Source organism: Salvelinus namaycush, chromosome 6 (genome assembly GCF_016432855.1).
Source record: "Salvelinus namaycush isolate Seneca chromosome 6, SaNama_1.0, whole genome shotgun sequence".
NCBI lineage: Eukaryota > Metazoa > Chordata > Actinopteri > Salmoniformes > Salmonidae > Salvelinus > Salvelinus namaycush.
Window position 1 is genome coordinate 37,055,916 of NC_052312.1, and position 69,835 is coordinate 37,125,750.

General features: G+C 43.9%; 6 protein-coding genes across 10 annotated transcripts; 2 read left to right on the top strand and 4 right to left on the bottom strand.

Annotated features, from left to right (window-relative positions):
* Positions 1–457: 457 nt before the first annotated feature.
* LOC120049367 (nuclear receptor-interacting protein 2-like) lies at positions 458–24,998 on the bottom strand. Its single transcript, XM_038995635.1, has 6 exons — positions 24,247–24,998; positions 13,655–13,963; positions 4,019–4,101; positions 3,633–3,748; positions 2,637–2,689; positions 458–942 (listed from the first exon to the last, which is right to left on the bottom strand). Exons 1-6 carry the CDS (start codon positions 24,400–24,402, stop codon positions 835–837), a joined length of 825 nt encoding a protein of 274 aa, XP_038851563.1. The 5' UTR covers positions 24,403–24,998; the 3' UTR covers positions 458–834.
* Positions 24,999–28,169: 3,171 nt separating this feature from the next.
* Positions 28,170–31,753, bottom strand: LOC120049948 (kelch-like protein 42). Its single transcript, XM_038996474.1, has 3 exons — positions 30,536–31,753; positions 30,167–30,360; positions 28,170–29,982 (listed from the first exon to the last, which is right to left on the bottom strand). The coding sequence occupies exons 1-3, from the start codon at positions 31,297–31,299 to the stop codon at positions 29,531–29,533; spliced, it is 1,410 nt and encodes a 469-aa protein (XP_038852402.1). The 5' UTR covers positions 31,300–31,753; the 3' UTR covers positions 28,170–29,530.
* A 4,142-nt stretch (positions 31,754–35,895) lies between these two features.
* LOC120049110 (endosome/lysosome-associated apoptosis and autophagy regulator family member 2-like) lies at positions 35,896–46,910 on the top strand. Its single transcript, XM_038995352.1, has 22 exons — positions 35,896–36,000; positions 38,371–38,491; positions 38,725–38,914; positions 39,226–39,373; positions 39,642–39,731; positions 39,835–39,940; positions 40,146–40,295; positions 40,379–40,467; positions 41,067–41,247; positions 41,506–41,634; positions 41,882–41,972; positions 42,205–42,307; positions 43,015–43,152; positions 43,264–43,539; positions 43,840–44,013; positions 44,132–44,321; positions 44,489–44,585; positions 44,998–45,099; positions 45,951–46,077; positions 46,236–46,414; positions 46,536–46,698; positions 46,848–46,910. The coding sequence occupies exons 1-22, from the start codon at positions 35,896–35,898 to the stop codon at positions 46,908–46,910; spliced, it is 3,012 nt and encodes a 1,003-aa protein (XP_038851280.1).
* A 4,641-nt stretch (positions 46,911–51,551) lies between these two features.
* On the top strand, positions 51,552–59,102 carry LOC120049949 (tetraspanin-9-like). 4 transcript variants are annotated; one of them, XM_038996477.1, is made up of 9 exons: positions 51,552–51,772; positions 53,432–53,456; positions 53,663–53,743; positions 53,893–54,084; positions 54,177–54,251; positions 54,373–54,474; positions 54,586–54,717; positions 57,600–57,683; positions 57,785–59,102. In XM_038996477.1, the coding sequence occupies exons 3-9, from the start codon at positions 53,681–53,683 to the stop codon at positions 57,854–57,856; spliced, it is 720 nt and encodes a 239-aa protein (XP_038852405.1). In that variant the 5' UTR covers positions 51,552–51,772; positions 53,432–53,456; positions 53,663–53,680; the 3' UTR covers positions 57,857–59,102. The 4 variants fall into 4 exon arrangements, with proteins under 4 accessions (XP_038852405.1, XP_038852403.1, XP_038852404.1 ...); XM_038996475.1 differs by having other exon boundaries at positions 51,553–51,838; XM_038996476.1 differs by lacking the exon at positions 51,552–51,772 and adding an exon at positions 52,824–53,112.
* A 3,553-nt stretch (positions 59,103–62,655) lies between these two features.
* amdhd1 (amidohydrolase domain containing 1) lies at positions 62,656–67,727 on the bottom strand. 2 transcript variants are annotated; one of them, XM_038996480.1, is made up of 8 exons: positions 67,480–67,727; positions 67,123–67,229; positions 66,454–66,545; positions 65,897–66,174; positions 64,118–64,343; positions 63,740–63,958; positions 63,413–63,573; positions 62,656–63,075 (listed from the first exon to the last, which is right to left on the bottom strand). In XM_038996480.1, the coding sequence occupies exons 1-8, from the start codon at positions 67,608–67,610 to the stop codon at positions 62,970–62,972; spliced, it is 1,320 nt and encodes a 439-aa protein (XP_038852408.1). In that variant the 5' UTR covers positions 67,611–67,727; the 3' UTR covers positions 62,656–62,969. The 2 variants fall into 2 exon arrangements, with proteins under 2 accessions (XP_038852408.1, XP_038852409.1); XM_038996481.1 differs by having other exon boundaries at positions 66,454–66,518; positions 67,480–67,726.
* Positions 67,728–67,900: 173 nt separating this feature from the next.
* LOC120049368 (small nuclear ribonucleoprotein F) lies at positions 67,901–69,693 on the bottom strand. The gene is made up of 4 exons (XM_038995636.1): positions 69,602–69,693; positions 69,179–69,304; positions 68,690–68,754; positions 67,901–68,182 (listed from the first exon to the last, which is right to left on the bottom strand). Exons 1-4 carry the CDS (start codon positions 69,602–69,604, stop codon positions 68,116–68,118), a joined length of 261 nt encoding a protein of 86 aa, XP_038851564.1. The 5' UTR covers positions 69,605–69,693; the 3' UTR covers positions 67,901–68,115.
* Between the last annotated feature and the right edge of the window lie 142 nt (positions 69,694–69,835).

Consider the following 69,835-nt stretch of genomic DNA (forward strand, 5'->3'; position numbering starts at 1 on the left):
TTCACTGTTTCTCTTGAGCACGTGTGAGAGGACATCTAGAAGACTATCACTCTGTAAAGGGACATACAAAGGAGAAATGCTTTTTTCCTCAAGGCTGAACTGATTTTGATTTTAAACAGTTTGGGCATTTAATTGATGATCAACGTAAATTATTTTATACCTCCAAATCACAATATGTTAATTTCAAATGATAATCATCGTCTGACTCCTCAGTATGTTTCAGTACACTCTTAGAAAATAAGTTACTATCTAGAACCTAAAAGGGTTCTTCGGCTGTCCCCATAGGATAACTTTTTGAAGAACCCTTTTTGGTTCCAGGTAGAACCCTTTTTGGTTCCAGGTAGAAACCTTTTGGTTCCAGGTAGAACCCTTTTGAGATCAATGTAGAACTCTTTACAAAGAGGATTCTACATGGAACCCAAAATAGTTCCACCTGGAACCAGAAAGAGTTCTCCAATGGGGACAGCCAAAGAACGCTTCTGGATTCCTTTTTTCTATGAGTGTATTGAACAATGATGCACTGTCTGGCAGATAAAAAACACCTTGATTAAGTACATAATTATGAAGATTGTTACATAGAATTGTCCCAATCCTTGAGCTCCATCCGCTCCATAAACTAGGCTAATTCAATACAGGAGTAACATCATGGTAATGTCTTAATTCCACAGAAACAAACACAATGGTGTAAACTGAAGAGAATTGGGGTGCTCAACCATGTTCCTGGCAGTGCGTGACACTGATTGGACAGTCCCGACCCGGACCGCATCATGTTTTTTCAGCGCCAGCCAATCAGAGGAGGGGGTGGGACGGCTGGGAGGTTGTGACACGCCAGCGTCACAGGTTCTCATTGCTGTCTTGGTGATGGCACTGGCTGACCATGAAAGGCAGCTCCTCCCCTGAGCCCTGGAGCTTTAGGACTCTACTGCTCAGGTCCACACAGCACTGGAGATAAAGGATGGATAAGGGAGACATCAGATGGGTGACCGTGACTGACTATAGGGTCAAAACATGGTTTAACATCAACTCTACCACAGATGGAATGCAGTGCGTGCCATGGAAACTCCATTCGTTTGCAGAACTGCCATCATCCAACAAAGTGCCATTTTAGACAACAGAAGGTTAATAATGTTATGTAAACCAATATCCTCGGAAAGGTCGCCTCGTCTGCTCCAAATAGCAGTTCAAACGGTCTGCACATGGTGACATTAAAGGGAGACACTGTACTTTTTTCAGTTATGTACTTTTCCATCCAAATGGTTCTCTTGAGGGACTCATTAAATATGCCCCACTGCGCATGCATATGTGATCACAATTCACACAATGGCTGTGAGATGCACCTGAGTCTAGCTCTCTGCTTTCCATTGGGCCTATCAGACTCCACTGAGCTCTGTGTTTTACTTCCAGGTCACCAGAACGGCCCAGGGACTAAACTGAACATTTTGTCTCTGTTCTAACAGTTGTCTTTAACTTTAACTCCAGGCTTCCTCCATCTCCATATATGGGTATCTTTCCTTGCAGGCATATGTGATCATTAAATTAGGATTCACCCTTTTTTCCAAGCCACCGGTCTATTTAAGGAGTATTTTGAAAACTTTTCAGCTATGATTAAATTGAGTTAAAGTTCCCATCTTGAGTTTTGCCAAGGGAGCAGAATACTGAGACTGGGTGCACTTGGAAGGAAAATTGTCTCCGGTATCGCAGATCCTCCGGGGGTGCTTTTGCGTAATCGTAGATCTGGTTTGCAGTGTACCCTTAAAGTCTAATTAGATTCTCTGTGAGAAATGGTCGCAATTAGTCTCGTGCCTAATTCTACTTTCCCTCTCAGACCCTCTAAGACAATTCTGTTCATGTATTTTCCCCTTCTGTTCTGTTTGTTGACTGTCACATTGTGTTGTCATTTCCTGGGATATCCTGGGGAAATGGCAGCATTTTAAACCTCCTCAGTGAGATGTGCTGATCTGAATTCTGTCTTATCTGTCTGTTTTCACCTGCAGCCCTGTCCTCACCAGGAAGCGCCAGCAGACAGCCGTAACCCTCAGATAACATAACACAAACCTGTCTGTCTCCATCTCTGTCTTAACCTGGTATTACTTGATGTGTTCTGATAGGAACCGGCATCTTCAATGTGTTACTAAGGTCTCTGCTTAATCTAATTGCTACAGCTCAATGTCTGCCTCCTTTTTCCCTATGATTATTTTTAGCAGCAATTTTCATTAGCTGTAAAGTTAACGTTGGGGGAGATTTAGGGAGGACGGCAGATTCAAAATACAAAAGGCACTCGCACATCTGAGCAAACCTTTTGCAGGTGTATGGCAACAGTTGAACAAGATAAATGAAAAAGGAAACCGCACACTGCTCTTGATAGTATCACTGATCTTAAATAAGCTTACGTATCGGCCTCACGGCCTTCGTCAGAGCTTTTGTGAATTTTTTTAAATGAGCACCCTTATGTAGACCTAGCCCCACCCACATCCGTTCCACGCATGGAAAGGGGTTGGAGGCGAAGGAAAAACAAATAAGTGCTATCAAATATAACAATTTGCATTTCATAAATATTCGAATAAAGTGTGTAAATAAGACGTAGGAGGCAGATCAAACACAGCATTTACATATTTGCGACACTAATGAGGACTTACTTTGAGTTCCTGCAGAGTCTGAAGACCCAGGCACAGCTCAAATACCTCATCCTCTGTGGGGAGATGGAGAGGAGAGAGAAGGAGAGAGGAAGAGAGAGAGCAGAATAAGAAACAGTGATTTTTCTAACCTGCCGTGTCTCTCGCTGACTGATTAATTAACACTGTATAAATGAGCTCAACTCTAACAGAAATCATCAGCACATCTCTATTCTCCCATCTGCATTGTGTGTGTGTGAGATTGCGTGTGCACTCTGTGTGTGTGTGTGTTAAACCATTAAGGTAATAGTCTCTCCCTGCTTGTCTTTGTGATTTGTCCCTGGCTGCTGAATAGGAAAGGTCAGGAGCACATGCTGCATACTGAGTACACACTCACACTCTCTCACACACACTCACACACTCTCTCTCACACACACACACACACGCTGTCACATACACGTTGGCTGCCAAGCACATCTCCAACACCTTTTAAGACCGCTGCCTTTTTAGAGCAAGCATTCAGAAATAACACAGCCAGTAAGCAAATCTATTACCGTCTGTTAATGTTACTGTCTGAAACACAGCTTTGTACCTAGGCACTGATTTGTTGGGGGGGTTTTACCAAGGGGTTTTGTATTGACATTGGTAAAGGGAAGTAATCTTGATGGTGTGGAAAATGGCTTGTGGTCATTGTGAGAGAGCACCCAGACGTTTTGTATTGATCACTGACAGGAACATTACAGTTTAACCCCAGCGATTTATATAATCAAGTTTACTTATCCAATCCATAGCATTATTCGATTCAATGTTGTTTGTCACGCCTACAGTCCAGATAATGCTGAACAGAATGTATGTTTACAGAGAAAGAAAAACGAAAGTGTTTCATTGACACTGTCATAACACCTGTATTCCTACCCTGTATGAGTGGACTCTCTCTTGCTTAATTGACAGTCATTACAACTGGCTGCAATGCTGCTTTAAATGTTTATGTGACGTAATATGTGATCTCCCCTTCCTTACCGGTGACGTGGGCAGAGCACTGGACACTCTGTCTGCCCAGCTGCAGCTGCAGGCCCCTCACAGAGCCCTGGCCCTCTGTCTGCTCACAGGGTGGACCTTCCTGGGTGGGCACCAATCTGGCAACACACAACACGGCCATGGTAGAGGTTATTAGGACGCTACTTTGTTCTGTCTCTCACAGGCCAGTTTGTTGATGCTGATGCAGTCTGATGTTGGTTGTGGTTGTGTGAGTGCCTGAGGAACTCAAATGTGTTTGTTGGCGCTCTGTATTTCGGTGCTGGTTGGCAAACCTGGACCCAGGAGTGTTCTGTGATGGGTGGGTATTCGTGGGTGTGGTAGAGGTCGACGGAGAAAGGGAGATAGCGAGGGATAATAAGGCCTCTCACCCAAGCCTCCTGCAGCAGGAGCTGGAGATGCGGTTGTGTTGACTCCCAGTGTTGATGGAAGCCTTCACCTCAGTGTCACAGCACTGTGGAAATACAACAGAACTACTGTGTTAACTGACAGTATAAGTCTCCCACAAAGGAGAGAACAGCAGACAGGAACACATATATTTATCCTGCAGCTATAGGGAAATATATCTGTTTGATTACAAAAGACTCCTCATCAAATGGGTCCCAACAGCTCTGCTGTTGAAAAAACCTGCCAAACTACGATATAAAGGCTGAATTAAAGGCTTATCGACTCTAGAGTTTTGGTCAAATTTGTGCTAGTAGTCCATTATTAAGCCACATTTCCCAACCAATTACAGATAGTGTTTAAGACTAGGTGTTTTCTAGGTTTGGCATAGTTGTTTATATGCAATCACGTTTGTATTGATCCTCTGTCTGAGTCAGAGACTATTAGATCATGAAGCCTGTGTTGATGATGCAGGACTTTGGCTATTCTGCCTCATGGTTAGAAATTATACCAAACCAACCATGACTGTTTAGAAAAAAACAACTATGAAATCATTAGTCTCACTTCAGTGGATGTGTTGACTATTAGTTCAACCATTAGAGCCAATGACTGTGCTTATTTTCTGAAAAAGATCTGAGATCTTATCTGAGGCCTCTCCATGTTTTTATAATCCAGAATACATTACTAGACAGTGAAATATTAGCCCAATCAGCAGAGCCTGTGGAATATTCTTCAACTAATCAGCGAACCGGTCAGTTCCTGATTTGAAAATAGTGCTCGTCCAAAACCATTATGCTCAAGCGCAACATCTTCTGTACAAGAGCAACGTGATGTTGTCTAATGAGCCAGAACCATAGAACAGTAAACAACACAACAATACTTCTGAAGTGAGGATCCTGTGTTTCAGCAGGGCTGTCTTCTCCTGGGTGCCTAAAGCATCCTATCTGTCTCACTCCCTGTCATCCCGTGTGTGTGTGTGTGTGTGTGTGTTTACACACCCAGCAGAGCTGCTAACAGCCAGGGTGGTGGTCCTTTATCCTCCTCCACATCTCCCAGTTGTTCTGTCTCAGGGCACTTCATGTCACAATGCAGTGATTCACGGTAAAGGGGAAGCAGACATTGCGGCAGATTCTAATGACTGCAGAGGCCTGGTGGCAGGTAGACTAGTGGTAAGAGCAATGGGCCAGTAACCGAAAGAGCGCCGGTTTGATTCCCCCGAGCCGACTAGGTGGCAAATCTGCCGATGTGTCCTTGAGCAAGGCACTTAAACCTATAAATGTAAAATGTTCTATAATTAAGTTTCTGTTGTAAATCCCAAGGCTCTTATTAGAATATTGCATATTTTCTTAAATGTAGCCTTTATTTAACTAGGCAAGTCAGTTAGCATATCACACTTCTGCGAGTGGAAGGCAGAACAGGCAATGTTGCTGAAAACACGCAACTCTGGAGGGAGGATTTAAAACATGTTCACACTTCACAGCATATGGTGGATCCGCGTGAGTGAGAACGGAACAAGATGTCACACCCGCCCCCTCTCGATGGAGAGGGAAAGACACTGAGTGGACACATAATGATATGCTTCCCTGAACACGAGTTAACACAACCCAGTGACATAACCTCTGTGTCCTCACTGGGTCAGCAGTACTACCTTGTGGTTTCTGAGACATTGTACCTAATCTCAAGCCTTCTCTAACATCCACCATGTTTTGAATGAATGGTTCGATTGGTGGATGGATGGAAGGATGAATAAGGGTTGGATGGGTGGATGGGTGGATAAATGGATCATAGATGTACGGATGGATAAAACATCCTGAGAAAAGCACGTTTTCACTTGTCTTTTTCCTGCCATATTATCACTGTGTATCACAGTACATACATCGACTTGGCTCTAGGGTGTTTTTTACCCCCTAGATTAAAGCCCACTAGGACATCAAATCCCATTGCTGTGGCTGGGTGTAAAAATGTAGTCCCCGACACACAATATGGTGATAGTTGAGCTTCCCCCCTTAATCCCTGCAGGCTTCTCACGGCCAGGCTTCTCAGCAGGCCTGCGAACGTGTGCTTTTGTCTCTGCCTGAGTGATGAAAAATTCCTCCCCTTCTGTGAAGTTTAAAAATGGCTCTGGAATTAATGGGTAACTATGGGGTGTGTAGCCGCTTTTAAAACAGAATTAAACAAACGAGATCAAAGATAAGCTGAGCCCCATGGAATGTTCCCTGGCGAACCACTTACTTCAAACACATACACAGTAGCTGTGTTCGAATACTCATACTAACCGCACTAACCGTACTATTTGTGACGTAAATTGAGTATATAAACTCAGCAAAAAAAGAAACATCCCTTTTTCAGGACCCTGTCTTTCAAAGATCATTCGTAAAAATCCAAATAACTTCACAGATCTTCATTGTAAATGTTTTAAACACTGTTTCCCATGCTTGTTCAATGAACCATAAACAATGAATGAACCCTCTGGGGTTTGTGATATATGGCCAATATACCACGGCTAAGGGCTTTGTCCAGGCACTCCGCGTTGCGTCGTGCTTAAGAAAAGCCCTTAGCCGTGTTATATTGGCCATATACCAAACCCCCTTGGGCCTTATTGCTTAAGTATTCACCTTATTTAAGAACCCGGAAACAAAACTATGTCTTTCGTTGTGGCGTTCTTGCCGTTTTGCGATCGTTAGCTAGCTAGCTCAAAATGTCGTGGGATCATACCAAGAAAAACCTTTCAAAGTCGAATGGCAAGTCTGTGCCACATCCACGGATTATTCAAGAGTAGGAGGGCGATATGAAAAAATGGCCACATCACCTACGAAGACATCTTCAAATATTTTGTCTCGTCTCTCGGTGTGGATGTCAGAGGTGAGGAGCTACAAAAGCATATCAAGTCATATCAATACCTCCACAGCGGCAAAGTTGGACGGGTGCTTATTCACTGTCTTGAGGATAACAACTTGGTGTTCCTCAAAGCAGATGTCCAGCCCAGTCAGAGCAAAACACACCATCATTCTGCCTGGATTCTTGTATCATCTGTCGGTAAGGTGGAGACTGCAGGGTGTTCTTGTGTTGCAGGGCAGGGGAAGTCTTGCAGTCATGCAGCTGCAATACTATGGAAGGTAGTTAGCTCGCTGGCTTTTTGTTTATCATAACCCTTTCTATGAATGATATGTTTGACGTTAGCTAGTTACTTAGCTAGCTATCTAATTGTGATGATAGCATATCACTGACCAGAACTGATAACGTTAACTATTACAGTAATGGCTCATTGTGTAAGTATATCAGTCTAATCTCGAATGGCAATGAGGTAGGTACAGAATCAAGGTGAGTTTTACAATCAAATAGGAAATTACCAGCATACCCTAAACCTACTAGTTAAAAGGAGACTGTGTAAACTAGTCAGCTGTGAACACCATGTAAACTAGTGTTCTGTAATTTACTATTCTATCAGTAGTGCTTTGTTGAAGGTGCAGAATGCTGTGTATGGAGGATTGACAGGGGTGTCCTGTACAGATGAGCAATGCCAGTGGCACTCTGGGACGCAGCGGAATTTAGCTCCAAAAAGGTTGAGCGAGATCTGTTTCAAACGTCACAAACCAAGTGACGAGTTCTCTGACAGCACCCCAGACGCTTCTCCATCTCTACCTCCAACTCCTGCATACCACTCCCACAACGCACTTAAAAGTTTGAAAGGGGCCAATGTTCCAGTGGGGAGCTTTCTACACAATTGCATCAAAGCTTAACCAAACATTCATCAGGTTCCATTAGCAGCCACACAGCTACAACAGCCTTATGGTGAACATGGCATCAACATGCAGTGTCAGAAATGCTTGTCATTTTATGATATTTATGTTAAGCTGGAGGAGTGTAAATGTGCCAGCTTGGAGGAGGTCACTAAAGCACAGAGTGTCTCCCATGCATTGTATGACGCGCGTAAACTTTGGATCACTGCTAGCTCAGCAAAGAAGGTTCCCTTGCGCACCTCAACAAATCCCGACTTCTTTGTGCGGGAGCATCTCTTCCCACAGGTTCCGCAACCACATATGGCAAGGAGAACGAGCAGTTGGCCTACACATGGATGGAGAGCTGAGGGTTTAGTCTGGAGAGTAGAGGCACAGTAGTGAGTGTCAAGGAGCCATGTTTTTTTTTCTGCAAGCCCAGATCGAGTGTTAAACTCTCAAGAACTATTAGAAATCAAATGTCCTGTTCTGATTAAGAAGTGCGAGTCTCTGACTGAAATGTTCTCTGGCAAACTCACCGATGTGAAGTTGGTGCATGGGGTTCCTCAGCTGCAACCTAATGGAGCCCGTGGGTACTACATGCAGGTGCAAATGGGCATGTTCTGCACAGGACTGGAGAGATGTGTTAGCAGTTGATGTTATTCTTCAATAATACAGACCCCAAAGCAAATCAGGGGGAGAAAAATATATTTATTTAAAGAGAACAAATCATAGTTGTTATGCTTGAAAGTAGATGGTAGATGTTTATTCTTCCCTGTCCTCAATGTGTCTCCTCTGAACAAAGAGACAGGATGTAGTTTATAACCCAACCCTAGCCTGTGGTTGACCAATTAGAATGTCTTGCAATAAAACTGGGCCAATGGCCAAATAACAAATATCCTGTTTCAGGCTCAATGTATAGACAATTCGGACCAATGAGAACTTGACACATGTAGCTATGAGTCCCAGACTGAAATTCCTCCCGTGTCCCTGACCCATTAATCTTCAGTCCCCCATTACAGAAAAACAACTATTTCCATTGATAATGAATTCCCTCTTGACCTTTAGTCCTCTGCGTTGTGTATGTATCTTTGAATATTCGTACAGATGCAAACTGCGTGTCTGGGCTCCATCCGAGCAGGTTGTTATTGATGTGAAGTTCTGTGCTGATCTTATCCCTAAACTAAAGGCATTCTATTTCAAACATATGCTGCCAAGGATAGTAGATGAGTTCCAGTCAGGCAGACTAACTCTGTGCTCCAAATATGTTCATCTATGTGGTATCTAGGGGCCTTATACTTCTCTGTTTTTAAATGGTTCATATATTTTGTGTCTTGTAAAGCTCTGTCAGCTCTACCTTATTATCTAAGCATAACTCTTGATTGGTGTTTTTTGTCTGTCACAGTTTCCCTTCATATGCACATTTACCTGATTTATATTTGCATGATTCTTGTTTTTTTTATATCTTGCCTTGTACAGCTCTCTTCATACTTGTTTATCTAATGCCTACGGATAATGATTTATGAATGTTTTTATTGTCCCTTGTATAACTCTCTTTTCATAATATGGCACTTCATGAATTTATCTCAGCATACCATAATTAATCTTGCACTTGGTGAATTATGGTGTTAATAAAACCACTATGAAATTCAACTTTGTTAACATTTTCTTTTATACTTAACATTTTGAAATGAAGGACGAGGAGGCATGTCTAAAGGTTTCAAATCTGTTTACAGTTTGATTCTGGGTTTGGTTTTCAAGGGCACAAATTAAGAAAATTGTGCAAAGCTATCATCAAGGCTAAGGGTGGCTGCTTTGAAGAATCTAAAATACAAAATATATTTTGAATTGTTTAATAGTTTTTTGTTTACTACATGATTCCATATGTGTTATTTCATAGTTGTGATGTCTTCACTATTATTCTACAATGTAAAAATACAGAAAAAGCCTTGAATGAGAAGGTGTGTCTAAACTTCTGACTGGTACTGTATTTACACCCCTTTGCTATGGCACTTCAAATTGAGCTCAGGTGCATCCAATTTCCTTGTATGATCTTTGAGATGTCACTACAACTTGATTGGAGTCCACCTGTGGCCAATTCAATTGTTTGGACATGATATAGAAAGAAACGCACCTTTCTATATACAGTAAGGTCCCACAGTTGACAGTGCATGTTAGAGCATAAACTATAACATGAAGTCCAAGGAAATGTCTGTAGATCTCTGTGATATAAATGTGATGAGGCATATAGGCATATATATCTGGGGAAGGTATAAAGTGTTGAAAGTTTCCAAGAGCACAGGGGTCTCCAGCATTGGGCAACTGAAAAAATATGGAACTACCCAGACTCTGCCTAGAGCTGGTTGTCTGACCAAACTGAGCAACCGGGCAAGAAGGAGGTGGCCAAGAACCCAATGACCACTCTGACAGAATTACATAGTTCCCTTGGCTGAGAAGGGAAAACCTGCCAGAAGGATACGTCTCTACAGCACTTTACCAATCTAGGCTTTATGGGAGAGTGGCTAAACGGAAGCCACTCCTAAGAAAAAGGCACATAACCTCAGGCAAATCCTTCATGAGAACTTGGTTCAGACCTTAGACTGGGGTTAAGATTTACGTTCCAACAGGACAGTGACCCCAAGCATACATCCAAAGCAACACTGGAATGGCTTCAGAACAAGAATGTGAAAGTCCTTGAGTGGCCCAGCCAAAGCCCATACTTGAATCCCATTGAAAGTCTGTGAAAAGACTTGAAGATTGCTGTTCACTGCTGCTCCCCATTTAACTTAACAGAACTTGTGAAAATCTGCAAGGAAGAATGGGAGAAAATACCCAAATCCAGATGTGCAAAGCTGGTACAGACATACAGTTGAAGTTGGAAGTTTACATACACTTAGGTTTGAGTCATTAAAACTCGTTTTTCAACCACTCCACAAATTTCTTGTTAACAAACTATAGTTTTGGCAAGTCGGTTAGGACATCTACTTTGTGCATGACACAAGTAATATTTCCAACAATTGTTTACAGACAGATTATTTCAAGTATACTTCACTGTATCACAATTCCAGTGGGTCAGACGTTTACATACACTAAGTTGACTGTGCCTTTAAACAGCTTGGAAAATTCCAGAAAATAATGTCATGGCTTTAGAAGCTTCTGATAGGCTAATTGACATCATTTGAGTCAATTGGAGGTGTACCTGTGGATGTATTTCAAGGCCTACCTTCAACCTCAGTGCCTCTATGCTTGACATCATGTGAAAATCAAAAGAAATCAGCCGAGACCTCAGAAAAAGAATTGTAGACCTCCACAAGTCTTGTTCATCCTTGGGAGCAATTTCCAAACGCCTGAAGGTACCACGTTCATCTGTACAAACAATAGTACGCAAGTATAAACACCATTGGACCACACAGCCGTCATACCGCTCAGGAAGGAGACGTGTTCTGTCTCCTAGAGATGAACGTACTTTGGTGCAAAAAGTGCAAATCAATCCCAGAACAACAGCAAAGGACCTTGTGAAGATGCTGGAGGAAACAAGTACAAAAGTATCTATATCCACAATAAAACGAGTCCTGTGTCGACATAACCTGAAAGGTTGCTCAGCAAGGAAGAAGCCACTGCACCAAAACCGCCATAAAAAAGCCAGACTACGGTTTGCAACTGCACATGGGGACAAAGATCGTACTTTTTGGAGAAATGTCCTCTGGTCTGATGAAAAAAAATTAGAACTGTTTGGCCATAATGACCATCGTTATGTTTGGAGGAGAAAGGGGGAGGCTTGCAAACCAAAGAACACCATTCCAACTGTGAAGCACGGGGGTGGCAGCATCATGTTATGGGGGTGCTTTGCTGCAGGAGGGACTGGTGCACCTCACAAAATAGCTGGCATCATGAGGAAGAAAATTATGTGGATATATTGAAGCAACATCTCAAGACATCAGTCAGGAAGTTAAAGCTTGGTCGCAAATGGGTCATCCAAGTGGACAATGACCCCAAGCATACTTCCAAAGTTGTGTCAAAATGGCTTAAGGACAACAACGTCAAGGTATTTGAGTGGCCATCACAGAGCCCTGACCTCAATCCAATGAAAATTTGTGGGCAGAACTGAAAAAGCGTGTGCGAGCAAGGAGGCCTACAAACCTGACTCAGTTACACCAGCTCTGTCACGAGGAATGGGCCATAATTCACCCAATTTATTGTGGGAAGCTTGTGGAAGGCTACCTGAAACATTTGAACAAAGTTAAACAATTTAAAGGCAATGCTACCAAATACTAATTGAGTGTATGTAAACTTCTGACCCTCTGGGAATGTGATGAAAGAAATAAAAGCTGAAATAAATGACTCTCTACTATTATTCTGACATTTCACATTCTTAAAATAAAGTGGTGATCCTAACTGACCTAAAACAGGGAATTTTTACTATGATTAAATGTCAGAAATTGTGAAAAACTGAGTTTAAATGTATTTGGCTAAGGTGTATGTAAACTTCTGTCTTCAACTGTACCTAAGATGACTCAAAGTTGTAATCTCCGCCAAAGGTGCATTTGCAAAGTATTAACTCGGGTGTGAATACTTATGAAAATGAGATATTTCTGTATTTGATTTTAAATACATTTGCAAACTTTTCCCCCCCAAAATTAACGTTGTCATTATTGGGTATTGTGTGTAGATGGGTGCATAATTTTTTTTTTGTAGTTAATCCATTTTGAATTCAGGCTGTAACAACAAAATGTGGAATAAGTCAAGAATGAATACTTTCTGAAATCGCTGTACGTGTATGAGTTCATCAACAAAGCTCTATCTATCCCAAACCACATTGATTTGTTGGAACCTCGAACGCTCTCACAGGTATGCTTCAGGCAGGTGTGATTCAGAAAGCCAGTCAGTTAAATGCTGCCAGGTAACACCGGGGACGTTGGAAATACGCACAACACTACCTTGAGATGACATCAGTCAGAAATGATGCAACTGAGTGGGTGGTTTTTGTGTGGCAGTCATCCTTGGTCTATAGAGTGACTCAGGTGAGGTGATCTGGAGGAGGGACAGAACACAGTAGTCTCTGCCGCCCGCCCACCCACTCCCCAAGGTCAAACTCCTTTAATTGTGGGTATATTTCCGTACCTCTCAGTGGAGTTGATGCCTGGTTAGACTTGTGTATGTAGGTGTTGTTTCATCAGTCTGAGCCTGTGTTCCAGACAATCAGTACTTGTGGGTGCAGTATGGTGTTTTAAAGTTAGTCCAATTATTACGTTGCAGTATGTGGGTTGTCAGTGGGTTGTCTGCAGAAATAATATAGCCTGAACATACTGAGTCAGAAATTACTTGGATGGTAAGTTTGCTCATGTTCACTAATAACATCTTAATGAATGCTATTCATTCACTGAAATGAATGATGTTGGCAGTGAACTCAATGCATTTGCTTTACTGGTTTGTCTTCCCATCTTGCATATAGATTGATTCTACCAATGTTGTTCGTATGATTATCTTATGATGGGGTCTTCAGCTGTGTGTTGACTTCATTATGAGTCTGTTGTTGATCCTGCATGTGGAGGAGTCACTGTTAGAGTGTGTTACGTTAGCTCTTCATTTAGCCACAGACACAGTGTGACGAGAGTGTCTGAGGGGTGCAGATGGTCGATATGGGGACTCTACAAGCCCTAGAATCAAAGCCATTTAGAATTGATGAGACCGGGCTCAGTGGAATACAATGAGGGAATAAATAATCTGGATAAATGATGAGTCACTGTGGTCTCTGAGTGCTTCTCTCTCCTCCTATCCCTTTATCTTACAATTTCACTCCTCTTTTATCTTCATATGGAGTGGAACTGAATAGTATCTGAGATTTAATTTAGGTTAATAAAAAACCCATGAATCCGAAATGAAGGAAGGATGGGTGTTCAAGCGTACCTTGCACTGGACCAGCAGGGTAGTGAGAGGCCTCTCCTTCCTCCCCTCCTCTGTTTTATCGTTCCCAGCCGTGCTGCTTGTCTTCCCCCCGGCCTCGCTGCTGTCCTCCTCCTCGTCCGACCTCGTCTCTAGGCTCCTCTCGCTCTCCTCCGTGGAGTCGTCAGCCGTGCTCTCACTCTTCTCCTCTGCGTCGCCGGCGCCCCCCTCCTTGCTGTCGACCAGGGGCGAGGGTCTACCCACGCGGGCCTCGCCACGCAGTTGTGTGATGTTTCCCGCCATGAGGCGGCGCTGCACGATACTGTGGGGCTGCTGTAACCAGGAGACAGGGCAGGTAGAGGGATGTCAGACACCATTTTCAGTGGAGTCAGAAAAAATCTGCATTTAGGGCTGGGTTAAGCCTAGTCCTGGACTAGATTAGATTAGAGAGTTTATAGTCACATGTATAGGCTGGCAGATGTAATTACAGGGTACAGTGAAATTATTGCGCTCCGAGCTCCAACAATGCTGGACAAAGTGAAAAAAAGGAATAAAAATTGATAATAAAATAATAATATATACATATTACAACTGTGGCAATGATAAATGTCCATTGGGGTGGGGGCAGGGTGACTCAAAATGATGTCACTAGAGAATCTCCATTGAAAGTGCTTTTTAGTCTTGGACTAGGCTTAATCTGTGTCTGAGATCCCGCCCCTTAGTTTAATAGATAGCGCATAGTAGACCTAAAATGGTAAATAAATAAATTAAGAGAAGAGGGAACCAGTCTCGTGCAATCTCTGTTCAATGTTACAATGTTACAATGATTCCATATTCTTCAGGACAGAGAGTTCTGTAAATATGATACATTTCTATCTTAGTGTTCTGTACAGCTTTCATGTCCATTTACTCAGACCAACCCCTTTCCATAGAGACATTAAGCAACTGTTCTTTTATGATTTGATAATTGCCTGGATGACTAACAAAACAATCGATTTTAAACCATTTCAGAACAACTGGTGGGCAAAACAATACAATGTTGAGCCTAATGGTAGTCTAGTTGTTTTGCAGTAGGGAGTCACTCTAGAGAAAGATGGAAATCGTTTTTCTAAGAGGCCATGTGGTTTGAAGTGAACAGAAGGTCAGCTAACACCAGCAAAACCAACAGCATCAATTCACCATAAGGAGGATGTCAGTGATTTCAGATATCATAACTGCTGCTGAAAAACGGTGCTGCTACTGACGGGATGGAAACATCCATTCTCTCTATGCCAGAGGCACATCGTTAGCTATAAATAGCGTGTGTAGGCGCGCCTCCAATTTGTGTTTTTATCTGCACCGTGCATGTCTGTACAGTATGTAGCCTACAAAACAGTTGTTCTGCCTATATCACACAGTTGCTGGTCTCAAATCTCACCTTTGGGGCCTCATTGTGAGTTCATTTGAGGTGTTGAAGGTTTTAGGTAATGACCACAACATCAGAGCATATCAGAGCCAAGCCGAGCTGTCTGTCAGTCTCCTCCTGGGCTCATTTCACCCTGTGCTCCAGCTCTCCCTGTCAGCCCGTCAAAGTGATGACTGGTCAGTGCTCTCACACTGGCTCACACAATAGATCGTATCAGGCCTCTGTATACCTCTGTGGGTAGGCGTTCTATTGATCAGGGAGGACGTGCTCTCTGGAGAGGCCAGTTTTGCGAAGAGCTTCTCTGTTATAGGGCTTATTGACACTGTAAACAGGCAGATATACACTCTCTCTCTCCCTCTCATATTTAGCTCTCTCTCTCTCTCACACACACACACACACACACACACACACACACACACACACACACACACACACACACACACTCTCTCACACGCACAGAGAAGCAAGTCTGCGTATGTGTGATAACCACATGAACAAGGTCAAATGAATAGGTTAACAAAAACAAGAAGCTTGTTTGCTCTGACTTTTCTAAGACATTTAGTGGCTATACTGTATATAGTGAACTCCAAAAGTATTGGGATAGTGTATGATATTTGTGCATCTGTAATTTTCTCATCATTATTCACGATTCCTTTCAAAATCTCTGAGCGATGGCTACTGTAAAGTCAGCAAAATTGCATTAGGAGAGTTAAGATTAAGATCCTACATCTGTAGGTGGGTTCTGCTGCTGGTACTGTGGGAGACTGCAGTTTCTCTAAAGGCTCTGTGTCACACCGGAAGTGTTTGGTGAGAGTTTACACAGACATGACCCTTGACCTCCTCAACACCTTCAGTAGATGAGCAGGTGTCCGTTGTGCATACAGCCTTGAGTCTGTTGTCTAGTGCCTCCTCTAAAATATACTATTACAGAGAGAAGCTGCAGGACATCACAGCACAAACAGCCTTATTACTATGTTGTGATACAATGCTACCTCTAATAGGGTTATTTTATAGTTCTATAATAAGTCATGTTATTTTACATTTCCTCCGTATGTTCGTGTTAATAGAAAACCTCATAGCCTTGGTACCTTGTATCCTATCTCTGCATATAAATGAAGTATTACATGGCCCACTCCTGTAATCACAGTATTGTATTGCACCAAGATACGAAGAGCACAAATCCCCAGAGGGTTTACTGTCCAAGTACTGCGATTGTGCAATCATACCCAATAGCCTGAGGAACAGATGGAGCAAGACGGAGAGGAAGAAGGAGAATAAATGCCACGCTGGTATTTTGTCCCGTTCTTTTCTCAGTTGATTGCATTGTTCATCATTGTTTTGTATTGTGCAATGTGCAGGGCTAATTTACCATTCTCTACACAGGGCTGGAAGCTGCAGCTTGTTCTGCCTGTTTACAATATGAATGAAGATAAGAGGGGAGAATTATAGGAGGGTAGAGAGAGGGAGAGAATGAATGAGAGAGAGAAAGAGAGAATAAGAGGGATAGAGAGATCCCAGGAGATCCTGGCTATAATATTGTCCTCTCATACACTCCCGTGTGTTTGTGTGTATGTGTGTATGTGTGTTTGTGTGTATGTGTGTGTATACAGTGTATACACTGTTTATAATGGCTTTCCTCCTGCTCCACAACACTGATTGACATCTCTCTCTCAGTAACACACCCTGTCATCCTAGAGGTCACCTAGGGGTCACACTGTATTCCTCTCCCAGTCCTGTCATCCCTTTATCCCCCCCCCCCCCCCCCCCCCCACATCTCCTACCATTTTGCCTCCATCTCTCCCCTCCTTCACTGTTGTCTGCCAGTGCGAAGGCAAAAGTATATTGTTGCTATTGCTACCTCATAGTCCAGCCAAGGTCTGTGGATACGGGAACCGACTGGGTATGATGTGAGAGGTATTCAATCACTCTCAGAGGACATGGAACTTGTAAAAATACTTCTGTATTGTTGCAAAGCATTACACAATTCATATGGGTACATTAGAAGCTACCAGTCTGTATGTCATTGTCCTCCCAACCCAGCCTCAGTTCTAGCTGATCGTGTAGTTGCTAGGCTGAGCTGTGTTAGTCAGCTCTGACACAAGCTGTGAAGAAGGCCTCTCCACAGGAGCCCTCCGCAGAATAGGCTTTTCACAATGAGCAGCTCGACGTCTGCTCCACACCACTCCACATCAATCAACAGGGTCACTTGGACAGGCCTGAATCATACTCACCTCCTTCTGGTCCTGGAGCAAAGTGGACAGTGTTTTCTGACTCTGTCATATCTGACAACCGTTCAAATCAAGCCCCTGTGGTTCCTTTGACCTCACACTCACCTTCCCAGCTATCAACACCCATAGAGACTGGTTTTATCTCGATGTCCGCAGCCCTTTATCAAAGATGTCATTGGAAAACCAGCAGTGTACTGTGTGTCATTCTCGTTTGACCCCCACCATTCAGCCTTCTATCTTCCATCAGCACCAGCCTTATTGAAGGCAACACAGAAAAGGTGTAATTTCAGCAAAGTTTTCTCATTTACATTTCTCAAAGCTTGCAGGATCAGATAATTTATTATCTAACTCCGACAATGATTAAGGGTACTTCAACACTTATTCCCCTGATCCTTCCTGCTGTAATGAACAGTATGTGTACGGAAACACACACAGGGAGATAAATAATGAACCCAGGTAAATGGCTGGCTGGCTGATGGAGGGGCGTCCCTGGGCGAACTACTAAAGGTTCATCTGGATGGAGGAGTCACAGTCTGGAGGGAGGAGTCACAGGCTGCGTCCACAAATGGCTCCCTGTTCCCTATTTTAACCAGAGCCCCATGGTATCCCAATAGGGTGTCATTTCAGACGCAGACACAGACACAGTCTGTGGTACTGCTGATTTATCTGACTTCGTCCCAGTGTGTTACTTTTTACATTCATGGAGTTTTTGTTTGGTCCTTGGGTGGAGATTTAAAAAATGAAGAAATAAACAAATTTCTCTTTGACACTTTGACAAGCATTAATTAGTCCGCAGGGGAGAGAGGGAGAGGGAGAGGGAGAGAAACAGGAGAGGCAAAGAGTTGCCTGGTTGCCTGCCTCCCCTCCCAAGGAGAAAACCCTCCTTTAAATCCCATTATTTAAAAAAAACTCCATTACCCATACTCCCCCTCCTCAGTGCTCCTCTCTGACTGGCAAAGAGCAGAGCAGATTGAAGCTGACAGCTGTGTACCCAATGTAATTCCCCCTGCTCCATGTGAGTGAGGAGGCAGCTGGCTGCTGTAGGTTCCGATTGCCCTGCAGCTACAGCGAGGTCAGACTGTTTGGATGCAGATCCTCTGTCCACAACAAGCGGCCTGTGTGCAGGGGTCGTGAACTGCCATACAGTATGTGCCCTGGCCTTTTTATAAAGTTCAAATGCAATTCACTGTTCTAGCGCTGCACTTTGGCGGATGTGCTTAGTCTTTTGTCTGGTTTCAGGGACAGGGATGAAAGTGGCTGTATATATAACCCGTTTGGAGACAAAGATTATAATAATGTGTGATGTTGCGTCTGGCCTCTAGCCGTGACATCCTCAGAGGCACGGTGGAGGGCTAAAGCAAACAGTAGGATTTCAGGGCTTTTGCAACAACAACAAAATAATATATCGACCAAATGCCGCAAGTAAACGTTGATTATTTATTCAGTTTCAGCTGTCACAGTGGACACGTTCATCACTTTTGTGCCAACCGTCAAATGGCAAAAGCATGAGTACATGTAAAACTATCTCGTTTTGCCAAATAGCTCATACAAGGCTTTTATTTGATTTGTCACACTAAATATGGAGTTATACCTATTGAATCCCCCCTGGGAGAAGGTAGCAGTCATACGTCAGACATTATGCTATACACCACCTTTATGGTTGTAAATGCATGCTGATGGGTGGTAGTCTTTATTGGTTAAGTGGGTAACATGGAATTGGCATCCCTGCTATGAATTAGGCTAATCTTTGTCTGCATCCATCAGCGTTCATGCAGATTAGATTATATTGGCTGATATCATGGTTAGCCGTCATTCATTTCAGCCAGCAGAGATGATGACTGGATGAGTCTTAAATAGTGATTTGTGATGGTTAGTTAAACATGTACAAAAGATGTGAAGGTTGCTGTCCCTTCCTGTCCCTCCTCTAGAAATAAATTCTCTCTTCAATTAGCTGTAATTAAACAGTATAACTTCCCATAGTCTTTCTGGTACTGAAAGTATGGAGCAGAGATTGAAATTAAAACTTTATTGGCATGACATATAATATTTCTATGACTGTTGTTAACACTGTATGACACTATTGATGAATGCCAACTGTTGTCTCCCGTAGGCTAGATGGCCATTGTTTCGTTTTTTTTGAAATATTTGAATTTACTAGATACAGAAGCAAACTGACCCAGTTAGACAACCAGTCCAGTCAAACCACTAGACATGGCACAATAGGTAAAGACTGCTGATGCTGCTGCTGAGTGTCCTGCAGTGACCTCCCTCGGAACACGTCCACAGTGTTCCAGTTCAAACCGGTCACTATGATGCTCACTCTCTCTATGATGCTCACTCTCTCTTTCTCTCTCTCTCCCTCCCTTTTGTCATGGCATGTCCTCTTTTCTCTTTTCTTTTCTCACTCTCTCTGAGAGATTAGAGCCTAATTGCCGTGTGGGCTAATTATCTGACTGCAACAGGCTCCTCTCTCTGTCATGGCTGAAGTCACATGACTCTGCTAATGCCTGCTTTCCCATTCGGATCAAGGTCCCCAGCCGCTGGCTTCCTGTCATACAAACCATCAGGGTGTAGCCAGCGACACATCTGCTCTCTCTCTCATCTCTCTCTCATTTCTACTCTCGATCTCTCCCTCTGCCATCCCGTCGGTCTCTGTGCCGGTCTGTTTCAGCCGGGTATTTTTAGCCGGCTGTCTGTCTGCGGAGCGCGGACCAGCTCTGGGTGAACCTACTCTGCCGCCCATCAACGCTTCTGACAACTGGGAGCGAGAGTGGATGAAAGAGAGCGGGGAGGGGGAGAGAGTGGATGAAAGAGAGCGGGGAGGGGGAGAGAGTGGATGAAAGAGAGCGGGGAGGGGGAGAGAGTGCAGAGAAGAGAGAGAGAAACAGATAGAGTGTGGAGGGATAGAGAGAAGGGTCCTCACCTCCACTCTCGTCAGCCAGGCTAATTGGCTCAGTGCTGGGTTCTAATGGTAATCACTAGAACCTTCCTGAGATGTCTCCTGAATCAATTTGCCATGGCCCTCCACAGTCAGAGTTAGGGTACTTTTCTCAAACTTCTTAGTGAAATGTCAAGGGATCCCATTGAGTGAGTGAAGGTGCCATGTCGCCGTCTGGGAGAGAACTCAGTCTAATGTTGTCGTCCTTGGATGTTATAAACAATTTAATGAGATAATTACCACCAATTAAAACCAAGCCCAGGCACTTCCACTTGATGTGGAGCAGGAAATGCCCTGCTGGGTTTGTTGTCCTGGTGGTGTAATGCACTCCTCTGAGCTTCATACTGCAGTGAGATGATAAGGGAAGGTGCTCTACATTCTGCTCCACACTGGAGCATGCGGACGCTGTAGCCCGGCTCTGACCTGACAGAGACACCTGGAGCCTCCCAATTAGACAAGCCTCACTGGGTCTGTCAGGAAAGAGGATACTGCTTCTACACCTGCATTGCTTGCTGTTTGAGGTTTTAGGCTGGGTTTCTGTACAGCACTTTGAGATATCAGCTGATGTAAGAAGGGCTATATAAATTGATTTGATTTGATACACAGATACACTCACACACATTTTATTCACACACACAAAGTTAAAAAGAGTGGGAGGCAGAGCAGATGGAGGGATATAACTGAGAAGTGGCGAGAGGGATGCTACTTCCTCTCCTCCTCACCCTCACTGTTTTTCTAGAACTCATGGCTTTCTGATATAAATAACACTTGTGCTAAAAGGGGCCACAGTCTATCACTTCCCCTCTTGTCCCCACCCTCCTCCACTCTGCTTTTCCCTTCCCTCGCTCTTGCGATTGAATGGTGGGTTGTCTTTGCCCTTTTCATGATCACTGCTCCCTGGCTCTGATCTAGGGGGAGGGAGGGCAAACACATTCACTCTTATATAACTGGCCCTTTACTGTTAAATGATGTACTGGCTCAGTTGAAGTGGAGTGGCAAACCCGGCTACATCTAAAGAAGCCCTGCGCGGTTCAATGTGTGTTTTTACACCAGAAATAGTTCTATTTTAATGACTTGAAATGATAACGAGGACAAATGGCTCCATCATTCCTTAATAGGGGAAGGAACCCATGAGACTGATAATAAAGCATTCTTGAGATATGAACACAATTTCAGAATGACAGACAGACACACACACATATGTGGGCGGCAGGTAGCCTAGTGGTTAGAGCGTCGGATCAGTAACCGAAAGGTTGCTAGATCGAATCCCCGAGCTGACAAGGTAGTGGCAGTTAAGCCACTGTTCCTAGGCCGTCATTCTAAATAAGAATTTGTTCTTAACGGACTTGCGAAGTTAAATAAAGGTTAAATAAATAAAAAATATACACACATAATGTCTTTCTATTCAGCTGTGAGGTGACATCACTACTCTGTTGGTGCCTATCAGCTGGCTTCTGTTTTATCTCAGAGTATCCCCACGCACCTTAGGGAAACTCCTGCTGCTTTTCTACGATTCACTTTAGCCATGTCTCCACTTGGAGCGTGATTGCTTTTGACAGTCAGTACGGAGAGCGAGGCACGGCGGGGGAGCTGTAACAATGGCTGCCTCTCTGGCATTCTGCCGTTCAGGCTCCAAGGCCATTACAATGCGAAGCAGCACTGTGAGATGACATGCAAATCATTGTGTAACCCCTGTGGCCTGTTTCCTCCATCGAATGGGGTTTCTAGCAAATGAGGCATGAATCAGAGTGAGTTCTTTTCTCATTCCGATGAGCAGATAATTGGTATTAGCATAAGAAGGATTTGTCCCAGTAGTGTCGTTGAGTTAAATGCTGCCGTTCAGCAGATGTGGTCTGCATTTTGGAGGTGATGCAGAAAAGATTCAGCTCTGACTGCATTATATCGTGACAAAGTGGCATAAAGTTATACATGTGGCTGTAAATATACACTGAAGAGCCTGAGTGTGTCAGTGGCATCATCATCTCTTGTTGTCACCATTGTAATCAAATTTTCCCCTGAATATTGCTTGCTTGTATTCAGAATAATGGAGACACTCGTTTACAAGTCAGACACCAGGGGTGAATCCCAAATGGCACCTGATTTCCTACTTTATATAGTGCACTACTTTTGACCAGAGCCTTGTGTGTGTAGGGCATAGGGTTCCATTTAGGATACAGAAGATGGTTACCTCCAGGTTCTCTCACTGCATAGGGATTTCATATTTTCTCAGAGTGTGAATAGAATCCACAGCACCAGACAGGCTCCAACAAATATTTAATTTTGCTCTAAATAACAGCTTGTTATCCTCCCACAATGCTCGTGTGAGAGAATTCAACTCTGAGAGGAAAGGGAAATAGATTTAGATATAACATGAGATGGTTGAGATAGATGGAAGTTAGCCATGGAGATGCTGCTGCCTTCTGCAAAAGCTGGCTTTAAATACACAGTGTAATCACACACAGACACGCACACACACACTGACACACACACACACACACACACACACACAGTGTAAACACACACACACACACAGCACACTTCTGATGCTCTCCGCTCCAGTCATTCTGGAGATTCTTGGAGTGCGTTCTGGGAATTTGGGAGGCAGCCATCTAATCAAGACTGTGTCAGTTGTTGACAGTGGGGCAATGAAGCCATTATCACAGGAAGCCTTTGTGTCCATAGAGGAGGACTGATTGAGCAGGAAGTGGGAGGATGGTGGGGGACGGGCGGACACTTCATAACAGGTACTGTCGCTCTGTCTTACAGTGTGTTCTATCACTGTGTCATGCATTGATTATAAAAATGTGGCTGCGTGGGTGGCTGCGTGGGTGGCTGCGTGGGTAGCTGCGTGGGTAGCTGCGTGGGTAGCTGCGTGGGTGGCTGCGTGGGTGGCTGCGTGGGTAGCTGCGTGGGTGGCTGCGTGGGTAGCTGCGTGGGTAGCTGCGTGGGTGGCTGCGTGGGTAGCTGCGTGGGTGGCTGCGTGGGTAGCTGCGTGGGTGGCTGCGCGGGTAGCTGCGTGGGTGGCTGCGTGGGTGTGCGCCTGCATCTTAATCTAACTGACCTAGCTCTGTTTGTTCTGTCCCTCTGGCCTCATAGCTAGTGTACTGATGGAAGCAGACGTGTGAGGACAACACTGTGTCTCTGAGGCTCCATGTTCTCTAACAGGGTTTGACAGGCAGTCCTCTCATCTACTGTACTGAGTCTTTCATCTTCTATGCGGTCACATGGCCTACCATCTTTTCTAGACATCTCGTCAGATAATGGAAATTGCAGTTGATGTTGCAGCGATAACAGGGAATGGTAGATCCATGATAAGAATCATACCGGTTTGATAGAAAAGCAGTATGGTGTTGATATTCAACTCTTTTTGATGACGACATCAAGAGAACAGAGCAATATCATAGTCAATCAAAGGTCCACCTCATTAGTCATAGACTTACTACATTAACTTTACACCGCATTTTAAACCTAGTAAATCATTCAGTTAGATACAGCCAACCGTTTACCCCAGTGTTGTCAAAATACTGTGACAATATTCATGTCTTTCAACTTGTCTCCCAACGGTCCCCAAAGCACCAACAATGCCAAGCAGCTGGTGGCAAACAGAGTACAGCCTCTTCAACTAACTATCCAAATAAGCTCATTTCAACATCTTCTATCTGCCAAGTCTCATCCAAAATGCATCTAGCCACCTTTTAGCCACCATTTAGCCACCATTAGCCACCATTTAGCCACCATTAGCCACCACCACTAAAAGTCAAAGTGACACAATACAAGCAATAGAGTGGGATCTAATGGGACTTTCAGACAGCCACTGACCAGGGTCGTATTCAAAAAAAAAAAAGACTGTAACAGGGAGGGACTATCTGAACGTTTTCAATAAGAGCAGGGCACACTGTAGTAAAACATTCTACAACAGAAAACAGGCATTTTCCCTTGCAAAACATTTTGCAACAGTGTGCCTTAATAGATACAACTCATGTAAGTGACAGTACCACCAATAACAGAATAAGAATAGTCCAATGGGACATTGACAGACACTCACCAGATCTTTGGAGGTGCCCAGTCTCTTGAGCCCATCCAGGGGCAGCAGGTCGGCTGAGTCTTTGTGTGTGAACTGGGTGGCCTGCTTCAGACGCCTTTGCTGGCCCAGGATGGCTTTATCCCGGATAGCCAGATCACCCTTCTTCGACTCACTCATGGTCAGTCAGTCAATCAGTTAGTCAGTGCAGTACAGCTAGCTAGAGTGTAGAGCAGAGCTGCTACGTTCAGCGTACCTCTGTCTGATGTAGCCTGGTTTGGAACAGCAGTAGCAGCAGAAGCAGCACAGAAGGGTATGAGTGTTTAAGGCAGAGCAGCACAGCCCAGTGCCCTGTACTGCAAAGTCTCTCCTTTTCACTTCCAAGAGCTATATCGCAGAGAGGAGATGATACTGTTGATTACTCCTGTTTTAGTTGGTCTCTTCCAGAACAAATGTCTTCCCTCACCTTTACTGTGTCCGTCTTCTAACTGCTCCACCTTCAAACTGTGACCTCCCTCTCTGTGAGGGTGAGGTTGTTTTGAGGGGCTAGTCCTTGGCATCTATCTGTGTTCTGTGTTGCTGTCAGTGTCCAGAAATGGTTAGTGTGCTGATGGTTCTGTTATGTAGACATGTCTCTCTTCAGGCTGGGCTGTGTGTGTGTCCCCTCCTCTGTCAGTGCAGTCTGTCCTTGTAGCGCTGCAGGAGCAAACTGTGCCCATCTCTTTCTCTGCGCTCTCTCTCTCTCTCTCTCTCTCTCTCTCTCTCTCTCTGTCTCTCTCTTTCTCTCTCTCTGCTCTCTCTCCTCTTTCTCCTCTCTCTCGCTCTCTCTCTGCTTTCTCTCTCTCTCTGCTCTCTCTGTGCTCTCTCTCTCCTCTCTCTCTGCTCACTCGTTCTCCTCTCTTTCTTTCTGTCTCCTTTCTCTCTCTCCTCTCTCTCTCTCTCTCTCTCTCTCTCTCTCTCTCTCTCTCTCTCTCTCTCTCTCTCTCTCTGTGTGACTGTCTCTTCCTCTCTCATTGTTGCTCTCTAGAGTACATACCCACCCCCTGTCCCTCCCCTCAAGCCCTCTTTCCATCACACACTCTGACATACACACACACACACATACACACACACACACACACACACACATCTCGCCTAGTTTCAAAACACGACACCCACATGTTCTCAGTTAATGCCCCGTAGTGGGGGGAAACACAAAGAAGTAGAAAAGCAACCAGCTGCCTTCTTATTACCTCCCTACCCTCCACACACAGATCTGGAATACCTTTCTGCCCTGGCTGACATACTGAACATGCTGATTCATGCTGCTATAGAACATCAGAGATGTAACATGTCATAATGCAGTCAACCAGTAGAGATTCTAACTCCTGTACAGTAGTAGTTCTATGTGATGGATAACACATTGAGGGATCCACTCTGTCAGCTATATGTGTATTTAGCTGAGTTCTAACCAGTTGTTATTTAGTTCCCCTGGGTTTTCAGTGGTTCCGGCACCTATGCTACGGTTGTGTCTGTGATTGGTGTCTGTGATTAGTGTGTGTGTGATTGGTGTGGTTGCTCCAGCATTGATCTCCACTCAATCAAGCTCCATTAATAAATGAACAGGCTCCAGCATGAGATTCACAAACCCCTTCAGTTCAGACCCCCCTCATTTATATATATATAACCTCATCTATATATAATTATCAAAAGGGAAGAAATCAATCCCTCAATGAGAATCGGTGTAATAGAACCTTGATGTGTCAGTAAAATGTTAATATATATTTTGCAAGTCATTGCTTTTGACCTTGGGCTAAGCAGGTTAAGTCATAAACAACATTTATCTGGTTCAGCAGGAATGCATGTAACCTACTCAATACTCTGTTTGATGTTGAGTACATTTACATGTCAAACAGAGTATAATGTCCTTAAAATGTCCCCCTGCACAGAATATTGTTTTCACATATACAATTAACCTGTTTACCGGTTTTTATTTATGAGACTGTTGAACTTCCCAAGGTGATTTATTGGAAATGGACTGTATTGAAAATCTAAATACTCAGACAGGGATATACTGCCACCTTCTGGTGATATTTTTCTTTGACCCTGGTGGATTGTTACATGGGTTTTTGTCGAAGATGTGCACGCTCACACACTGCAATTTGCGGTTTTATTTTAGCCTTGGCGCCAGTCTGTTTTTGCTTTCTTGCCATCTCCTTATGGAATTGTCTAAAATGCCAAAAGCACAAACAAATCTGAGACCAGGCTAGTTTTGTTTATGTCGTTTAAGAGAAATGTAATCTAAATGGATGTGTTTGGTGGGGGTTGCAAAGTGCATTGATTTGCAGCTGTGTAGAATAGTAAACATAGTTGCACAAATGTTGTAGATTAAAATCTCAAAGGAAGCAGACGAATTCCAGATGTTTTAATGGCCACTATTTTAGAAGTCTACTAATGTGCAGTGCCATTCCATTAGAATTCAGAATGATTTCCAAATGATTGTTTCCAAAGATACATTACAAACCAAGAGCGTAGATAAATATTATTTTAATGCAAATAAGCAAAGTATGGATTCACTGCAAGACATGGAGGTGGTTCAGCCCTATGCAGAGAAATATCTTATGAGGCTAACATTCTATGCAGAAGACGATCCTGCCTTCAATTTAGGTAAATCTGTTTTTTTATGTAAATTGTGAAATAGCCACCAATTTATAATTTTTTGTCAGTTATTTCAAACAATTTCATAGTTCCATTCTTTGTTTCATGATTGGGCAGATTTCATGAAGGAAACATACTCCTACCCAACAAACACGACTGTGCGACTGACCAATACAGCAGAGAAGCCTCTGACACAGCAGAACCTGCAGTGTGTGGCCCTCAGCATCCCAGACCTCAACTACCATCTCACAGGCCATCCTTATGCCCCGGGTCTCCTCCACCTTCAGACAGACCCTCTAGACCAACCCTGGATCCCAGAAAGCAGACATGAGATATAGTCTCTCTGGAACATTCCACTATTCCCCTGACCAAGATGTCTCTTCCTGAGGACCAGTTCCATGGCTCTCAAGGGGATAGCGAGAACACCAGTATCACTGATTCCTCTGTGACAGACTTCCCAGGGAAGGAGTGGACCTCTGTGAACTACAGAGGCCTGGAGTTTATAAGGGCTTTCTCCCCAATCAGACAGACTGACGATGCAACTGATATAGTGGGAAGTTGGAATATCACCGATTACACTGCTTACGAGCAGTTTGTCTTCTCTGTCGATGTGGACATCCTCAAGGCAAAATATCCTTCAGGAACAGAGGAAGCTAGTACCACCTCCAAAATGTTAGAAGAGAATAGTTTAGAAAGAGAGGAAGCTATTCCCGCCTCCATAAGGGAAGAGGGGAATAGTTTTGTAAGAGAGGTCTCTAGTTTTGACGACAAGGGGAATAGTTTAGAGAGAATGCTAGTTCCGCCTCCACATGGGAAGAGATTAATAATTTAGACAAGAGAGGACACTAGTTCCACCTACGAATGGGAAGAGCAGTATAGTTTAGGAAGAGAGGACGCTAGTCCCACCTACAAAATAAAAGACAGCAATAGTTTAGGAACAGGTCACTAGTTTTGCCTACAAATGTGAAGAGAGAAATAATTTAGGAATAGAGGACGCTAGTTTCGCCTACAAAAGGGAAGAGGGGAATAGTTTCAGGAGAAAGGCTGTTAGTTCCCCCTACAAAAGAAGAGAGAGGACAAAGTACCGGGATGTACAGAAGCAAGGACCAAACCATAGACAGGGAAGAAAGATAACTAAATGATCCTTAAGGCCTTAATATGGCCAGACTATGAAAGTTTAGATGTGATTCAAAGTATTTTATGTAGCTTCACTTGCAGAGATGAAAAGACAAAGCTTTCTACATCCAAAAAGGCACAATCACTGAATGCATGGTTTCAACGTTTTTACAATAAAACAGAACGACACCTACTCCCTGAATATTTTCTTTATTCTTTTAAGTCCAAGGCATCTGTCAGAACATAACCAGAGGTGACAAAACAATATACAGTACATTAATTAAACTCCAACACATCTTTAGAAGCCAAACAACGTAGTTGTATTATCAGCAGAAAGACTGCGTTCATACAAACCATCTCCACAGAAAAGGCTTGTAATCCCCTTTAATTAAAGATAGACTCAGCAAAGTTGCATTGCCACAAGCAGCACCGGAGATATTGAGATGAGCGACAGTAACACACAGTATCTGTGCACAGGTTTGTGTCACGCTGTTCACAGCGTGGTAGCCAGGGCACCAAAATAGCTGAGAAGTCGAGCCTCACGCTTCTTTAGTTGTGGAAATTGACCCACTATGTTGTTTACTTTTCTGCATAATATCGCTGAGTCTACCTTTAAACCAAAACTACATTCTCATTGTCTTTCATCAATTTGTCCTTAACGTACCCTAATGAAAGCCCTTTCCTGATAATTCAACAGTGAAAAGGGAAAAAAGACAGTTTTGGTTGGTCACTTACAATTCAACTCTTCTTCATCTGTACAAAATCCCCCAGGTGAGGGAGAAGGCACGTTCCTTATCCATTTCATTGAACTGTACTGCTGCTGAGCTTAGCATTTGTTTTCTAAACAATGTTCATAAGTTAAATCAAGTCAATGAATTTCTCAATTTTGTCCGTTCATGATTCTACCATTTATCTTCTCACGCAAGAGTTAAAACATTTGTTTAGTTATTAATTGTGGTCCGGCATCAGCTTAGCATTTTATTTAAGTTCTTCAATTGCCCATTGCAAAACCGGCAGTGTAAAACCAAAGCCACTTCTTGGCTACAAACTTTCTTCAATATCCAATATGACGTATTAACTATATTACTAATTTGCATTAGCGTTTAAGGTTTGTAGTGAACACTAAAACGAAGATTTTTGCAAATCCTTAATTTTTAATTTGCAGTGTAAACAATAGGGAATGTTCTATATGATTCAAGTCTACTTCTAATCAAAGAATCCGAAAATGGATCTCGATAGTAGCCCAATGCTGCTATGCTAACTTAGACATTGACATTGACCCACAATGCATAACTGTTGCTTTGCCTGTGCTTGTAGCTACTTTAAGGTTTAAATCATGTAACAAGCTGTGTCTTTCTAGATTTTTCCCCACCAACGGGGATTTGGCCATACTGTTTCCTACTGCAACCATCTACAGCTCTACCGTTACCACTTCTCTTCATGTGAGCTACGTAGCCGCAGCACGCACAAACAAGCCTCTTGTGGCATATGATGTAGTCTCTGGACTGTACGACCACTGGCATCAACTAAACATCCTACATTCCATCCGCAACGCTCATAGAACGTTGGGCAGATAGAGGGAGCAGAGTAGCATATTCTGGCCCAGCGCGGGGAAGCGTCTGAAGGCCTCCCAGGCGTCTGAGAAGATGTTGTACTTGAGGAAGACGCGGTGCTCCAGGCTGGTGGGCAGGCTGACGTCGCGCGACATAATATAGACGCCGTCGTTGTGCAGCGTGCACGTGAGGTTCAGGCCCGACTTGGAGGTGTTGTCCTTCAGGTGGAGCCACTCCCCCGTGATCACGTTGTAAGACTGCACTGTCAGCATGTCCTCCGTCTGGCTGGCCCGCCGCCCCGGACCCGGCTCCAGCTCGTGGGTGTACCCCCCCACCAGGTAGATGGTATCTTCCACCGAGAGCATCTGCTGCTTACGCACGTGGGCCGAGCAGGAGCGGAACACTGTCCAACTGTCAGAGGTGGGGCAGTAGCGGAGTACGCTGGTATTCCTGTCTAGTAGATACAGAGAGAAAAAAAACAGCATTTGTTAAAATAATTGAAAAAACAGTTGATATTTTGTCAAATGGACACGCACTATTTGTGTAGCCTACAGTTCTTTATGTCTACTGTGTGTATACATTGGACATTTTAGAAAATGTCCTCACTTCTGCTGGGAATGAAAATCACCCCCACTAACCTCTGGCAGTATATCCTCCCATGACGTAGATCATGCCCTGGCACTCGCAGGCAGAGAACTCTGCCAGGGGGTCAGGTAGTGACGACACACAGGTCCACCAGTCCTGCTCAGGGCTGTAGCACTCCACAGTGCCCTGACACTGGCCTCCCACTGCATACAGCTTCCCTCGTACCGCCAGCAGCTTGAAGTTGGACCTTACCGGAGGAGAGACGGATATACAACAACATTACAGGACGGAGACATACTGTAGCCTATGTAGTTTGCTGGCTCAGCATCAAAACAGATTGAAGATCAAGACATCGGAACAGACTGGATATTGGAACTCAAGACTGGGACAGAGATCTATTCATATAGCTGACCTGTACTGACCTCTTCTGGTTCAGGGGGGCTACCTGGTTCCATTCATTTCTACAAGGGTTGTAGCAGTGTGCCGCTGAGATCTCCTGGCTGGTCATTCTGTACCCACCGACAATGAACAGGTAGTTGTCCAACACGGCTGAGCCGTAGCCTCTCACATTGACCATGTCAGAGGGCAGGTTGTTAGCGAGCGGCTTCCAACGCTGCTCTACTTCCCCATACCTCAGCATGGACCAGGGCTCATCCTGGTCTGGTAGGTCCAGAGCCAGACAGGTGAAAAGTCCGATCGCCACCAGAGTGGCTGTGCCTTTCATACGCATCTCTCTAACCTGGTTGCGCAGGGCAGCAGGTAAGTCGTTGAACTCTGGTCTCCGCAGCATCGGGTGGTAGTGACAGCTCATATATCTGAGACAAGCGTTGCGTAGATCATGAGTTCCATATACCTCAGATAGGCTGTAGAGTTCCACACAATTCTCTTGTCGAATTTCAGACGAAAGGAGTTTTAGGATAGAGGTGACTTGCAAAAAAGATGCAGTCTCAATCAGGTCTTCCAGGGTCTCGTTGACTACTTTCACTTTGGAGGTGTTGATAAACTCCAGGACCAACTCGAGCCCTGGCACACTCAGCCCCTGCAGTTGCACTGAATCCTCTCTGGACTCGCGCATCCCAGAGCTGTACAGTGCACGGAAGTAGTCGCTTTTTTCTATCAACTTGCCTTTGTTGACGTTGTACGTTTTGTCATCCATGACAATTACGATTATTTGTTCAGATGACATGTTTAGTGGTTGGGTTAGCTAGCTAATGTTGTCAAGTGATCTGTTTTGTTGACTGTCTTCTTCCGGCCTCGATCTGTTAATGACGGCCTGTCACAGTTTACATTTCTCAGGCACAGGGGTGGTCTGCAACTCTACTCGCACCGCAGTCACCAGGCCTATATATGGTAATGTTCAGCCCATACGTCTGGATGATGCCTGGTTAATTTCAACTCAGTTATGAGTGTGCTAGCTAGCTAGCAAGAAGCTAAGAGTGACTTGGAATCTTGCTAGCCACTTTATCTTTCAAAAACAGCAGGTATTATCTCAACGTATATCCAAAGAAGATGTTTTGCTGGACCATGTGGTCATTTTTAAGATGTTTATATTGGCTAACACACTTTCCTTGCATTGTCGAGATAATCTGCAGAAAGCTGCAGTTGGTTTTTGAGGAGAAATTTGCAGCATATTTCCTGTTTTGATCCTGTGGGTTGCGTCACTTGCTTGCTCAACCGGAAACCACCGTTTTCTTCTTCGTGTAAAGACGATGCCATGCAGATTGGTACAAGATGTGTTGCTGCCACCAGCTGGCTTGGGGTATACTCTACCTGCACTCGACAGGTGCAAGCCACCCGTAATACATGTTCCTATACTTTGCTTCACCAAATGTTCAGGGAACCAGGTACATTAAATCCCACAGTTTCCAACTATCAACAACATAAACTTGCAATGAAGTAAGATATCAGTGTATAGCCTCTGTGGCTCCCAACACACAGCTCATCTAGCCTCCAATCTCAGGCTGAGCCTACCCAACAGGGACATGTTTATTGGTGGTTGATGTAGGATACAGTATTTTACTGTTAACTTAATGGCTATATGGACTGGAGGCAAGCATTACCCAGTGATGAAATATGTAACTGTTTTGCACTTCGCTGAGTAGGCCTTTTGGAGTACCAATGATAAATATTTGAATCACAATTTAACAGTAGAGTAGTAGGAAGCTGAATCTGATACTTTTGTTTGGCATGACTATTTTGCCGCTCGATTTTTCTCTTTCTCAGGGGCATTTGTTAGTGGAACAGCAGGTTTTGGGGAGAGTTAAAACAGACAGACTTTCTGCATTCTTCACCCTTCTGCTCCGTGGAAAAAACACTCATCGAGGGAGTACAAGTCTAGATAATGGCTGATTGCGCTCTTCAAGAATGCGGATGGCCATGTATAGGGGCAGGCAGCTTGTGTGTGTGTGTGTGTGTGTGTGTGTGTGTGTGTGTGTGTGTGTGTGTGTGTGTGTGTGTGTGTGTGTGTGTGTGTGTGTGTGTGTGTGTGTGTGTGTGTGTGTGTGTGTGTGTGTGTGTGTGTGTTGGTAGGAGGGGGGATGGGTGAGGACACGACACTATGGCAGACCCAACTACTTCAGACTGGGACTAACAACAGATATTCACACCTGCAACGGGTCTACCCTATATGGGACCTATGAGCTGGACTGTCAAGTGTCCATACGTTGTAGACACTGCCCCAGAACTGTGGCTTGCTGCACCTCTACAGACAACCATCTGGCACCTCCTTCCCATGCACCATACCATAGAAATTGTATTCCTATGGCATACATGTTTCCAGGGCAAAACTGCCTAAATGTGTCCCGGTTGCAAAGAGAGGTTATATTACTGGTAACTTTCAAAGTTTACCAGTAAACTACCAGAATTTTGGTAACTTTCAAGGATTTTTTGTCATTTATTAAAGGACATCTAGTGGCCCTTTTGGGTACTTCAGATTATCACATGTAAAATATATAAAATAATAAAATAAGAGGATTTTTACCATAAACTTAGTCAATACCATTGGCCTTTATATAAGGGTTTCAGCACAAAATATGCTTAATATATTTTATTTACACACTTTCATTTATTTTACTATGTCAATATATCTGTGTCGTTAATGTTTTGCCAACAAACTGGTGGCAGTTGGGAAAAAAGTCAATAGTTGAAAGAGTTGCAGAGTTAAAAAAAAATATGCCTGGTATTTCCCCAGTCATTTTGTATTCTCCTTCATTGATGTCTCATCTTGCATCTGGCACAACTTCTCTTGAGAATCAGGATAGGCCTACAACTGGTTTAGTGTGGTTGTTAGCTTACAAGTCAGCAGCTCAGTATCTTCCTGGTGCTTCATTTAAAGTGGTGCGCGGTGCCAGGGTGTGCTACTTGACCCAATGCTTGACCCATCTGTCTGCCTATTTAGCCTCCTCATTTTGACCAACATTCACCCCATTCCATGTTATTGGGCTGCTGTAAGATTTTTTTTACGTTTGCCTAATCATTTATGGAAATAAACAGTAATATATTTTAACAGTGAACACTGTTGGTAATAAGTCTATACACAGATGGTGGACTTAATAACAAAACACATTGTTCTTGCTGTCAATTAGACCGAGGTAAAGTTGGTTTTATATTCACACATTCAGACATTCAACCGACTTTCATCAGACATTCAACAGACATTCAACAGACATTCAACAGATATTCACCAAAATCCATTTGAAGCTGTATAAATCAATAACTAATTCACCGTTTGTCACAGAAACATAAAAATAAATATGGTGTATTCTATAAATGTCTAGCATACTTTTACAACCTTTGTTTTGAATAAAAATTCCAGTTTATGACACAATCATCAAGCTAGGTATGATTTATTCTATAAATGTCTAGCATATTTTAACATCCTTTTATTTTGAGTAAACATTCCAGTTTTGACTTGATAGAAATACATAACATCTATGGACTTGCGGTGGCGGTTCTAGACCATTTCAACTGGGGGGGCCAAGCTGGGGCCAGTTGTACTGTTAGAGGGGCCAGTTACATTAGATGTTATTGTTGTCATTGTTTTCTTCACTGCATTGAAGGCATTAGCAGGCAAAAGACCATGTTCATAATCATCATCATTGCCACTGTCTAATAACGGATGTAAAAAAAGAATGATAGCAAAAATGTGCTATGTAAAAATTATTTCATACTCAACATTTAGGGGGGCCACAAGGGGGTCCAAAATTGTTGTCACAGGGGCACTGCCCCCCCCCCCCCCCCCCCCCCCAGAACCGCCACTGTGGACTTGGTGTATGTAGGAGCAATTTATTTTCGTGAATAGGGTGGTGAACCTAATAAAGTAAATCTGATCCCCAAGGTCCTCATAGGTTCACTTGGATGTATAGAGTTGGCGGTAAAGAAACACATATGAAACTAGGACCTTAAAACACTGGCAGAATTCTTTCATCCACATCCATTCACATAAAATATGTATTTTAAAGTATAAATGCCCTTCTAAGACGACTGTCTTTCTGGATGTTTTAAAATGTTTGCAAATAGTTATTTTTGCAAGGAATGTGAATTGAAAGGGATATGGTAATACCTATGTAGGTGACATATTTCCCCACTGGTATAATGGGTATAATGTGTGGTAGTTGCACACCTCCCTGCTGAATTATGTAGAGCTGATTTGGGCCATTGGGCCATTTTTTTTCAGGATCTTTTGTGAAAAAAACACATTTTGATGTAGGCTTTGTGCTAGCAGTTTGAGAGAGAAAGAGAGCAAATAGCATAGGGACAGCCCGGTTGAAGTCCTCATTTTTAATGGTTAGTGACAGTAGATTGCAGAGGGGTTCACATACAGTTCAGAGGCAAATCATAATGTATACATTTAGCCCAAAAACAAAACATGTACCGTCCACTTCTTATATTAAGTGTTTTTTTTTTGTTATCCACCCTCTGTTATCTTTCAATACCCAATACCCAATATATATATACAGTATATACGTACACTATCGTTCAAAAGTTTGGGGTCACTTAGAAATGTTCTTGTTTTTGAAAGAAAAGCTATTTTTTTGTGCATTAAAATAACATAAAATTGATCAGAAATACAGTGTAGAAATTGTTAATGTTGTAAATGACTATTGTAGCTGGAAACGGCAGATTTTTTAATGGAATATCCACATAGGAGTACAGAGGCCCATTATCAGCAACCATCACTCCTGTGTTCCAATGGCACGTTGTGTTAGCTGGAATGTTTACTCAAAGCAAAGGTTGTACAATTATACTAGACATTTATAGAATAAATCATACCTAGTTTGAAGATTCTGTGACAAGGGTGAATTAGTTATTGATTTATACAGCTTTAAATTGCATTTTATAGATTTTATGTATTTCTATCAAATCTAAACTGGAATTTGTATTCAAAACAAAGGTTGTCAAAGCCTGCTAGATATTTATAGAATAAATCATATCTAGTTTGATGATTCTGTGACAAACGGTGAATTAGTTATTGATTTTTACATTTGTGAATGGCTTTTGGCGAATGTCTGTTGAATGTCTGATGAATGTACGAATGTGTGAATATAAAAGCAACTTTACCTCCGTGTCAATTAGCTGTCTTAAAATAACGCAAAGCCAGTACTTTAGCAGAGTGACGTCGGCCGCGTGCCTCTGACAGGATGGCTCTTGAGCGCAGCGTAGCGGAGGAGAGAACCGCGCGCATTCATAACGAGTGGGCACCATAACCAAAATCACGCACTGTCATTCATGCGTATGGTCTTCATCCGAAGCCTTTGACGGACTGTCTTAAAACAAAACGAAGATGAGGGAAGAGTCACGTGGGTTCTGTTTTCTTAAATGTTTTTTATTCATCATCAGCGCCCGGCAATGGGTGTCCGCGAGCAGGAACCTGCGCCCGTGCAATGAGGTAAGAGCGCGCAGCTCGACACGAACGGCATTGGCTGTCACACTGTTATTTAAAACACTGTTATTAAACTACAATAAATAAGCAGGCCATGACATTGCCACCAAGTGCGCTGAACGCACAATGTGTAATCATCTTATTCTATGTCCCAACCATATTTATCATGTTTGTTACGAACGTTATCATATGGGTCAAGAATAAACATTAACCAGGGGATTATAGGCTACAACCTTCTGCCAATCGTTGTTATAAAATACCTATTGGCGTGGAATGGAGTGGAGATAAACGATGTTATGGAGGCCTTCTTTGTTAGTGGTGGGATTTAAAATGTGTTGGTCGCCTATTCTTCTTATCGGCTTAAATCCTAAGCATGTTGACAAAATATAAGGCTCCATAATATGATGACGCGGCGCACTGAGCCGATCACTTGGCATCCATCCTCGTCCGTGCTGCCTTCCGATGATGTGCCGGAGTAATATTACCGCTGAGTAAGAGGAAAACAGAGGAGGGAAGGACAGCTGAACAGCAAGGGCCCTGGCACTGCATTATCCGGTTAGATGTATCTATTATGGCTATGATATCAGCTCTCTAAGGACAATAGCTGCCTGGAAGCCATCTCTGTCCCAGCCTTCTCCATATTATTTGAGCTGAAAATTATTGAGTGCTGTCAGATTTGTGTCCCAGAGTGTGTCCCATTACACTGCCAGATCTACACGCACGCACGCACACACACACACACACACACACACACACACACACACACACATACACACACACACTGATGGATTCATGGATGATGGATAGGTCTCCTCTGTATCCATGGTGACCATGATGAGTCACAAGGAGACAAGTTATGCACATTAATCTCAATACCCTTTTATCTACCTTCAATTCCACTGCACAAGCCCCATATCCACCACAGTACCAATATTTACCCACCAGCCCCTCCCCAGACTCCTAGTTGCCTCTGAGGAAAGCAGGTGCACTCCACTTGAAAGGGGTTGCCATGGGGCATGGTACTAAGGGGTTTCTATAGCTACCTCTCATCTAGCTGATATATGGCCTCACCTATTGAGAGTTTGTTATGCGTGTGTGTTTGCCCATGTCCCCAATATTTGTGTGGAAATGGCAGGAACAATACTTGTTAGAACTAGAGAGAGATGATGATCTATACAAAAGAGCCCAGGTTTATCTATACTCCACACACAGCCTTAAACTCTCTCTCTCTCTCTCTCTCTCTCTCTCTCTCTCTCTCTCTCTCTCTCTCTCTCTCTCTCTCTCTCTCTCTCTCTCACATCTCCATCCTCAGATTCCCCACCCCTCTCTCTCTCTCTCTCTCTCTCTCTCACACACTCACTCACTGACTCTCTCACTCTCGTTCTCTCGCTCTTTCACACACAAACACACACACATTTAACATTAACAGAACCACATACAGTCAGTATATACACACACACTCACCCACTTTGAATGCAGTAATGATTTGGGTGGCAGTGAGCTGTTTGTCAGTGGTCCGGATTGATTGCCATGGCAATGCTGGGTGAACAGAAGGTTTGGGAGGATGGAGGAAGGGGATGGTGAGCAACATGGTGGTGGAAGTGAAGTGTTGCATCACTGGCTGCAGATAGAATGCTTAGAGACAAACCACCATGGCCTCCAAAACAAGATGGCCATCCAGTGTCCTTATGCCTTTTCTCTGTGAGGATCCTCCCTCTCTCTCTCTTTCTCTCTAACGTTCTCTCTCTCTCGCTCTCACACACACACACACACACACATGCTTGGTTGTGTGGATGAACAGTTTTTTCCGGTAGAAGTTATGTTATTGACCTGAAGTGACCTGTTCACAATTGGCTTACTACTTAGTAGTAAACAAACAGAAGAACAAATGCATATGGCTGAGACAAAGATGAGCGGTAATAACCCAGAGTATTGACTTAACATACAGCAATTATAATAACCAGAGTATTGACTTAACATATAGCAATTATTAATGGAGCTTTCTTTTCTTTCCGTCTGATTTTGTTTTCCTTATCTGCCCAGCCTCACTGATGACAACCTGCTCTGACACTGGCTTTCCATCATACTTGATGTTGGCTGTTTAGTACGCCTATGCAGCTTATTAGATTCATTTGGTGCATGCTGTCCTGAAAAACAACTGCATATGACGAGTGAATGGGTGTTCTGGCACATTGACAAAGAAGTGACAAGGAGGTGTCACTAAAATGAAATCCTTGCAACCTGTTCTGTCACTGCAGATTTAAGTGTGTCTTATATTGTTTTATCTACTGGGACATGTGTGACTGATTGTGACTGTGTGTCTAAGTGAGTGTATCATGCTCTAATATGACTACTGTGAGATTGTGTATCTTCCAGACAGACTACTACTATGAGTATACAGAGTGTGACAGTGCAGGGTCTCGATGGAGGGTGGCCATCCCCCACAATCTGGGCACCTGCTCAGCCCTGCCTACTCCCACCAGAGGAACAGACTGCTGTGAGTACTGTGCGTGCGCGTACGTGTGTGTGTGTGTTCATTAACATTTATTTCACCTTTATTTATTCAGGTTTGCCTCATTTAGATAAAAAATCTATTTTTCCAGAGAGACTTGTTCAAGATAGCTGCGTACGTTCATGAGAGAGAGAGATACTGTCTCGGTGTGAATGTGTCTGTCACATTGTGTGTGTGTGACCCTCCTCTCTCCCTGTCTGTGTCTGTCTGTCTGTCAGCATTCTCGTGTGCGGCGGGAGAGTTCCTAGAGATGTCCGCTCAGCAATGTACGCCGTGTGCGGCCGGCTCCTATTCGCTGGGCAGTGGGGTGCGTTTCGACCAATGGGACACTATCCCTGCCGGCTTCACCAGCCTGGCCACCTACATGGACCCAGGACCCAGTGTAGAGGAGAGTCAGGCCTGTAATAGGTAACACACATGTCGGTTTTACTGTCCTTGTGGGGACCAAACAGTTGATTCACATTCAAAACCCTAACGCTTAACACCTAACCCTAACCCCTAAACCTAACACTAATTGTAACAATAAACATAAAATAGCCTTTTTCCCTGTGGTGAAAATCTTAAATTTTTTCCTTGTTTTACTATCCTTGTGAGAACTTCTGGTCCCCACAAGGATAGTAAAACCCAAAACACACACACACATACACACACCTGTCCTACACATACAGCCACACACACAAACTCACAGTAGTCCTGTATTCTCTTTCTGTGTACTGTAGCTCATCGTGGACGCCGCAGGGTGTGTATCTGGAGTCTAGTCGTGATGAGTGCACCGTGTCTCTGGTCTACGCTGTGCATCTGGAGAAGCAGGGCTCTGTCTCCTTCAGCTACCAGTACCCTGACAACAACATATTTTTTGAGTTCTATGTGAGTCTGACTCTCTCCTCCCTGATAAAGTTTATATCAGTTCATTTATTACCCTTTTATTTAGCTGGTTGACGTATGTAGAGATGAAAAGTGGGTCTGTTTTGCGGTAGCAGGGAAGACTTTAATTGTACATTAATATATTTTTGTACATCAATAGATGTGGGCAATTGAGTGCTTAACTGTGGTGAGGAGAATCAGCTGCTGATTGGAAGCGAGAGAATCATGTGATGCAATGTTCTGAGTGGTTACCGTGGTGACGTGTGTTCAGGTCCAGAACGAGCAGTGTCAGGAGATGGCACAGACCGACGATCAGAAGTGGATCAAACTCACCACCAATGGAGAGTGGGACACACACACGGTGAGGAGGAAGGCAGTGTATGTGATACGTGTGTTATATGATTGGTGTGTGTGATGTGTGTAACATAATCTGTGTGCAACATATTGTGTGACATGTGACTCAGGTGAATCTGAAGTCTGGCACTAACATACTGTACTGGAGGACGACAGGGATCCTGGTCGGAGGGAAGATGGTTAAACCAGTGTTGCTCAGGAACATCCAGATTGAGGGTAAAGACTGCTCGTACCTCTACTCCCTATCTTCACACTCACCTATATTCTCTCTCCCATTCCGCATGCCTCTGTAATGTGGTCGGTCAAGGCACTCCAGATTCTGCCCACTCCAGAAATCGCCCTTCTTAGATCTAGGAAATGAGACCACAGTGTGAGACGACAGCAGAATCTACATCCTAATTAATTATGTGTCTCTGTCTAGGTGTTGCCTACACCTCAGAGTGTTTCCCGTGCCGACCAGGCTGGTTTAGCTCCGCCCCTGGCTCCTCCTCTTGCCAGCCCTGCCCCAGGAACACATCGTCTAACAAGGGAGCCGCCTCCTGTACTCCCTGCCCCGACACACAGTACTCACGTATGTACTAGACACACACACACATTCAAATGTATCAGTAGAGCCCAGTTTAAATATCCACTGTCTCTCTCTCTTTCACTCAGATGAAGGATGGTCACAGTGTAAGGAGAGGCCTCCATGTTCGGAGAAGGATTACTTTCAGATCCACACAGCCTGCGACAGCGAGGGAAAGGTAAGTCACACACACATATAGTGTGCATATTGTGAGCGGACCAAGTAATTTGGCATCACTCTAAAGCGGAAAGGTGGAATAAACGAGCCAGGAGTAGGTTTTCTTGATTGAGCACAGTTCTCTATTGAGGGATTTTGGTCAATACAAACACTCCAACATAATCAATGAAAATCTCCCAAGGAAAAACATACATCTTCTTCTCCAGATGAAACAGGAACACAATACGATTATCTTTAAACTACAACAAAAGTCACGGGTTTGTCACCGTCTTAATGGTTCTTTGTGGATAGCTCCTCTCTCTTGGTGGCCATCCTCCAGAGATAGTTTTCCCCCCTTTATCTGCTGGTTCCATATTCTCTCTTATAGGGGAAAGAGAATATGTCATTAGTACCGTCAGCTGTGCTTAATTGCCTCTGGTTACCTTGTCACACATGCCTTGTTAGGCTACTATCCATCAGCCCAGCCTGCCCTCTGGTGGTCCTTCCACAATATATAGAGCGAAGGCTGTGGTCATATACATTAGATTACAATACATAAGACATTCTGTGTATAGTATCTCTAAGGTTGTGAGGTAACTGCTGTGGTTGCCGTGGTGACAGACGCAGGTGATGTACCGGTGGGTGGAGCCGAGGATCTGTGAGCAGAATGTGACGGGCGCTGTGGCACTGCCCCCTACAGGGGAGAGAGAGGCCTGCCCGCCCTGTAACCCTGGTTACTACAACACCAACGACTCCACCTGCTTCCCCTGTCCTCCTGGAACACACTCTGACGGCACCTCAGGTACACACACGTGCGCACACAGACACACACACACACACACACACACACACACACACACACACACACACACACACACACACACACACACACACACACACACACACACACACACACACATACTATATATGTATATATTCACATGTGTATATACATTAACAGTGCACATACACACACTTACAGTACACACACACACGCCACTCACGTCTGTATTGCTGTATAATGAAATGTGTTGTTGACGGTTGTGTGTGTCTGTCCCAGTGTGTGAGGATTGTCCTGCAGGGACAGAGCCAGTACTGGGGTACGAGTATAAATGGTGGAACGTCCTCCCTTCCAACATGAAGACTTCCTGCTTCAACGTGGGCAACTCCAAATGTGACGATATGAACGGTGAGAGAGAAACATGTCTCGGGTGATTAGGGTCAAGAGATATGTAATATGTATGTAGTAGGACACATGGGTGAATAGTAGATATGTCTAATATAGACATCCTGCTGGGTATGTAATAACTCTGTGTCTCTCTGACTAATGGGAGCATAGATGTATTTTTAATAGATATGTGGTGTCCCTCAGATTGTAAGGAATATAGATGTGTGTTTAATGGAATGTGTAATCACAGTAATATGTTGTTGTTCAGGCTGGGAGGTGGCAGGGGATCACATACGCAGCGGTGCTGGAGGCTCGGATAACGATTACCTCATCCTGAACCTGCTGGTTCCTGGCTTCAAGTTAGTCTTGGCTTGACTGTGTATTATTGCTAGAGCTCTCAGGTTTTTCCTGGATAGGTCATGTGGTCAGAATGAACACATGGCTATGATTATTGTGAAACATGAAACGTGTGTGTGTGTGTGTGTGTGTGTGTGTGTGTGTGTGTGTGTGTGTGTGTGTGTGTGTGTTTGTTTGTTAACTGTGTGTATGTGTGTGTGTTTGTTAACTGTGTGTATGTGTGTGTTCTGTCAGGTTACCCACATCACTTGCTGGGATGACCGGGACTGAGTTTGGCCGGATCACCTTCGTCTTCGAGACAATCTGCTCTGCCGACTGTGAGCTCTACTTCATGATGGTGTGTGTCGGATCATTCGCATCTGCACGAGTGTGTGTCTAGGTTCTCAGGGAAATGTTACTGACAATATCAACAGTGTTTTAGCCAGTAAATCAATATTACCCAACCCAACATAGCCAGTATGACACAGCCAATACATGAGTGACCTACTTTTATCCCGCTATTGGATAAATACATATCAATATCTATGTTTGTTAGTAAAGCCATATAAAGCAGAACAGGGTTCCCCAACTGGCGGCCCGCAGCCCCCCAAGTTTTCTGAGCCCAAAGAAATAATACAACATTTAATTGTTGGACATAAAACACTGTAAAAACACCAGCAAATCAGCTACAAGTGATTTTAATTTTGGAAATCGGTTCCCAAGTATTCCCACGTATAACAGAGAAATATATGTGATCGTATACAAATGTACACAAGGTTTGAAATGATTATGTTTTAGTAAAATATTATGTTTGTGCTTCTTGCGGTCAATCCACTCAAGAAAACATCGGCCCGTGGTTGAATCTAGCTGAAAATCCCTGCAGTAGACAAGGTTAAAACTGATGAAACTAAAGTATATTTGAACAAACACAGCCAATCACAGTACACAATATACACAACTAAATCACAGTAAAGCAGTGAGATTTCAGATAAACCAGTCACTGTGTAAATTGTAAACTAGAGTGATCCGCTCCCATATAAACCCTGTGTGTGTCGCCCCCTGCAGGATGTGAACAGGAAGAGCACCACGGTGGTGGAGTCATGGGAGGGGAGTAAGGAGAGACAGAGTTACACACACATCATGACCAGAAACGCATCCGTATCATACACTTGGGCCTTCCAGAGGACCAACCAGGCTCAGGACGTGAGTACACACACACATACACTCTCACACACACAGTGACACTGCACACACACATACTTCACAGACACACTCACATACTTCACTATAATATATTGACGTGGGTGTATCTAGGTGCGGCGGTACATCAGTGATGTGGTGATACTCTACTCGGTGAGCGTGACAAACGTCCAGGATGGCGTGGCATCTGCGTGCCGGGCCTGCGCCCTCCTATCCCAGAGTTCTCAGCGGTCTGGGTCGTCGTCGTGTATTCCATGCCCAGCTGGGTTCTACATTGACAGAGACACCAACCGGTGCCAGGAGTGCCCCCCCAACACATACCTGTCTGGTCACCACACATATGGAGAAGACGCGTGTTTGCCCTGTGGCCCCGGGAGTAAGAGCAACAAGGTATTATATTAAACACAAACACACAACTCATATCATCACACAACCATAAGTTACAACCTTACAAACTAACCTTACGTAACCATTATAATCATTAGAACCACTTTATAACATTACATCCTCATAACCTAATCTAAAATCTCAGGGCCGTACTTATAGGAGTTTTACTCTCATCCAGATCAACAGTTAACAGTCTCTGCTCTGGATAATAATGTTTTTAGCATTGGTACTATCATGTGTGTATCATGTGAGCCGCTATTTGTGCGGTGTGTGTTGACTTAATGCTATTGTGCCCCCTCCTAGGAGCACTCTCGTTGCTATAGCGACTGCTCCTTCAGTCACACGGAGAACAACCGCACCCTGACCTTTGACCTGAGCTCTCTGAGCACCGTGGCCTCGCTCACCATCGGCCCCAGCTTCACCTCTAAAGGCACAAAGTATCTCCACGTCTTCAATGTCAGCCTGTGTGGACACCAGGTAACACACACACATTCGCACACGCACACACACACATTCGCACACGCACACATCAGCTTGTGTGGACACGAGATAACACACACATACCTCAGGGTCGTCGTTGTGTGTTCTGTTTCAGGGGAAGATGGCAGCTGTCTGCACAGATAATGTCACTGATATCGCCAACAAGGACATGGGGAGTGATTCCACCCAGTTCGTCAACTCAGTGGACAGCTTCATCTGTCAATCAACCATCATTCCTGCGGATGGGCGGGGCTTCAGGATGGCTCTGGCATCCCAGTCTATCAGTCTGGCTGATACCTTCCTTGGTGAGATGGCAATCGAATAGTGCCTTCATAATGATTATAGAACAGTGCCACAACCACTAGTAGTCATATAGCCAGAGCACAAAGTATACTCTTCATCTAAAAACAGATTTATTTTCAACCATTTCATTTGAAACTTGTTTTCTCCATCTCTTCTGTCTCTCTCTCAGGAGCGACAGTGGACAGTGATTTAGACGGAATAAACACTAGACCAGAACTCTTCTCTGACAACTCAAAAACCATACCAGACATCAACTTCTTCTACAGGTAGGCCAGCGTAGACCTAGACGCCATAGAACAGCATTCATAGTTTAATAGTTCCAGTGAAGATCAGTCATTGTGGTTGAAAGTGGGTGGAAAATGTATTTTTTGTACACTGCTGCTACGCGCTGTCTATTATCTATGCATAGTCACTTTACCCCTACCTACATGTACAAATGACCTCGGCTAACCTGTACCCCCGCACATTGACCCTGTATATAGCCTCGTTATTTTATTGTGTTACTTTTGTTGTTTTTTACTTAAGTTTATTCAGTAAATATTTTCTTCACTCTTTCTTGAACTGCATTGTTGGTTAAGGGGTTGTAAGTCAGCATTTCACGGTAAGGTCTACACTTGTTGTATTCAGCGCATGTGACAAATAACATTTGATTTGAGTGTGTGTGTTTGACTGTCTCAGGTCTACTCAGGCGACTGGATCCTGCCAGCGTGGTCGGAGTGCGGTCATGACCATACGCTGCAACCCAGAGAAGACGGACCGCGGGCAACTCACAGTGCCCAGGTACACACACCTGTCTGACTGTCTGCTCAACGTCACCTGTCTGCTCAACATCACCTGTCTGACTGTCTGCTCAACGTCACCTCTGACTGTCTGCTCAACGTCAGCTGTCTGACTGTCTGCTCAACGTCAGCTGTCTGACTGTCTGCTCAACGTTACCTGTCTGACTGTCTGCTCAACGTCACCTGTCTGACTGTCTGCTCAACGTCACCTGTCTGACTGTCTGCTCAACGTCAGCTGTCTGACTGTCTGCTCAACGTTACCTGTCTGACTGTCTGCTCAACGTCACCTGTCTGACTGTCTGCTCAACGTCACCTGTCTGACTGTCTGCTCAACGTCACCTGTCTGACTGTCTGCTCAACGTCAGCTGTCTGACTGTCTGCTCAACGTTACCTGTCTGACTGTCTGCTCAACGTCACCTGTCTGACTGTCTGCTCAACGTCACCTGTCTGACTGTCTGCTCAACGTCACCTGTCTGCTCAACATCACCTGTCTGACTGTCTGCTCAACGTTATCTGTCTGACTGTCTGCTCAACGTCACCTGTCTGACTGTCTGCTCAACGTTACCTGTCTGACTGTCTGCTCAACGTCACCTGTCTGACTGTCTGCTCAACGTCACCTGTCTGACTGTCTGCTCAACATCACCTGTCTGACTGTCTGCTCAATATCACCTGTCTGACTGTCTGCTCAACGTCACCTGTCTGACTGTCTGCTCAACGTCACCTGTCTGACTGTCTGCTCAACATCACCTGTCTGACTGTCTGCTCAACATCTCAGCTGAAAACGTTTGTGTATTCTTTATGTGTGAATTTTCATTAGCGCCTTCTACATTTCTCCTGTGTGTGTGTGCGCAGTGCGTGCCCTGCAGGTACGTGTGACGGCTGTACGTTTCACTTCCTGTGGGAGAGTGGGAGCGCCTGTCCCCGCTGCACCCAGGATGACTATCACCAGATAGAGGGAGCCTGTAAGGGAGGGGCCCAGGTAACCTGTTCCCTCTCTCTTCATCTCCTTTAACACACTCATGCTACTCTTACTTTCACCTCTTGGTATTTCAATTGAACCTACTTTCTCGCCTTCTCTACTCTCTCTCCATCACTTCCTCCCTCCTTCCCCCTCACCTTCTCTCTCTCTCTCTGTAGGAGACTCTGTCTGTGTGGAATGAGCCAAAACTGTGCATCAAAGGCATTTCCCTGCCAGCTAAGAGCTCCGCCCCCTGCGAGGCCATCGCCCTATGGCTAAAGGTGGGGGTAGGGGGCGGGGCCTTCTTGGCTGTGCTGCTCGTCTCTCTCACCTGCTATTTCTGGAAGAAGAACAAGAGGTGATTGACTGACACCTGTTAATCAAATAACCATCCTAGCCATAGGCTGTAGTACAACGTTCCTGACTCCTGCATCTCTGTGTCCTGTGTGTTTCTGTGTCACTGTGGCACCCCCTGTCAGGCTGGAGTATAAGTATTCTCGGCTGGTGATGTCAGCCAATAAGGAGTGTGAGCTGCCGGTGGCAGATAGCTGTGCCCTGGCCGAGGGGGAGGAGCCTGAGGATGACGTGGTCTACTCCCACAAACCCTCACTGCTCGGGAAGCTCAGGGCCATCGCCAACAAGGTGTGTGTGTGTGTGTGTGTGTGTGTGTGTGTGTGTGTGTGTGTGTGTGTGTGTGTGTGTGTGTGTGTGTGTGTGTGTGTGTGTGTGTGTGTGTGTGTGTGTGTGTGTGTGTTAACCCTGTGTGTATCTCTATCCTTCAGCAGAGGGAGGGAGACAGCAGTGAGTCGGTACAGCTGAAGTCATCCCAGTCTGAGAGATGGGTCTGGGGGTAACGACGAGAAAGAAAGAAGAGAGAAAGGGAAAGAAAGAAGAGAGGAAGGAAGGAAGGAAGGAAGGAAGGAAGGAAGGAAGGAAGGAAGGAAGGAAGGAAGGAAGGAAGGAAGGAAGGAAGAGAGAGAGAGAGAGAAAGGGAAATAGAGAAAGAAGAAGCAAGAGTTGGTAGGGTTGGCACTGAGTTCCACTCCTCTTCATGTCTCCTGGGCTCTGCTCATTCCCGAGGACTCCATCGTGGCTCCAGCTGCTCCAGTTTCCTCTGCAAAGGTACCTGTTCCCATGATTCTGACTGAAACTGGAAAGTGGTTTGGCTCCCCACCCTAGACCCTACCACACAGGGGAACACAACCATGCTTATTGCCATGGATATTGAAGGGCTGCAAATGAAAGAAACTGTCACTGTTTTTGTATATTTTGTATTGTCATTTGGAGTTTATCTGTACAGTCATGTCTAAAGTATTTATAATTATTAGTGGTGTTATGATTTATCTTTATTAAATTCTCACTTGCCTTTGGGGCCGTGTTTGTATTTGTGTGCAGTTCTGTTAGGCTACACATTAGTATTATTATTATTATTAATAATAATAGTAATACAACAATAGTTAATGGGGCCTGGAATACTCCTGAGAATACCATGTCTTGTAGAATTAGACCAGTTTGTTGGATATTCGACGGCTATTTGCGCTTTCAAACCTCAATTGCTTTCAAACCACTTGAGCCACAGACTCCAAATAAGTGTCATGATGTTGGAAAAATTGAGCACAACATTGCACAGGTCTTATTTTTGGGCATTCATTTTCTCTCCAAACCTAATAAACATGTGGAAATGTGAGCAGCATTTTGTATTCCTAGTTGAATTAGTTAGGGAGCGTGAACAAAGTACAAACTTTTTTTACATTAAAATTTCAATAGCTCCTTGGTCATGTGACCTACTTGACTCAAACAAGGTTCAGAATGTCCACTGACTACCTTTCTATATTGCACACCCTTTAGTTTGTCCATTTTCATCTCACGCATTTTTACCTGAATTTTTCAAACATTCTAATTGAAATAGTTCCTTGGTCATGTGACCTAGTGACTTAAAACAAGGTTCAGAATGTACACTCAGTGGGCCTACACATTGCACACCCTTTAGTTTGTCCATTTTCACCTCACAAGATTTTACATTAATTTTTCAAAATTTAAAGTTTCAATAGCTTCTTGGTCATGTGACCTACTGGACTCAAACAAACTTCAGAATGTCCACGAACTAGCCTTATATATTGCACACGCTTGTTTGTGTACTGTAAAATCACGCAGTGTAACGTACATTTTTTCAAAGTTTTACATTTCAATAGCTCCTTGGACATGTCAATTACACACCTAAGAAGCGTGCAGTGGATATACACCCATATTGCATAACCTCTATCATGTATCTTCTATATTGTTGTACATTAATATTAGTTTGACAATTAGAGGGTTCAGTCCAGTGATGTGTTTACCCTTTTCTTTAATATTTATCTAAAATAATTGGTAGTTCTAAGTACTTATTTTCCCTGTTTTTTTATTTTTCCACAGTATTTAACAGTGGTACACAATAGAAGAGAGACAGATAATATCTCCTTTCGTTGTTAATATCAACCATAAAGGAAAAGGGCAAAGTACGAGAGTCATGCTATTAATTGTCCAAAGCAGGGATGGAGAGTGAGATGAGGTAGGCTGCAGTGGGTTTGCTGGTCAATACATGTACTGTACATGTAACCACAGTAAAGGTGGCCAGAAAATCAATGAATAAAAATGTAATATTGACAAATTAAACAGAAATTGTAGACCTTTAAACTTTTCCAACATGTCAACAGACACTTAACTTTAAATAAGTACAAGACATTTCACCGTGTTAACTTTCTCTTCATCCCTGGTTGATGTACATTTCAGAGCCTCTTCAGTGTGGATGGGGTATAGCATACATTTTCAACAACAAAGACTGCACTTCCAGTTTGTGTTCTTCACTCTTGAACTCTTTTGGCATGCAAAACATTCAATCTAAAACAAAACGTAACACGTTATAAATAATATCAAATATCAATGCAGTATGACGAATTAGCCATCCATTGTGTTATATCATAAATTGTCTTACATGCCGTCACTGTTGTCAAAAGATTATAAACATGTTAGATAAAGTTACTAACCCAGTCAGTCTTTGGGCCACATCCAGGTTCTTTATCAGTGGCACACATGAATCAGTTGTTGGCTTTGTTGAACTCTGAAATCATAGGCATGAACTGAACATATGGCTGTCCCACACAACTACATAAAAAGAAAGAATTTACATTTACTTTGAATGAAATGTCATTACCAGACATTTTTAGTATATCCTCAGCCATTTCTTTTCGCAGTTGCTCCATGTGTTTGTGAAGGTTCTATATCAATTTGGGAGGGGATCTTGGAAGTTCTGTGCAACCTCCTTGGCCATCTACACCAAAAAATTAAATAGAGGTTTTGACCTAATTGTCACATAACAGCTAACCATTCATTATTGAAAATATAACTATCAAACCTGCATTACAAAGACCCCACAGCTGAAGGTGTCCTTCTGCATGGTGTGAGTTATTTCCCCTCCTTTCCACTTTATGTCCACCCAGTCATCTTTTCCAATATCTGAAAATGTCAGTTGTTGAACATAATACAATTTATGATATATGCAGTTGAGGAATATTCCATGTACCAACACTACATGTAGGACAGACATAAGACATTCCCACCCACATACAGTAGACACATACATAGAGGCATTTTTCAGCTATGATTTTACCACTCAGAATTCAGAATGGATATGACAATGGGACCAGCACAGGATGTAATACACCCTTACAACAATCTACTTTATTATCTTCTTGACTTCTTATCTGGTAAACTGCTACTGTGTCAAGAAAAGAGCCCCAATTAGGGGTTAGTGTACTCCAGTAAAAAAGGGCTGGTTTAGATTAAAAACTATTGCCCTGTGTCCCCGTTCATAGGGGCATGAGAGACTAGTCAGTGGTAGAATTGAGTTGGCACTTTATTGGCCCAAACACCCATAGACCCACAAGGTTGAGGTTACTCATGGACAGTAATTAGTAATACTTTTTTGTTGTTGCATTGATGCATTGTGTCTTCTAACTGTCCAAGAATAGGACCCAAAGTGTTAGGAAATATTTGTTCCCATAAATACAAAGGAGGATGTCTCTCCTCATACCTCTGGCACTTTAGTCAGACTGCCAGACTGTGCACCACAGAGCCAATCAGGAGAGAATACATACAGGTCAACGGTGCCAGTTGAAAGTCATGGGGTGTGTCTGTGCCTTTTGGATTACTCTCTCTTTACAGAGAACCCCTGTGGTTCAAGTCTGATCTGCTATGTCTGAAAGTGACAGAGCCAGCAGCCAAGAGAGTTTTTCACAGTGTGTCATAAAAAAGTATTACACTTATGTATGTATGTAAAATGCTAATATGTATTAGATCCAGTACAATGGAATAACTAAGACCTGAATTTGAATGCAGCGTGTTCCGATTCCTCCTTCTCTTTCTGTCCAGCAGGGTCAACCAAAAACACTTGGCCTGATGGTTCATGCAGATACTGGGGAAGCAATATAGAAATGTATTGATCCCTTACATGATTTTACTATTAAATGACCCATATCACAACCCTCATACCTCTTCACAAAAATGTACCTAAATCAATTTTGGAAAAAGGATTTTACTCACAAAAGACGTAGGAATGTATTTTCCCAGTTAGAAATAGTAGGCCATGCATCAAATAACTATTTTCATCAGAAAAATTAACCCTCAAATGCAATTTTGCATTTTGTAAGTTGTCTGCAGGTAGCTTGTTGTGAATGCACTCAAATATCAAGTCATTATCAGGTTATGTAAACTGCGTTCTAATACTCAACGTAGAAGGATTTGTCTTAATGTACAGTATATGAAAGTGATGCTATAAAAAAAAGGAAAACCAACAAACTAAAGGGTGTGCAATGTGTAGGCCCACTGAGTGGACATTCTGAACCTTGTTTGAAGTCGCTAGATCACATGACCAAGGAGCTATTGAAATTCTAAAGTTTGAAAAATTTATGTAAAATCATGTGAGATAAAAATCGACAAACTAAAGGGTATGCCATGTGTAGGCCCGCTGAGTGTACATTCTGAACCTTGTTTGAAGTCAGTAGGTCACATGACCAAGGAGCTATTGAAATTTGAACGTTTGAAAAATGTATGTAAAAATGTGTGAGATTAATATTGACAAACTAAAGGCTGTGCACTGTGTAGGGCCACTGAGTGTACTTTCTGAACCTTGTTTGAAGTCAGTAGGTCATATGACCAAAGAGCTATTGAAATTCAAAAATATAAATAAATAATAAAAAATAGTGCGAGATGTAAATCAACAAAAAAAGTGTGTGCAATGTGTGTCTATGCCATCAGGTTAGCTACAACCAGTTTTGAAAGTTTCAGGAGTAATGTTATTTTTTTTATTATATATTTTTTTAGGAGTAATGGTTAAAGAGCTATTGAAATTTGAAAAAAATGATTTGTCACTATGTTCACGGTCCCTAACTGCTGTTGGCGGACGTAAGGAAAACGACAGGCGAATATCCAACCTGAAACTGTCTTTACCTCGGTCAAATAAATCCATCATCTCCCAGGACGTCCCATACTCTCGTTGCAGTTCCATTCGGTAACGTAATTCCTCCCCGCCACCAGACCAGTTTCCGCCCTTCTGAGAGAAAATACTTCGCCTGTGATTCATCAACGACAGAAGGAAAGTTTAAATATAGCCTACAAAAAGAAGACAATCGGATTTAACTTTTTCGTTATCGCGGATTCTACGCTGGAAAACCGGATAGAGGTCGGTCGCAGTAGTCAGGAGATTGTTGAAATGAGGATGAGCTGAACTCGAGCTGGTACAGTTACGGTACGGAATCATCTCTTTGGTCTGGATACTCCGGCCATGCTGTTTAGGACAAGTCTAAAATTATCCCAGCAGTTTTGGGTATCAATCCAGTCCGTAATTTTCTAAATTTTTTATGAGAATATATGCTTGTAAATTATGTTAGATTCACGCACGACCAACGTTATCGGTTTACAACGTCAACGAATTAAATCAGAGGTGTAGCCAAAACCATTGGACCTGGCTGCTAAACAATGTTGACATTTTCTTTTAACAGAAGTTACATCATAACACTATCAGATTCTAGAGCGAGCAACAATGCTTCTTTCTCGATCCTCACCAAATGTCACTTCCTGTGGTGGCGATGTAGAAAAAAGATGAAGGGGGAGTGCAATCTGTGATTTATTGTTCTGTAGTTGGCCTAAAAGTGATGGTAGATTTATCTCTCGCTCTTTGTCTGTGTGTCTCCACTGTGATTGACATGGAAAATAATTTCCAGAAGAACATAACTGCTACTACATAGAACAACAGTAGGCCTACATGAAATAGTTGTGTGTGTGCTTTGTCTTACAGGTCCCTCCGCTGAAAGCTCGACGGCATTATCTAATTCCTTATCTAAGTGGTAAAATTATTCAGAGAGAGAGAAATTACATTTAATCATTCTGAATTATGAGAACAGTTTACATGTTCAAATAGTATCAATTGTCATGCCTCAACACAACCTCAAGGGGGCAGCACTTTCCCAGGAGATAAGTGACTAAATCAAAACACTGTTCATTATGTTCTTTAGTTTTTCAAATGCATTTTCTGTTATTTCTCCGTGGCTATCTGGAGGTTTTGGCTTCGTGCTCGTAAATACGACGTTCAAAAGCACTTTTATATCAGGAGTGAACTGAATAGCCTACACAATTATTTAAACGTTGCTTTAGTCCTTAGGACTCCAGTCACTTTAATTCTTGAGCAAACGCTGCCCTCTTGTGGTTCCGTTGAAGAATTACAGCGGGGTAATATTTTCACAGGTAAATGTCAAACAGATGGATAGGAGCGAATAATCTTTGTGTCAAACTGTACATTCACCTGGGAAAATGTAGGCCCTAGTCTGTTGTAATCCCACAAGAGATCAACCAAGTTTTTTTTACAGGGACGAGCAAAAAGAACATGACGTTTTAATAGATGGGTTAGCTGGAAATGTCACGAAAACAAGGTGTACGTTTCTATGGGGGGCAGAAGTCAGTGTGTTGTTTTGATTCTGGATGGCCAGATTGCTAGCCAGAATGACAAGTGCCATGTGGGGAATCGTAAGTGGCTTGTTCTTGATACCATGTCTTGTTTTGACTGATTTCGTGTCAATGCTAATATGGCCCAAATTCGCAAGCTAATCAACAACTGTAACGATGTATTTGAGAGACAAGTGCTCATTGTGCACATGTATTTCTGTTTTTAATAAACATTGAATTCGAAATATAGTTTACATGTTGTCAGCAATGTAAAGCCAACCCCGTGTGTTTTGCCCTATATTTATGCAAGCGTTAGTTTTGTTGCTGAACAACCAACCCTTCTATACCTGCGAGATTTGATTTGTTTACTTTGTTAACGCTGCACTGTTTGTTTTTTTAGGCATTACAAGAGTTTCACAAGTGAGGTGAGTGCAGTATTACTATTTACTAGTACCTATGGAAATACACTCGGTTGAAACGACTTAAAGGAAACAAGTTCGAGCAGTGTTTGAAGTAATATAGATATTCAGTCACATTTGAATTGTAGTCGATTGCTGATAATTTGCAAGGGAGAAACGTACAAATTCTTCACAAAGGTTTTGCATAATAAACACTGCCCTTTTATTTGCAGATCGTCACAGCTTCCACCATGGCTCGCGGCTGCCTCTGCTGTGTCAAATACATGCTGTTCCTCTTCAACCTGCTCTTCTGGGTGGGTGAACAAACTCACTGCACACATCATTTTCAAACAAATTGATCTGGTTCTGCATTCTATTTTATTATTAAATCATAGTATACTAAAGGTATAATAATGATTAGAGTAATGACAATCATGTATTTATATTTTATTCTGCCTCTCAGTTGGGTGGCTGTGGTTTGTTGGGTGTGGGGGTGTGGTTGTCTGTGTCCCAGGGCAGCTTTGCCACCCTATCACCATCCTTCCCCTCCATCTCTGCTGCCAACCTCATCATCACCCTGGGTGCTGTCATCATGGTTACAGGCTTCCTGGGTTGCCTGGGTGCCATCAAGGAGAACAAGTGTCTGCTGCTGAGTGTGAGTGAACTACACTAACCACGATGCACCACACTACATTGCTTGGCACATTGGCAACCTCACCTGTCTCTCTTCTCTCATGTTCCCTGTAGTTTTTCATCACGTTGTTGGCTATTCTGTTGGCGGAGCTGATCCTACTCATCCTGTTCTTCGTATACACAGACAATGTAAGACTCCCATAGAAGCCACCTGTCAATTCAACCCCTGGTTATCCTTCCACCTATAGTTCTTGTTCCCATAGTGCTCTGTGCCTCTGCCTACATTTCTCATGATCCACTGTGTGTGCAGGTGAGTGAGAATGCCAGACAGGACCTGAAAGAGGGACTTACTCTGTACAGCACCAACAACAACGCTGGCCTCCGCAACGCCTGGAACACCATACAGACAGAGGTACGGTACCTAACTACTAATGATCTACCATACAACCCCACACTAATGGAATGCTATGCTATCAAGGGAGAGGTGCAATATATAACCCTGTCTCCTCTCTCTCCCTGTCAGTGGCATTGTTGTGGGGTGAATGGGTACACAGACTGGCACACTGCCCTGCAGGAGAAGGTGGTTCCTGACCACTGCTGCCAGGATATCTACCAGGACTGTGGGCGCAATGCCACCAACCAGTTCTGGACACAGGTCAGTTTGTGTTTGTTTAAAAATGTCTGATCTTCTCCCTACCATCAGGGAGTGTGTGTCTGACCTTCTCCCTACCATCAGGGAGTGTGTGTCTGACCTTCTCCCTACCATCAGGGAGTGTGTGTCTGACCTTCTCCCTACCATCAGGGAGTGTGTGTCTGACCTTCTCCCTACCATCAGGGAGTGTGTGTCTGACCTTCTCCATACCATCAGGGAGTGTGTGTCTGACCTTCTCCCTACCATCAGGGAGTGTGTGTCTGACCTTCTCCCTACCATCAGGGAGTGTGTGTCTGATCTTCTCCCTACCATCAGGGAGTGTGTGTGTCTGATCTTCTCCCTACCATCAGGGAGTGTGTGTGTCTGATCTTCTCCCTACCATCAGGGAGTGTGTGTGTCTGATCTTCTCCCTACCATCAGGGAGTGTGTGTGTCTGATCTTCTCCCTACCATCAGGGAGTGTGTGTGTGTCTGATCTTCTCCCTACCATCAGGGAGTGTGTGTGTGTCTGACCTTCTCCCTACCATCAGGGAGTGTGTGTGTCTGACCTTCTCCCTACCATCAGGGAGTGTGTGTGTCTGACCCTACCATCAGGGAGTGTGTGTGTCTGACCTTCTCCCTACCATCAGGGAGTGTGTGTGTGTCTGACCTTCTCCCTACCATCAGGGAGTGTGTGTGTGTCTGACCTTCTCCCTACCATCAGGGAGTGTGTGTGTGTCTGACCTTCTCCCTACCATCAGGGAGTGTGTGTGTGTCTGACCTTCTCCCTACCATCAGGGAGTGTGTGTGTGTCTGATCTTCTCCCTACCATCAGGGAGTGTGTGTGTGTCTGATCTTCTCCCTACCATCAGGGAGTGTGTGTGTGTGTCTGATCTTCTCCCTACCATCAGGGAGTGTGTGTGTGTGTCTGATCTTCTCCCTACCATCAGGGAGTGTGTGTGTGTGTCTGATCTTCTCCCTACCATCAGGGAGTGTGTGTGTGTGTCTGATCTTCTCCCTACCATCAGGGAGTGTGTGTGTGTGTCTGATCTTCTCCCTACCATCAGGGAGTGTGTGTGTGTGTCTGATCTTCTCCCTACCATCAGGGAGTGTGTGTGTGTGTGTCTGATCTTCTCCCTACCATCAGGGAGTGTGTGTGTGTGTCTGATCTTCTCCCTACCATCAGGGAGTGTGTGTGTGTGTCTGATCTTCTCCCTACCATCAGGGAGTGTGTGTGTGTGTGTCTGATCTTCTCCCTACCATCAGGGAGTGTGTGTGTGTGTGTCTGATCTTCTCCCTACCATCAGGGAGTGTGTGTGTGTGTCTGATCTTCTCCCTACCATCAGGGAGTGTGTGTGTGTGTCTGATCTTCTCCCTACCATCAGGGAGTGTGTGTGTGTGTCTGATCTTCTCCCTACCATCAGGGAGTGTGTGTGTGTGTCTGATCTTCTCCCTACCATCAGGGAGTGTGTGTGTGTGTGTCTGATCTTCTCCCTACCATCAGGGAGTGTGTGTGTGTGTGTGTCTGATCTTCTCCCTACCATCAGGGAGTGTGTGTGTGTGTGTGTCTGATCTTCTCCCTACCATCAGGGAGTGTGTGTGTGTGTGTGTCTGATCTTCTCCCTACCATCAGGGAGTGTGTGTGTGTGTGTGTCTGATCTTCTCCCTACCATCAGGGAGTGTGTGTGTGTGTGTGTCTGATCTTCTCCCTACCATCAGGGAGTGTGTGTGTGTGTGTGTCTGATCTTCTCCCTACCATCAGGGAGTGTGTGTGTGTGTGTGTCTGATCTTCTCCCTACCATCAGGGAGTGTGTGTGTGTGTGTGTCTGATCTTCTCCCTACCATCAGGGAGTGTGTGTGTGTGTGTGTCTGATCTTCTCCCTACCATCAGGGAGTGTGTGTGTGTGTGTGTCTGATCTTCTCCCTACCATCAGGGAGTGTGTGTGTGTGTGTGTCTGATCTTCTCCCTACCATCAGGGAGTGTGTGTGTGTGTGTGTCTGATCTTCTCCCTACCATCAGGGAGTGTGTGTGTGTGTCTGATCTTCTCCCTACCATCAGGGAGTGTGTGTGTGTGTCTGATCTTCTCCCTACCATCAGGGAGTGTGTGTGTGTGTCTGATCTTCTCCCTACCATCAGGGAGTGTGTGTGTGTGTGTCTGATCTTCTCCCTACCATCAGGGAGTGTGTGTGTGTGTGTCTGATCTTCTCCCTACCATCAGGGAGTGTGTGTGTGTGTCTGATCTTCTCCCTACCATCAGGGAGTGTGTGTGTGTGTCTGATCTTCTCCCTACCATCAGGGAGTGTGTGTGTGTCTGATCTTCTCCCTACCATCAGGGAGTGTGTGTGTGTGTGTGATCTTCTCCCTACCATCAGGGAGTGTGTGTGTGTGTCTGATCTTCTCCCTACCACCAGGGAGTGTGTGTGTGTGTCTGATCTTCTCCCTACCACCAGGGAGTGTGTGTGTGTCTGATCTTCTCCCTACCACCAGGGAGTGTGTGTGTGTCTGATCTTCTCCCTACCATCAGGGAGTGTGTGTGTGTGTCTGATCTTCTCCCTACCATCAGGGAGTGTGTGTGTGTGTCTGATCTTCTCCCTACCATCAGGGAGTGTGTGTGTGTCTGATCTTCTCCCTACCATCAGGGAGTGTGTGTGTGTGTCTGATCTTCTCCCTACCACCAGGGAGTGTGTGTGTGTGTCTGATCTTCTCCCTACCACCAGGGAGTGTGTGTGTGTGTCTGATCTTCTCCCTACCACCAGGGAGTGTGTGTGTGTCTGATCTTCTCCCTACCATCAGGGAGTGTGTGTGTGTCTGATCTTCTCCCTACCATCAGGGAGTGTGTGTGTGTATCTGCATGTGTAGGAGTGTCCTTTTTCACTTCTCAAGATTATATGTTTCTCTCTTGTCAGGGTTGCTATGAGAAGGTGGAGGAGTGGCTGGATGACAATAAACACCTGCTGGGAACCATCGCCATGTGTGTTCTGGTCATACAGGTATGGTGTGTGTGTGTGTCTGTGCGCGCATACAGGAAGACATACAGATGTACATGTAATGATGTTGTTGCAGTGTGATTGATGTGACTTTCTGTCTGCAGCTCCTGGGTATGGCCTTCTCCATGACTTTGTACCAGCAGATCCACCGATCCGGGAAGAAGTACGAAGCTTAGAACACACACACACAGAGTTTGAGACCCATTACTTGTATACAAAATTATACTCTAAAAAGACACACACACATGCCACAAAACAGCTTTTTATTTAGTGTTTTATATTTACACACCCTTGTATCATTTTGTGCACAAAGGCAATATTGTCTTTTAATGATCATCTTTATCATTATAATCAGTGTTCTTGGCAGGATTCAATCCGACCGCGGTTTGTCAACAATGCACCGTAAATGGATTATTCCACAAATAGTGCCAACAATCAGCATTTTGACATTGTCCCTCGTTATGTTTTTCCGACTTCTGGGAAGATTTCAACCAACTTCACCCCAAAATTCCTCCATGTTTTCAACATCATTGAAATTCTACTGTAAAAAGTTATGTTAGTTATGTTGTTGCTTTGACAGTCTTTTCTGAAGGTTATTTATTTATGCGATTTCATTTGTCTGTCCCTCATTTTAAGGCCAACCCTGTTACGTAAACCTAACTATTTATATATATATATGGTGAAACTATTCCTTTTTTAAGAAGTTTTTTTTCCAAAACAAACTCAAATCAGTGTAAAAGCAGGTGAGCTGGTTCTACTCTTTTTGGCCTTTTTCTGGTGTTTTGTGGTTAAACTGAGCGTGTTGATTATAACGCGTCATCCCTGTTACCCATAGATTGGATTTGTTAAAACATTTCTAGCCAAAAGTTTTGTGAAGCTTGCATTCATTTGCCCCTCCCTGTTGCACACAACAAGTGTCCATTCATTCCCCCTGTCACAAGTGGATTTATGGCTGATTTCAGACGAAAACCTCAACCCTGATACGGTCAACCCTGTTACTTTAAAGACACGTAGTCATTTTTTTATTTAACTGCTTATGTGAAATTAATAGTTTGTTTTGACCAATTTACACTGCCCCAAAATGTTATTTTGTTATCAAATGCTACATATAGTTCAATCAGAAATTCCATTTAAAAGCTGAATTGTCGACAACCCGCAGTCGGATTGAATCCTGGCCCTAGTTCAGTTATGGGGGGACTAAGGGTGGGTGAGGAAGGGGGGTTGGATTGTGTGTATGGGAATAGGGACACCCCTCAGTCATCCAGAATAGCTTGAACACAAAATAGAGTAATGGGAAAGAGAGGTTCGATTTCATGCCTTAGAAATCCTTAAACGGATTACATTTATATTGTATGGATTTATTCTTGTAAAACCAGTGTTACTGAGATGTGTTCAATAAAAGTTACGCTTATTCTGTCAAAATGCTGGCCATTTTTCCTTCAGTTCAAATTCCAATTCTGTTTACTAAAGCATCATCTTCAATTGAGGTGGAGGTGGAATGAACTATCATCTAGTACTGTTACAGGAGTGAACTATCATCATCTAGTACTGTTACAGGAGTGAGCTATCATCTAGTACTGTTACAGGAGTGAACTATCATCTAGTACTGTTACAGGAGTGAACTATCATCTAGTACTGTTACAGGAGTGAACTATCATCTAGTACTGTTACAGGAGTGAACTATCATCATCTAGTACTGTTACAGGAGTGAACTATCATCATCTAGTACTGTTACAGGAGTGAACTATCATCATCTAGTACTGTTACAGGAGTGAACTATCATCATCTAGTACTGTTACAGGAGTGAACTATCATCATCTAGTACTGTTACAGGAGTGAACTATCATCATCTAGTACTGTTACAGGAGTGAACTATCATCATCTAGTACTGTTACAGGAGTGAACTATCATCTAGTACTGTTACAGGAGTGAACTATCATCTAGTACTGTTACAGGAGTGAACTATCATCTAGTACTGTTACAGGAGTGAACTATCATCTAGTACTGTTACAGGAGTGAACTATCATCTAGTACTGTTACAGGAGTGAACTATCATCTAGTACTGTTACAGGAGTGAACTATCATCTAGTACTGTTACAGGAGTGAACTATCATCTAGTACTGTTACAGGAGTGAACTATGATCATCTAGTACTGTTACATGTGTGAACTATCATCATCATCTAGTACTGTTACATGTGTGAACTATCATCATCATCTAGTACTGTTACATGTGTGAACTATCATCATCATCTAGTACTGTTACATGTGTGAACTATCATCATCATCTAGTGCTGTTACATGTGTGAACTATCATCATCTAGTACTGTTACAGGAGTGAACTATTATCTAGTACTGTTACAGGAGTGAACTATCATCATCTAGTACTGTTACAGGAGTGAACTATAATCATCGTCATCTAGGACTGTTACAGGAGTGAACTATCCTCTAGTACTGTTACAGGTGTGAACTATCATCATCTAGTACTGTTACAGGAGTGAACTATCATCTAGTACTGTTACAGGTGTGAACTATCCTCTAGTACTGTTACAGGTGTGAACTATCGTCATCTAGTACTGTTACAGGAGTGAACTATTATCATCTAGTACTGTTACATGTGTGAACTATCATCTAGTACTGTTACAGGAGTGAACTATCATCATCTAGTACTGTTACAGGTGTGAACTATCATCATCTAGTACTGTTACAGGAGTGAACTCTCATCTAGTACTGTTACAGGTGTGAACTATCATCATCTAGTACTGTTATAGGTGTGAACTCATCATCTAGTACTGTTACAGGGGTGAACTATTATCATCTAGTACTGTTACAGGTGTGAACTATCATCTAGTACTGTTACAGGAGTGAACTATTATCATCTAGTACTGAGTGAACTGTCATCATCATCATCTAGTACTGTTACAGGAGTGAACTATCATCTAGTACTGTTACAGGAGTGAACTATTATCATCTAGTACTGTTACAGGGGTGAACTATTATCATCTAGTACTGTTACAGGTGTGAACTATCATCTAGTACTGTTACAGGAGTGAACTATTATCATCTAGTACTGAGTGAACTGTCATCATCATCATCTAGTACTGTTACAGGAGTGAACTATCATCTAGTACTGTTACAGGAGTGAACTATTATCATCTAGTACTGTTACAGGAGTGAACTGTCATCTAGTACTGTTACAGGAGTGAACTATCATCTAGTACTGTTACAGGAGTGAACTATTATCATCCAGTACTGTTACAGGAGTGAACTGTCATCATCATCATCTAGTACTGTTACAGGTGTGAACTATCATCTAGTACTGTTACAGGTGTGAACTATCATCTAGTACTGTTACAGGAGTGCCCCAGGAGAAACACACCAATGCCACCTCATTCTGCAGAATATTGCCTCATGATTCTGAGGTTGTATGTTGAAGAGAGAACATGCAAGAGGTTGTGGCTCAATGGTTAGAACCCGTTTCATAACCTTGAGTTTGGGTTTTAACCTCAACTCTTACATTTGTGTGGATTTCTGCAACTCTTAATGTCAAACATGCAAGAAAAGTGTGAAGGAGTCTGGCTCGGGTTAAATCCCCCCCACCCACATTGCAACACTGTGGTTGTGAGTTCAAACCTTACCTCTTACACTTGAGTCAAGTTCTGCAACTCAATATCAAAGATTTAGACTTCAGTGGATGTCGTAGCAGCAAATGATTTTAAATTATAGCCCTGGTATAGTAAAAGGGATAATCAACTCGTGGCTCTATGCGTATCAATGAGGCTATGTGTTCTATGGAAAATAATGCAACTCTGTGGAAGGTCAGTTCCACTCCGCTAGCGTGTCGTGAAACACACCTTCCACGTCGTTCATTCTTTTCCATAGAACACATAGCCTCATTGATTATCCGTTACACAAAGAGTAGAGGGAGAAATGTGAAGCAGTCAGTGGCTCGGTACTTAAATCTCTGCCTCCTACCTAGAGGTTATGGGTTCAAACCTCATCTCTTGTGGTTTTATGTACATTTCAACAATTCTCCATGTCAAACCTACAGAGGGGAGTGTGAAGGAGTCTGTGGCTCTGGTGTAAGGCTCTTGCCCCATAAGTACAGGGTTGTAGGTTTGAACCCAGTTGCTGGCTCTGGCTCATGGTTGCCTTTTGGGACTCTGAGTCAAGGGGAGTGGCTGCCACACAAAGATGGAGCAATAAGCGGGGGTGGTTAACTCCTGGGGGGGGCTGCAACTTCAGAGCAGTGGTTATGAAGAAAATCTCCTGAAAAAAGTGGACACTTAGTTTTTAACTATAGGCAACTCTCCATTTAAATACTAAGTGTCCATTTTTTTCTGGAGATTTCTTTCCCATACCATCTTTGAGTGGCAGCACCTCTTTAGCACTCGTGCAACCATGCTCCAGTGTCACACACAGGGCTGGAACCCAGGATCCTATGGTTGGAGGGCAAGATCCTTACCACTGAGCCACCAATTCCTTCACATCTCTTCATATATTTGACACAAACATGTAAAAAAAAAATAAAAAAAATGTTAGACAAGAGTTTATCTCAATGTTCAACTTGGCGGACTCCCTTATCTACCACACGCCAATGGTTAAACACACTACGATGATTCCCATCCAGCTCCCAGTCCTCAAAACCTACAAAGGTTACAAAAGCAGTCTCTCTGCTTTCTCTGACCCTCAGACACGCTACTGGATCATAGTGAGCACAGTCCCCTTGCAACACTACTGGTATGCCTGATCAGTTGAGCTGGCAGATAGTACCATGTGCTACAGGCTGAGCTTCCTCACTAATGATTCACTCACCTCGCCTGTGTTAGCTTAACTATCTCTCCTACAACCTCAGAGAGAGAGACAGGAAGGGGAGGGGTGTAGAGCTGAAGGGCGAAAGATTAACAGAGCAAGAACGAGAGGAACCAAGGGTCAGAAGGTCTCCAACCTAAAACAGGGCAAAAAAAATGACAGAGCAAGAATGGAGACTTTTGTTTATGGTAAGAAAGACATTTAAATCACGTTATTTTTAACAAACACTTACTGGATATGAACCTTACCCAACTCTACAGTAATTTGGAGATTGGAGAAACAATGGTTCAAAGCCCATACTCAAATGTTACCACATACCCCACTGACATTGAATATCTGGTTAATATTAACTGTCTATTTACAAAACCTTGACTGTGAGCTGTGTCCATTTATAGGGAAACACAGCCCTGGCCACGGGGCTAAGGGCCGTGTGAGACTATGTCTGGGGGAAGAACAAATATTCAAAACCAATTTTGGAGTTAGAAGTCCATGGTTTTGTCGTTGTTGTAGACGACGTTGCCCCTGATGACAACGTAGCGGATCAGTTCCTGGTGTCCTCCTAACTGGTAGATGAGATGCTCCCACCTGCCGGACAACACCAACACAACACTGTCAGTCCACACACACACACATCTACACTAATGTGTCAGCCACACACACACAATCAACACAACCTTTGGCAGTCTCCCTCACACCATCAACACAACCTTAGGTAGTCTCACTCACAAAAACCAACCGGTTCCATTCACACAGCTACTGCATTTTAGACAACGCCATACACAGTCCTCACCACAATTACAAGATAACCTTTCAGCAGCTAGATAACTTAATTAACGGTCAACTGGAACATACACTGTGGTGTCTGACCATTAAATGAAGCCAGCTCTTACAATATAGTAGTATTTATTGACAGCAACTTTACCGTGGTGCGTTGAGGACCAGCAGGTCGCCATGTTTGTTGACCTCCAGGGAGCCGTGCGTGTGAGAGCGGCCCAGGGCGTAGGCTGCATTGATGGTGGCGGCGGCCAGAGCTTCGGGCATGGACATCCTCATGTTGACACACGCCAGGTGCATCACCACCGGCTGGGATAGACAGAGAGGGATAAAGAGATGATGACAGAGGGATCGCTATATAGAGGAATAGGCTTTTTACCTTCTTCTCCCACTAACTCATTGAACTTACCCCCACAGCCCCCTCCCTCTTTCCCCCCTAACTTTCCTCCTCCACCTCCCGTCCTCTGGTACCCACCATAGAGCAACAGTAGGCATTAGGGTTGAAGTCACTGCCCAAGGCAACAATGACCCCAGCCTCCAGCATGTCTCGGGCCCGTGGCTGGGGCAACCGTAGGATGTAAGCGGTGGTTGGGAGCAGGATGGCGGCGGTCTTAGCTGTCGCCATGGCAGCGATGCCATCATCTGTCACCTCCTCCAGGTGACTGATAGCCAAGGCACCAAGCTCTGCCCCCAGCTAGCACCACCAGAGAAAAACACACACACACACACACACAATACAGGTATGGTTAAGTGAGATGGACAGTACCATAGACACTTAAATAATACGTACAGGTAGTAAACCAGCTGTTGTTACACCAGTGACAGTAGAGAGGCGCAGGTTGATGATGCGTACCTGTGCAGAGTTCATGGGGTGCAGCTCGTCTCCGTGGAAGTTGATGTTGAGGCCCATGTCCAGGCCAGCCTGCAGGATGGAGCGCGTGGAGGACAGGTCAAACACACCCTGCTCACAGAACACATCTATGTTGTCCACCCTCAGGGCCCCCGCTGACATACGCTCACGCAGCTGCGGCAACTGGACCTTAAGGATGTCTGTTGTCGCCTCGGCAACAGTCTTACCCCTGGGAAAGAATCAGAAGGGGTGGGTATTTAATAACACCTAGTGAGGACGAAAGTCAGTAGGGTTAGCTGTATGGGTGTGGGTGAATGTAATACATGACCTCAACAGGTCATGACGGGGTGGAAGTGAGGTGTCTGTTCAGGATGGCGAGTGTTCAACATGGTGTCGTGCAGTGGTTACCAAACTTTTTCGGTTACTGTACCACCAACTGAATTTTGCTCTGCCCAGAGTACCTCTGAAGTACCACCTCATGTGCATTTTACCAGCTTGTCTATGGTGTCATGAGTCTTCTCAACTACCCCCTGTGGATAGACCAACTACCCCCTGTGGATAGACCAACTACCCCCTGTGGATAGACCAACTACCCCCTGTGGATAGACCAACTACCCCCTGTGGATAGACCAACTACCCCCTGTGGATAGACCAACTACCCCCTGTGGATAGACCAACTATCCACTGTGGATAGACCAACTACCCCCTGTGGATAGACCAACTACCCCCTGTGGATAGGCTAACTACCCTCTGTGGATAGGCTAACTACCCTCTGTGGATAGGCTAACTACCCTCTGTGGATAGGCTAACTACCCTCTGTGGATAGGCTAACTACCCTCTGTGGATAGGCTAACTACCCTCTGTGGATAGGCTAACTACCCTCTGTGGATAGGCTAACTACCCTCTGTGGATAGGCCAACTACCCTCTGTGGATAGGCCAACTACCCCCTGTGGATAGGCCAACTACCCCCTGTGGATAGGCCAACTACCCCCTGTGGATAGGCCAACTACCCCCTGTGGATAGGCCAACTACCCTCTGTGGATAGGCCAACTACCCTCTGTGGATAGGCCAACTACCCTCTGTGGATAGGCCAAGTACCCTCTGTGGATAGGCCAAGTACCCTCTGTGGATAGGCCAACTACCCTCTGTGGATAGGCCAACTACCCCCTGTGGATAGGCCAACTACCCCCTGTGGATAGGCCAACTACCCCCTGTGGATAGGCCAACTACCCCCTGTGGATAGGCCAACTACCCCCTGTGGATAGGCCAACTACCCTCTGTGGATAGGCCAACTACCCTCTGTGGATAGGCTAACTACCCTCTGTGGATAGGCTAACTACCCTCTGTGGATAGGCTAACTACCCTCTGTGGATAGGCTAACTACCCTCTGTGGATAGGCCAACTACTCCCTGTGGATAGGCCAAGTACCCCCTGTGGATAGGCCAACTACTCCCTGTGGATAGGCCAACTACCCCCTGTGGATAGGCCAACTACCCCCTGTGGATAGGCCAACTACCCCCTGTGGATAGGCCAACTACCCTCTGTGGATAGGCCAAGTACCCTCTGTGGATAGGCCAAGTACCCTCTGTGGATAGGCCAAGTACCCTCTGTGGATAGGCCAAGTACCCTCTGTGGATAGGCCAAGTACCCTCTGTGGATAGGCCAAGTACCCCCTGTGGATAGGCCAAGTACCCCCTGTGGATAGACCAACTACCCCCTGTGGATAGACCAACTACCCCCTGTGGTCCTAGTACCACTGGTGTAGAGTGTGTGTTCAGTACTTAGGGACGGCGTGTGCTCCACAGTAGGTAGACGATATATTGATTGGCAGGGTACGTCTGGCCGTCTCGATGACCTCCAGCATCTTCAGCTCTGTCTGCAGCTCCAGGCCGTAGCCACTCTTACACTCCACCAGGGTGGTGCCTGCCCGCTGCATCCGACCCAGCCTGCCTGTCAGAGAGGCCAGCAGGGTGGAGGGAAGAGCAGCCCGGGTGTGCTCCACTGTGAAGTGGATCCCTCCTCCGGCACGGTGCACATCCATGTAGGTGGCACCAGCCAACTGTAGGCACACACAACATTACCTAGGCTGCGTTTTGACAGGCAGCCCAATTCTTATATTTTTTCACTAATTGGTCTTTTGAAAAATCAGATCAGCGCTGAAAAAGATCTTGTGTGAAACGATCTGATGCGATTGGTAAAAAGACCAATTTGTGGAAAAAAGATCAGAATTGGGCTGCTTGTGTAAACGTCATATAAATCTTTACTTTTACTCTGAAAGGTGAGTCATATTACAAGCTGTTGAGGCAGAGGGGACAGGACCCATGGAAGTCATATTTACCTTCATGGCAAATTCATGCACTCTGTCTCCAGCCCATACGGGGTGGGTGTGTGCATCAACCAATCCTGAAACGCAATAATCAAAGAGTACAACTGCATTTCGGTAAAACCTCATTCTCTACATGATAGAACATTCAAATAAAAATATGTTACGTAGACCAAACATGGCTCTCTGACACACAGGAGGCTGCAGACAGAAGGGTGGAATGGCTCATAATAATGGCCAGAACAGAGCAAATGGAATGACATCACACACCTGGAAACCATGTGTATGATGTATTTGATACCATTCCACTGATTCCGCTCCAGCCATTACCACGAGCCCGTCCTCCCCAATTAATGTGCCACCAACCTCCTGTGCTCTGACTTGTAGAATACGGTATAACTTTGGCCCTATTCATGGCAATTCTATCTGCACCGTTCGACAACGTTTGGCAAATAAACGTGGCCATGGTTGCATGTTTACATGGCCCTTGTTATCCAGTATCCTTGGGACATCCCTACCCCATTGAAGTTGCCATTTAAAATGGTATGGGTTAAATTTAGGATTAGGAAAGGGTTATGGTTAGGATTAAGGATCCCAGATAGCGCAAACCATGTTTACACCTGTGTGCACACCTAGATCTACCGTCCCCTATTGCCCAGAGTGGTGTATTGCACTGATACTTGCCTGGAATGACACACATGCCAGTTGCATCGATGACTTTATCAAATAAGACCCCTGCATATTGGAAATCAATGGTGCTCGCTGGTCCAATATCCTTTATCAGACCGTCGCTGCACGAACAATACACAGCTTTTTTTAATCGATAGTTTGCGGTGGAATAACATCTGGTTTAGCCCAAATTAAATGTTACTTTCAGAGCACGTTAGGGCAATCCGTAGTCTGCGACGTTTGACAGCCGCTGTCAACTCGTTCTAATCAAATTGTAACAAACAATAACTAGTAGCCAAACCACTGAACATTAAACAATGTTGCAATCTGCAGCCCTATATCGGACATTAATGATACAATGTTTCGACTTACCTCCCGATAACCAAACTACTGTTCTCAATCACACACAGCTTTTGCATCCCATCCTTCGTCAGGAACTTCTCACCGTTGTTGCAAATTAAAACCACCTGTTTCGCGTTCTTTACCAAAAGTTTGTTGGACATTTTGAAATAGTCGAAATTAAACTTAAAAATGTTGAATTACTTTTGTAAGTCACCTCTATTTCTATGTCGCCTGCTGTCACTTTCTAGTGGTTTGGAGAAAAGTAAATATGTGCTCAACAGGTGTTCAAAGTGCAAGAGCCAAATCCTGGGCGGGACTTTGGAAATTAGGAATACTGTACATTGATTGACAAGCTCTGTTCAATGTGTAGTGTTTGTTAATAAGGTTGAGACGCCACATCAATCACCTCCCTCACAAACCTGTAATAATACCACAAGTCAGCAGGTTTAGGAATGGGTACAATAAACATAATTTTATTTTTTTCTACAGTGATAATACATATTGATCATAAACAGTAAAAAAAAAAAAAAAAACTGTTTTCTTGAAAGTTTCACACATATAAAACTAACTTGCTTCCCAAGAGTCAATTTTCCACATAGTGAAAATGAAAACTAAGATTTAAACAACACTCATCCAGATCGTCAGTTGTAAGTCTCATCCTCGCCATCATTCTTTCATTTCTCCGTCCTCCTCTTCTTCCTCCACTCCTCTAATATATAAAACATTATTGCACCTGTGGGTAGAGAATACGCACTTTAGATCAAAGAAAATTACACTGAACAGCCACTATCAAACATCTGCATCAGTCACACCAGAAGTATGCTGGATACAGAAGAGGTAATACATGTCTACTGGTATTCATTAAAGGGTTGACTTGCAGTTCACAACCAATAAATCAGAATATAGAGTTGCATTCTATTGCAGAAAATATCTGATTTCAACAAATACTTCCTTCCCTCCCTCATCGCTTTCTTGAACTGGGTATTATTTACTACAAATCAAACAAGACGAAGTGGGACTTTGAGGGACTTACCTGAACTTGTTCAATATGAAACTTGTTTTTGCTGCAAAACACTTTCCGTTGAAACAGTCTACACTAATGAATACACCCCAGGTCACTGCTCTAAGAGAGGTAGATATTTCATGAACGCAGTCATTGCCAATCTTGATCACCTCAGGAGTGAAGGACAAGAGGCAGAAGGCAACATTGTAGAGAATCCAGAAGAGGGCTCTTATTTACCTAACAAGTACTTCTCCAAGGTGACCAGCCAACGCTCCATCTACATACTCTTCTGTGTTCGCCAACTGTCGAAACCAATGACAAAAACATGACAAATTTACATTGGCATTAATCTGCACCAGCCACACACACACTGTTCAGGTTAGTGCAAAATACAAGTCTTGCACATGCAGCATACATGGACAAAAAATGAATAACTTGTGGGGGACTTTTATTTTGACATGAGATAAGCGGAGAGAAAGTGTGTCTACAACAGACCCACGTTTGGAAAGTCTGTTTAATAATACAATCCTTTAGATATTGTCACAAATTCCGTAATAATGACCAATCGTTCTGCCCACCAGCACTGTAAACTGAAATGGAATTGTTTTTAACTTCTGGCTTCCCACGGACTGTTTTTGTGCAATCCAATACAATTGAAAGCAACGTTAGCGTATGTAAATACCCCCGCGTTGCTAAAAGCACCCGTGTCCAGGTGTGCTCCCTCACCTGCATGTTCATGTAGCTGTCCACAGACACTAGGTAGCCCTTGTACTCCATCCCCCACTTCAGCTTCACCATCACCGGCTTGCCTGTCAGGCCGTTCAGGAAGGGCTTGGGGTTCAGAGGTAAACTCTACAGACACACAGCAACAGGAAGAATGTGGGATTAATTGTTATGGGTAATAATTTAATGGAACAAAATAGAACGTTCAGACCCATGTGTAGGGAAGAACAGACGTCTATCATCATGCAATGAAACGCATATTAGATTTCAATCTGCAACATTACTTTATTTGCTGCTCATTCACTGCAATGAATGAATGGGATAACGTTAGCTTGCTGGAAAAAGGCACCCAACTCAACTGCTAATCCGTTTTTCTTTTCAAAACATCCTGGCAATTTTATTATAATCAACCATATCAACACTCACCATTGCTGTGCGAAATGTGGTGCTATTATATCTTAGTACTTTACTATCTTTTCGACACAAAAACGTCCAGACTAGCACGCATTGCCGCCTAAACCAGGAAGTTGGAGCATTTCAACTTTGACCCAAAACAAAGGTTAATCAATTGAGAAGAAGAGCTCGAAATATTTATGTACCGCCACCTAGTGTACTGAGGGGCAAAAATTAAGAGACATGATTTACATTTCCATGTTCATT

What these genes read in the sequence shown, in the direction of transcription:
- LOC120049367 (XM_038995635.1), bottom strand. Translation starts at nt 24,402, where the DNA reads ATGAGTGAGTCGAAGAAGGGTGATCTGGCTATCCGGGATAAAGCCATC. An exon ending in CCCTGCTGGTCCAGTGCAAG is followed by an intron (nt 4,102 to 13,654) that starts GTACGCTTGAAC and finishes GTATTTCCACAG; the next exon opens with TGCTGTGACACTGAGGTGAA. An exon ending in AGACTCTGCAGGAACTCAAA is followed by an intron (nt 943 to 2,636) that starts GTAAGTCCTCAT and finishes CTTTATCTCCAG; the next exon opens with TGCTGTGTGGACCTGAGCAG.
- LOC120049948 (XM_038996474.1), bottom strand. Translation starts at nt 31,299, where the DNA reads ATGTCATCTGAACAAATAATCGTAATTGTCATGGATGACAAAACGTAC. An exon ending in GCCCCCCTGAACCAGAAGAG is followed by an intron (nt 30,361 to 30,535) that starts GTCAGTACAGGT and finishes TCCTCCGGTAAG; the next exon opens with GTCCAACTTCAAGCTGCTGG. An exon ending in GGGAGGATATACTGCCAGAG is followed by an intron (nt 29,983 to 30,166) that starts GTTAGTGGGGGT and finishes TGTATCTACTAG; the next exon opens with ACAGGAATACCAGCGTACTC.
- LOC120049110 (XM_038995352.1), top strand. Translation starts at nt 35,896, where the DNA reads ATGAGGGAAGAGTCACGTGGGTTCTGTTTTCTTAAATGTTTTTTATTC. An exon ending in CAGGAACATCCAGATTGAGG is followed by an intron (nt 39,941 to 40,145) that starts GTAAAGACTGCT and finishes GTCTCTGTCTAG; the next exon opens with GTGTTGCCTACACCTCAGAG. An exon ending in CTGCTGGTTCCTGGCTTCAA is followed by an intron (nt 41,973 to 42,204) that starts GTTAGTCTTGGC and finishes GTGTTCTGTCAG; the next exon opens with GTTACCCACATCACTTGCTG.
- LOC120049949 (XM_038996477.1), top strand. Translation starts at nt 53,681, where the DNA reads ATGGCTCGCGGCTGCCTCTGCTGTGTCAAATACATGCTGTTCCTCTTC. An exon ending in ACAAGTGTCTGCTGCTGAGT is followed by an intron (nt 54,085 to 54,176) that starts GTGAGTGAACTA and finishes TGTTCCCTGTAG; the next exon opens with TTTTTCATCACGTTGTTGGC. An exon ending in CCAACCAGTTCTGGACACAG is followed by an intron (nt 54,718 to 57,599) that starts GTCAGTTTGTGT and finishes CTCTCTTGTCAG; the next exon opens with GGTTGCTATGAGAAGGTGGA.
- amdhd1 (XM_038996480.1), bottom strand. Translation starts at nt 67,610, where the DNA reads ATGTCCAACAAACTTTTGGTAAAGAACGCGAAACAGGTGGTTTTAATT. An exon ending in GGAGCACACGCCGTCCCTAA is followed by an intron (nt 64,344 to 65,896) that starts GTACTGAACACA and finishes ATTCTTTCCCAG; the next exon opens with GGGTAAGACTGTTGCCGAGG. An exon ending in ACCCCATGAACTCTGCACAG is followed by an intron (nt 63,959 to 64,117) that starts GTACGCATCATC and finishes TGGTGGTGCTAG; the next exon opens with CTGGGGGCAGAGCTTGGTGC.
- LOC120049368 (XM_038995636.1), bottom strand. An exon ending in ACAGCTACATGAACATGCAG is followed by an intron (nt 68,755 to 69,178) that starts GTGAGGGAGCAC and finishes TGGTTTCGACAG; the next exon opens with TTGGCGAACACAGAAGAGTA. An exon ending in CTTGGAGAAGTACTTGTTAG is followed by an intron (nt 68,183 to 68,689) that starts GTAAATAAGAGC and finishes CTCTACCCACAG; the next exon opens with GTGCAATAATGTTTTATATA.